Source organism: Cibotium barometz, chromosome 52 (genome assembly GCF_041138505.1).
Source record: "Cibotium barometz isolate CiBa-2024 chromosome 52, ASM4113850v1, whole genome shotgun sequence".
NCBI lineage: Eukaryota > Viridiplantae > Streptophyta > Polypodiopsida > Cyatheales > Cibotiaceae > Cibotium > Cibotium barometz.
In genome coordinates, this window is record NC_141097.1 from 30765103 (window position 1) to 30837191 (window position 72089).

Consider the following 72089-nt stretch of genomic DNA (forward strand, 5'->3'; position numbering starts at 1 on the left):
CCCCCCTGAATCTATGCTTTGATGACATTGGTTATCCATGGTATCCTATCAAATATCCAAACTAGTACTTCATGTGTCTCCTTTGATACTTCAAACACCCCAAGCCACCATATCTCCCTCTCAGATTGGACATTAAAAGAGGGAAAATTTGACTTGCAAACCCTCTCCCTATCACTCATCTAATTGTTTGGATTTTCATTAGAACCTTCCAAAGGAAACTCATTCTTGTTAGTCATGTTGATCTCACTCTTTGCATATGCCATTGCCTCATTCATAAGTGTGATACTCATTCATTTCTAACCTCTTACCTTTTGCAAGGCTGACACTCATCCACTTTTAACACAAAACTTACCTTGTCACCTTGCATAACAAACAAATGTAGATAAATTTTGGTACTTAAAATATATTTCTATTAGCTTGCAAGGAATGTAAAAAAATACTTACGTTGTTTAGGGAGTCCGTAGAATAAGAGCATAGCTCTCTGAAGATGCTATAGATCAACAAATATATTATTAAACTCATTGTAGGGATACATGATCTTACCATTTGTGCCTCGATTTTTCCCCAAGATCCAATGGCATTAATGTTGTTGAGATATCGAGCTCGTCTAGTGAGGCGGTGGCCACTGATGACCCGCCTGGGGGATAGGCCCCACACTTACACCACTGGCATGGTTGGTGAGATCTTGGGTGATATGCGGCCAGTGGGATGACAGGCTATGTGACAGCCATTCTAGAGACTGGCATAGTTATAGCGCCAGCTCATTTAGTTGCGTTCACACTATAGAGAACCCGTGTTTGTATTTGGTTGAGTACCTTTCATATTGTGTGTACTCTTATCTTATATATGGTGTGTTGAGTGTTGAGTAGAGAAGAAGAAGATTTCAGCCTCTCACCTTGTGTGTTCTCTATTAGGGTTTTGTGAGTGTGTGTGTGTGCTTGCAAGAGCTCAAGCTCTCTTCCCCCTGCATCTTTTCATAGTATCAGAGCCTGGTTCGTGCTAAGGGCTGAGCTGCAAGCAAGAGAACCACAGGAAGCGGTACGAGGGTAAGAGCTTCAACTACTCTTCCCTATTTGTGTTGGTGACTACACCCTTGTCGGGAGCTCTACGGGAGGCACCGGCAAATGATCTCTGATTGAGGAGCTTTCTTCGCGGAAGTAAAGCTATAGGGCAACTATGCTGTCCTATCGGACGAAAATTTTTGGGCCGAAAACGCGTTTCGGGCACGTCTGGACCTCCGTTTTTCAGAAAGCAGGCGATTTCAAGCAGTGCGGGTAAGTCATCGATTCTCTGCAGAACTCTGTTTTAAGAACTGCAGGAAGACAGATTGACTGTGCAGACGCTGTGGGTGCTGCAAAGAGGTCGACAGGTACCATTGGGTGTATGTATGCACATTGAAGTCACTGGTTGTGACATTTGAGAGTACTACAGTACCGCTGCTAAAAATACAGCATTTGTGTAGGAAAAACCAGAGTGTAGTTTCTGGTAAAATTGTGTGTTTGGCAAGATGTCTAATGATGGCATAACACAGATTGTGGCTGAGAAGCTGGATAAGAATAACTTCCACGCTTGGAGGTTCAGGTTGACGAATTTCCTGATGGGAAAAGGCTATTGGGACTACATAGAAGGTGAGCATGAAGAGGCACCGGAGATATCGGGTATAAAACTGCTGCAGATGTGAAAGAGTTTAAAGACTGGAACCAAGGAGCTAGGAAGGTTATGTATTGGCTATCCATTAGTATACAAGACACCATGATTGGGCACATTCAGGATGCCAAGTCCCCCAAGGAGGCGTGGGACACCTTGGTAAAGCTCTATGAAACAAATACCAAGGCACGTAAGATACAGTTGAAGAATGAACTTCATACTGTGGAGAAAAAGAGCATGTCTTTGAATGACTATGCGCTGAAGATAAAGGGTATTGTGGAATCCCTTGCATCTATTGGTGTGTCAGTAGATGATGATGACAAGGTGGAAGTCTGTCTACGTGGTCTCGGGCCACAATACAAGGCGTTCAAGACGTCCATTCAGACTCAGGAAAACATTCCCAACTTTACAGATTTGGTGTCTATGCTGATTATCGAAGAGAAGAGCTTGGGTGAAGACCAACATTCTTCACAAAGCGAAAATAGTTCAGAGCAACAGGCCTTCTACACGAGTTCAGGAAGTGGACGAGGTAGAGGAGGCCATGGACGCGGTCAAGGAGGTGGTCGAACAGGTAATCAGAATTATGGTCAACAGCAGCAACAACAACAACAGTCCTAGAATCAACAACAACAACAACACACAGGTGGAAGAGGCAAATTCAGAGGTAGGGAGAGTCAAAGAGGCCATGGAAATTGGCAAAGGCAATATAATGATGCACGTGAATGCTATTATTGTGGTAAGCCTGGACATGTGCAGGCAGAATGTTATAAGAAGCAGGCTCACATGCAAAATGGGAAAGTGCAGCAAAACAACTATGCATCCTCAAGCAGAAATAATGAGGATAATGAAAGGTTGTTTGTTATGCAGCATGTAGTGAATGCCATGTCTGAAAATGTTGATGCAGCACAAAAAGATAATGTATGGTATGTGGATTCAGGCGCTTCGAACCACATGACGAGTCATGGGAAGTGGTTCAAGGAGATGAAAAACCCGGAAAGACCAGGTTTTGTGGAAATAGGGGATGACACTGCTCATCCAATTGCCCACATTGGAGATGTGCCATTGTCTATGCAGGATGGCAAAGTGAAGTACCTTGCAGATGTACTTCATGTACCGAACATAACAAAGAATCTGGTTTCAGTTGGCCAGATGATTGAGCAGGGTTTGCAGGTTCGGTTTAACCCTGATGGATGTTATGTTGAAGATTTTAAAGACAAGTGTAGGTTGGTTGCAAAAGGCAACAGAGTGGGCAAAATGTTTACATTAAATGTAGACATGCCTGAAATGAGTGCTACGATGTTTGCAAATGGTTCAGGAATTGTTGTAGACACAGACATTTGGCATAAAAGGATTGGACATGTAAATGTGCAGAGATTGAAGTCTATGCAAACAAAAGAAATTGTGACAGGGCTGCCAAAATTTAAAGTGAAAGGTATGCAGAAAATATGTGAAGCATGCCAATTTGGGAAGCAAACAAAGCATGTGTTTCCACGTAACAGATATGTGAGCAGAAATGCACTAGATATTGTGCATTCAGATGTATGGGGTCCTACGAAGACCATATCTATGGGAGGTTACAGGTACTATGTGACTTTCATTGATGACCACACAAGGAAAGTATGGGTATATTTCATGAAGGAGAAGAGTGAGGTGTTTACTCACTTTCAGAATTTTAGAGTTTTGGTTGAAAAGCAAACAGGGAAATATGTAAAGTGCCTAAGGTCAGATGGAGGGGGAGAATACTTCTCCAATGAGTTCTCTAAATTTTTGAAGAAGAATGGTATTCGAAGACAGTTTACATGCAGATACACTCCGCAGCAAAATGAAGTTGCTGAGCAGAAAAACAGGCACGTTGTTAAGATTGCGCGAGCATTGATGGAAGAGAAGAATATGCCGCATTGCTATTGGACTGAGGCTGTTTCTACAGCAGTATATATCATGAACAGGACTCCAACTGCAGCCATACATGATGTAACTCCAGAGGAGAGGTTTACTGGCAGAAAACCAGATTTGACTCATCTAAAAGTCTTTGGATGCATTGCATATGTGCATGTGCCAGATGAGCTGAGAACTAAGCTGGATCCAAAAGCTGAAAAATGTGTGTTTATTGGATATTCCCTTGAGCAAAAGGGATATAGGTGTTATAACCCTGCCACACGTGAGTTGAGGGTAAGCAGGGATGTTGTCTTTGATGAGATGAGCAGCTGGTATGCTGCTGAAAAAGAAGCTGTTTGGGGCTGATTTGAGTGGAAGTGTGGTTGCACAGAATACAGGTCAGCAATCACAGTCTTTGAGTGGACCAGGAGAGTCCTCATCTAGTGGGTCTGTTGATAGACCATGGAGTGGCAGGCTGCGTCATAATACCAGCCCTGCAAATGTGATTACTACATCATGTAAAGGAAAAGAGAAAGTGGTTGAGCCCCTTGGTATGCCTGACATTTCTGCAAGGCATTCTCATGTTGATGGAGAGTTTAGTGGCTCAGATATGAGCCTTGATGAGGAGCTTGGGATCCCAACTATGGGAACACCTGGTGTAAAGAAGGCTATGGAAGCCATGAATGAAAAGCTGTGAAGATCTGATAGAGTGAAGAACCCTGTGCAGAGGTTTACTTATGATGGTTATGTGGCACATCACTATGCATATATGGCAAAGGTTGTGCAGGTTGTTGAGCCTACATGCATTGATGAGGCTGTTGGAAATGTGTGTTGGGAGAAAGCTATGGACGAGGAGATGGATGCACTATATGGAAATGAAACTTGGGATTTAGTGCAATTGTCTGAAGGCAAGAAAGCCATTGGATACAAGTGGGTGTACAAAGTTAAACATAACAGTGATGGAAGCATAAACAGGTGCAAGGCTAGATTGGTAGCCAAAGGATATGCGCAGATATATGGGATTGATTATGAGGAAACTTTCAGCCCAGTTGCCAAGATGGCAACGGTGAAAGTTGTGATAGCACTGGCTGCGTCAAAGCAATGGTCTTTACATCAGATGGATGTAAAGAATGCATTCTTGCATGGGGATTTGCAAGAAGAGGTGTATATGTTACAACCACCTGGTTATGAGGATGTGGGTCACCCCGAGCATGTTTGCAGGTTGAAGAAAGCCTTGTATGGCTTAAAGCAAGCACCAAGAGCATGGTCTGACAAGATTTCTGAATATCTTGTCACTATTGGCTTTCATGTAGCCAATGCAGATTTCTCGCTGTATGTGAGACATGGTGATAGAGGAGTTGTGCTTGTTGTCATCTATGTAGATGACTTGATCATTACGGGGGACCATGATGCAGAGATCTTTGATGTAAAGATCTTGCTAAGACAGAAGTTTGAGATGAAGGATCTGGGGGAGCTCAGATATTTCTTGGGCATTGAGGTGATTATTTAGGTCACCACATGGTATTGGATTACTGCAGAGACATTATGGCTTGGACATGTTGTCCAAGTATGGTATGATAGGCTGTAAGCCTATTTCTGTGCCATTGGATCAGAATGGCAAGTTGAGTGCAGATTCAGGAGAGATCTTGGAGGATCCTACTATGTATAGGCGCATAGTAGGAAGTTTGATCTACATGACGATCACCAGACCAGATTTGAGCTATGCAGTTGGATTGGTGAGTCAGTTTATGCAAGTTCCACGGAAACCGCATTTGGATGCAGTGAGACGCATACTGAGGTATGTGAAGTCTACTTTGCATTGTGGACTATTCTATGAGACTAGGACAGAGATATGTATACATGGGTACACAAATGCTGATTGGGCTGGTAGTATCTCAGACAGAAGATCTACCAGTGGCTTCATGTTTTCTTTGGGGAGTGCTGCTGTGACTTGGAGCAGCAAGAAGTAGCCTACGGTTGCTCTATCGAGTACAGAGGCCGAGTACAAAGGAGCTGCTATGGCAGCTCCTAGATGCTATGACAGCATGTGAGGTAGCTTGGTTGAGAAAGCTACTTGCAGATTTGGGTCTATCAGTGGATAGACAAGTTGTCATTTTCTATGACAACATTAGCAGTATACAGTTGGCCAGGAACCCAGTCTTTCATGCTCGTACGAAGCACATAGAGGTCCACTATCACTTCGTCAGAGAGAAGGTCTTGGTAGGAGATCTTGACCTTGTTTATGTCAGCACAGAGGATCAGGTAGCTGACATCTTCACCAAAGCATTGGGTACAGAGAAGCTCCGCAGATTCAGGGCTTCGCTTGGTGTACATGAGATGGAGTTGAGCTCGAGGGGGAGTGTTGAGATATCGAGCTCATCTAGTGAGGCGGTGCCACTGATGACCCGCCTGGGGGATAGGCCCCACACTTACACCACTGGCATGGTTGGTGAGATCTTGGGCGATATGCGGCCAGTGGGATGACAGGCTGTGTGATAGCCATTCTAGAGACTGGCATAGTTATAGCGCTAGCTCATTTAGTCGGGTTCACACTATAGAGAACCCGTGTTTGTATTTGGTTGAGTACCTTTCATATTGTGTGTACTCTTATCTTGTATATGGTGTGTTGAGTGTTGAGTAGAGAAGAAGAAGATTTCAGCCTCTCACCTTGTGTGTTCTCTATGAGGGTTTTGTGAGTGTGTGTGTGTGCTTACAAGAGCTCAAGCTCTCTATTCTCTAATTTTTCATTGCATATCATCATTGCATTTCCTCTTTGATAATCTTATCTTTCTGGGGGACAGGAAAAATATTCCTTCTAATGCCTTGTTTGCAAAGTGTTTCTTTTAGCAATTGATGGAGGGCTTCATATCCTTTTGTGCTAATGCCCACCTTATCACAAGCATTGTGAACCTCCTCAATGCTTAGAGGATTGGTAATGTCACCCATTATCTCATTTGCGAGTACCTGATGTATCTTCTTGTGGCATGTGTCTCGAATGATGGAAATAATGTCACGCCTCCTCACACAACTACGTAATATTTTCCCAAAATCTTAAGGACCATTATCACCACATGCTTCTTTTAAAAATTTCCTGTCACATAAACCAATGAAAATTACCAAAAACACCTTAATCTATTGCTTATAACAACCATAACAACCAAAAATACCTTAATCAAAATTACTTGAAACAATAATAGACAAAGAACAAAAAATAAACCTTGCTACATGGATTCTTCGCTTGCGAGCACCACCACCAACTACAATTTTTTTAATGTTATTGATTATCCTCTTTCGCTCTCTTGATCCCATGAGGGTGCTCTTCACGTGAGAGATTGTGTTTTATAGCTTCATAACGTGAGCCTCATTCTCTTTGTCTCTTTTCTCCAGCTCTACAATATTATTTTGTGCATCTTGTAGTGCATGTTGTGCACTACTCAAAGTGCTTTGTAAGATTTGTATTTGTGCATGGAGGAATTGGACTCTGCATGCACCACTCATGCTTAGCCTTCCACAGTACCCAAGAATCCCATTCTCACCCTCTCCAACAAACTAAATAAATAAAGGGAGATCATTGAAGGGTGGAGGACAATGTGAAGGATCATTAGGATATAAATAAATGAAGGGAGATCATTGAAGGGTGGAGGACAATGTGAAGAAGGATCATTAGGATATAAATATCCATCAACCTAAAGATCCACATTAGTCCAACACTATTGTCTTCTTGCATGCTTCTCCTGTGCATTCAGACGTTCTTTCTTGATTGGTGTATATTCATTCAATATACGAACATGCAAGTCCACCTTTCACACTATTGTTGAATCTGAAATTTCTCTATGTGCCATTCAAAAAAGGAAGAGATTATTTTGAAGTGACTCAGGGTTGTCTTATTGTATTCACAATAAGGCTATCCTATTGTATCACAATGGGAGATTGGGGAAGAGGGAGAGAGACAGAAAAAGACAGGGAGAGGGAGGTTGTTATATGTACATTATGTGTGCTATGTTATATACACATTATGTGTGCATATACTAGGAGGCTAACCCAGGGAACAAGCTCTAGTGGAGCATGGGTTAGGACTAACCTTAAGGGTTAAGGTTAGGGTCAGGCATCCAAGGGTCACACATGAGGAATGGAAAGTCAAGAGTCACTTGAGGGCCCTCCTATATAATAGGGGCATGGGGCACACTCAAGGGGGCTTGGAAGCTTGGAGGCTTGGAGGCTTATGCTATGGTCTCTTGTGTAGAGGTCCATATCTACTCACCTACCATTTCACACTATAGCTATATGCTATTGGATTGTGTTATACCTCTTGATGGTATGGGACATCAAGGTAGAGGTATGATGTATTTCATTTATGATTCATGTGTGCATCCCTTGGGCTCGGGGGTGGTTGGGTGGTTGAGTTTATGCCTGATTTATGCATGTTTTATGCATAACAATTATCTAGAGAGATCTTAGGGTTTTAACAGTGGTATCAGAGCAATCTCTATTTAATTGTTGATTTTTTTAGTAAATTTTAATATTTACTAATAAAATATTATCTTTTGTTGATTTGTGTTTATGAATTGCACGTGGATCATTGGTATGGTGATTGGTACATGTGTAACTACAATTCAATGGACGAATCGACGTTGCGGGGGAATACCGTGAGTTAATGCTATTTTTTTCTATTTTTTATGGTTAAAATCGAGCATTAATGGAATTTTTTTACAAAAATACCATATGGTTTATGGTGGATATTTTGTAGGATGGATTCCCTGAATTTCTAGAAATTTTAGAAATTTTTTCCTAATTTTTTAGGAATTTTTTGAGCATTTTTATGATTAAAAATGTATTTTTATACATTTTTGCGGGTTTTTTCCGCGGGAATGCGATCAAATTTCTGTCAATTTGCTACTGAAATTCAGTAGGGGACAGCGTGTTGATGCATAAATTGCTCTCCCGTGTGCGTGGGGTCCTCTCCGCCTCTCAAATCTGTTTTTTCTTTCTCTTTTCTGGGTGAAAATTCTCTTAAAAATGAATTTTTTTAAACATTAATCATAATTAATGCTAATTATGATTAAGGGTTTAATTAAAAATCTTAATGAAATATTAAGTTAATCTCTCTGTTTAACAGAGAGGGGTGGAAAGAGAATGGAAGGAAGAGAAGAGGGAGAGGAAAGAGGGGAGAAGAAGGTGAGGAGGGAGTCTCCCTCCATCTCTCTCACTCACGCAGGACACGACCATCCCAGAGCCTAAACATTTCAAGACCTTCCAGATGGCTGACCAATTTTTCCAATATTATTTAGCTCAAAGGTCTGATAGTGGCAGCCACCCAAGGACCTCTTATGATGGTCCAACCAAGGTCAAGGAGATAAACTTTGCAGGCTCGCGTGAGGACCCCAGGGCAATGTATATTGGGGAAGACCTCTCTATATAAGAAGAGACCAAGCTTATCACTCTAATAACAGAATTCCAAGATTGATTTCCTAGAAGTTCACGGACATGAAAGGTGTACCTTCTGAAGTAGTCCAACACACCACTCCAATGGTTGATGAAGCCATGCCGATCAAACAACGAGCTTATTCGATGAACCCAATATACTCCAAGATGGTCTGCAAAGAGGTTGATGCCGGATTCATCTATGAGATTGAGTATATGGAATGGGTATCTCCCATTGTGATAGTGCCCAAGAAGAATGGAAAAGTCAGAATGTGCGTAGACCTCAAAAAGGTCAATGTTGCCAACATCAGGGATCATTACATTAGGGGGAATTTGAGCATAAAAAGGGCCCTATCACGATCCCATCTTAAGGAATTAATACTAATTTTATTGAGTATTAAGGAGAAAGCTCATAATGAATCCTACTTTTGGGCTTAAAAGTAGGGGATCTCTCTAATTTTCGAACTGGGATTCTCTTTCTAGCTATTAAAACCCCTACTAACATAATCACTAATATCTATCGTTTCAATCTTATTTCCTCCACTTTAATAGTCATATTTGAAATTCCCCCCACATTCCGTTTCTTTCACTCATTACTATTATTCATCATGTTTCCTACCAACCTGTGCAAATAAGATTCTCTCTCTCTCTCTCTCTCACTTTTTCCCAGGCTCTCCTCTCCTATTGTGAATACAATAGGTCTACCTCTGTTAAAACCCTAAGATCTCTCTAGATAATTGTTATGCATAAAACATGCATAAATCAGGCATAAACTCAACCACCCAACCACCCCCAAGCCCAAGGGATGCACACATGAATCATAAATGAAATACATCATACCTCTACCTTGATGTCCCATACCATCAAGAGGTATAACACAATCCAATAGCATATAGCTATAGTGTGAAATGGTAGGTGAGTAGATATGGACCTCTACACAAGAGACCATAGCATAAGCCTCCAAGCCTCCAAGCTTCCAAGCCCCCTTGAGTGTGCCCCATGCCCCTATTATATAGGAGGGCCCTCAAGTGACTCTTGACTTTCCATTCCTCATGTGTGACCCTTGGATGCCTGACCCTAACCTTAACCCTTAAGGTTAGTCCTAACCCATGCTCCACTAGAGCTTGTTCCCATGCTCCCATGCTCACAAGCCTAATGTGGGTTAGCCTCCTAGTATATGCACACATAATGTGTATATAACATAGCACACATAATGTACATATAACATACTTCCCCTCTCTCAAAACATTGCACTCTTGCAATGAAAAGAAGGAGAACTGCACTGAACAATCTCAACCGACTCCCAAGTCGAATTCTCAATTTCCCTATCTTTCCACCTTATTTTAACCTCAGGGATTAGTCAACTACAAAGTTTCCTTTCCTTGAATTCAAGTACCTTATCAGGTTCATGTGGAACATAGGATAATTCATCGACTTCAACGAGTTCTTGAGGAGTAACTGTGTCATCCTCACCTCCCAGTTTCCCTTTCAATCTATCGATCTGAAAGACTGGATGAACTCTAACAATTGGAGATAGTTTTAGTTCATACGCAACCGTGCCAATCCGATATATAACTCGAAATGGACCACAATATTTAGGAGATAAATTCGAGCATTTTCCCATTGACAAAGTCTGAAAATCTTTAGGAACATTAAAATAAACCAACGCACTTGGTTCAAAAGACCGAGATGAGCGTCCCCTATCAACATAAAACCGTGCCCTATCATGAGCACTCCTGATAGAATCTCGAGCTTCGGTCAGAATTTCCTACATATCTTGCAAGAAATCCCTCGATGCATCAAGCTCGATGTCCTTAAGAGACTGACATCAATAGGTGCCCTGGGTTGATACCCATACATAAGTATGCACGGACTAAAAAATAATAGCCGTAAATTTAGAACTGTTATAGGCAAATTCCATCATTGGAAGATATTTCCCAATATGATGATTTTCTAAAGACATGCACGAAGCATATCCTCTACAATCTGATTCATACACTCTGTTTGCCCATCAGAATACTGCGGATGATCAGAACAATTCACATTCAAAGTAATTTCCTTGTTGTAAACCATTCGGAATAAAGTAGGAAAACATGGCATTATAACAGCAGAAACCAGGGATTCATCGGCGCCCCGACATACCCACATCTGCATATGGAATAATCGACGTCTCGAGTTACCCATATCAACATAGAGAATCATCAACGTCTCGATGAGTCACATATATCCATCCGTAAACCTATCAGGTTGATTGTGTAAATCACCTAAAGTACGGAACTAAAGAAAGAAATGCCAACAAAGGAAGAATCCAAATTTACTTATCCGAACACAACAAGATAAACTTGTTTGAACTCTAAAGAAAGAGATTTCAACAAGTGAAAATGTCGACGAGATTTCCCTCATCATAACATGCAGGTTATAGATAAAAGAAGTTTATCTAGAGAATGCCCACACTATAACTTTTAGTGAATTTAGAAAATAAGATTGTCTTTGAATGTTGAGGTCAACATGCTAAGTGATGTAAGCAAAGCAACAATCTTGAGCCCAAATTATCCCATAAGATAATATATGTGAGGGATCACTAGCGTCCCATACCACCATGATACCACCCATACATACCTTAACAATTTGAAACTCCCTAGTATGCCGTCTAGGAAAATATGAATAAAATCCTGTATAAAAGGAATAAGATGGCCTTATCCAGACTTTCACATACTAAACCTGTCTCTATATACTTGAGACTACATCAAGGAATAAATCCTTCTGAGTACATCATTAGAAAAGAAATTGTATTATTGGCGCCTTTCTAATGATAACTACCCAAAACACAATAAAGTTAGGGTAGAAAAATAACTCACCTAGATATATAAGCAACTAGGTATCCGAGTTGGAATATATATAAGAGTATAAGAAATATACTCCAAAATTACGTGCAAAAAAATGAAGGCAAATGCTACCTTCAAAGCACATTTAAATATTCAAAAGATCAAAAGATCCTTATAAAACCATGGATAAAAGCATAGGATCCATAAACACCATAGTTGATCATAAAAATCAATGCATACCATCTAATGGACATAAATCATGCCAAAAGAAGCATTAAAATTGGTGGCCAACTCATCAATCCGGAGTATATGAACAGTTTGTCGTTCGAATAAAACTCCAAAGTAAGAAAGTGAAACACATGTGTGTAGCACTCAATAATAAACCCCTAGACACAAGTGATCTAGATAGAACCTGATGAGTCCATATAAAACTTGGAAAATATCCAAAAAAAATCCACCAAAACAAACCGATCAACTAACCCATGATAGACTTTGTCTTAGGCTTAAGAAATTAAGCACAATCCACACTTTAATAAGTGCAAAATAAATTATCATGGAAAAATGTCAAAGGTGAAACACACTTTGAACATAAATTATAGCCAAAAAGAATGGCTAAATAATGATAAAAAATCATGAATACATCGTTTAGAATTAATCCAAACATAAATATCCATTAATACGAGATATAATCGTATTAAAAATATGCGAATAACCCGCATCTATCTAATGTCAGTACGAGAAAACGTACTTCAACATTAAATAACCCTCGAAAATATTAAATTCTCGAGAAAAAGAATTATCATGATTTTTTTCTAATTTTCCCTAATTTTATAGGGCCTCAAAATATGATAATTTTGAATTCCACCAAACCTATCTTATGGCATTCCAAACCTATATTTTTCCAGAAAATTTTTAGCAAATAAATTTGCCAAAATACCATTGATATTTAAAAATATCAATTTTTAGGATTTCTAAAAATAACTTCAGAATATTCCTAAATTTCCCTGAGAATCCCATCGTTCACGAAATTTCCAATTTCGCCCGACAATTCTCAAATCCAATGAAAATTTTCAATTTTAATGGATTTTTCTAATTTTCTGGGTCAAAAAATATATTTTTAAAGGAATTTGAATGGTCATGGACGCCCGAATGGACACACCACATGCCAAACACCAACCCCACATTTTTCCAAAATTTAAAATAACCTTTGTCTAATTTTCCACTAATTTTCAGGAATTTTTTGAAATTTTTAATCAACCCCGAACGCATTTAGAATACGAACGGTCAAAAAATTTCAGAATTCCAACGGTTTTCCCGGAATACGGAAAGCCAAAAGTTTTGGGAAAATGAAAAGACAAAAAAAAAAATTCGGAATGTGAAAGGTCAAAGATTTCCGGAATACGGAAGGTCAAAAGTTTTTCTGGAATTCGGAAAGCCAAAAGGTTTCGGGAAAACGGAAAGCCAAAGGTTTTCCGGAAGTTGAAAAGCCAAAATTTGTCAATAAGAAATTTTCAGGAATTTTCATGGATTTTTTTCCTCAAATCCCAAATTTTTTAGGCTTTTTTTCCAAGCTTTTTTCTTGAAAAATATCAAAAAGCTTTTTTTAAATAAAAAAACTCATTTTTTTTAAAAAATGAAAAAAAATAAAAAAATAAGCTTTATTAGCTTATATAAACTTTGATTTTTTAGGGGGGGGGGCGTTTTTCCGCCGGCGGCTGCTGCGCAGCCCCCCCCCCCTCCCGTGGATGATGGAGATGCTAAATCATTTTGGGCACCATCCTGGTCTAGTTGAGCTTACAGAGTACATGTATGCCCATCCCCCTCCTAGATTCCCTGGTATGGTCACCCCGCCCCCCTGAGTATCCATGTCACTCCACTGCTGTCTATGCCTGTGAGTCCGGCGAGATGGCATGCAGCTTCTCCTCTTCCATGCCCACCGAGGAGACATACCCCGTCCCCAGACACACTCACACACACCCTCCCAGGCACCGTCACGTCAGGGCTCATAGCCACCATCATGTACTCCCTCACAACCAAAGTCACGTACATAGTCACGTACATAATCCCCCAATCGTGACTCCACCCATAGTATAGAGGAGAGCAAATGCCGTAGTAAAAAAAGTGGGAGTGGAGGATGCGGCGGGTGCTTTGGTGGGGGAGGTAGTAGGGCACGCGGTGAGAGAGGAGATAGGGGGAGAAGAGTTAGAGGAGCCAGTGAGGATGAGGAGGAGTGAGAGAGGTGGAGGGAGTGATTTACTATGATGTGACGGATAGGGGCGGGGTAGTGATGGATGCGAGGGGGAAAGAGGTAATGGAGTACATGCGTGGGGTAGTTTCAAACTTGTACAGAAATTGTTTTATTAAATTTAAAGATCAAAATAGCCGATTAGTTGGATGCTGTACATAGTCTCAGTACCCCAATCCCCCACATGCGACATTCTCGGATGTATGGGGAAGGACATGAATAAGGGAGATCTTAAGTAATAAAATATCTCACCTTAAGAAACTCGCATACGATGATGGGCTAAATGTAGCTGCGGGTGGCTATCTTGTCGAGAAACCTGCCACTGCGCACAAACGTGAGTGGAAGGAGGCAAAGAAACGAGCAGAGGGTGGCATGAAGAGCAGGCAGCATCATATGGAGGCACGACGGATCCAGATGGAGACCATTGGATCTTCGCATTTCGGATCTGGTGGCGTCGAGTCATGGGAGGCAGAGTTCGTAAGTATCTTGTCACTTTATTTGATTGTTTACTTAATTCATTGATTCTATGATTGTTTTAATCTTACAAATTGTGTTGATTATGTGAAGCCTACAACCCATGATACTGGGTATGCTTGTCGGCATAGCAAACGTGACATGGGCCCTCTTCAGAGCCGAGGGACGTATTACGAACGCGCAATTTGAGATGGCCATGAGACCATACGATCGACAAGCACTTGAAAACTCTAAACGAATGATTTTGGTTTATTGAATTACATATATATATACTTATATATGATACATTACTTGAACAGGCACAAGCTGCTGCTGCTGCACCTGCTGATGCTCCTGCCACCACTGATGATCCACCCGCCACCACTGCTCCTATTGGACGTGAGCACTACTCATCGGACATGTATACCAATGTGAGCTCATCTGATCATGGAGGGAGCAACGGGTCATCATCTGGGTCTGAGTAGTACTCAGACTTATAGTATCACATTCCATATTGAGGATGTGGTTTTATATATATTTTTGTAACTGAAGTCATGGGCTTTTTTAGACAAACCAATTTGATTTTGTATATATTTGTTTATAATTGAAGCCATGGGCTACTTTGACATATGGACTCCCTTGTATATATGTGTACACATAAAATTTTGATAGTAATATTGAATCGTGAATTGATAGTCTTGCATTCATAACTGTCTTGAATCGTGTATTGACAATGTATGCATTCATGTCATTCTTGAATCGTGTAATGACAATGCACTAAATCTTCCTCGTGGATGGTGCAATGCACCAAAAAAAAATCCAGAGAGTGAACAGCATTCAGGTACCAAATAGCACTCTCTGGATTTTTTATTTGCTCTCTGTTTGCGTGTATAGACGCGTCAACTTTATAAAAGTCGCGTGTACGTGGATACTCTATGAAATGCGCGTGTATAAGCGCAGCTAAATTGACAAAACACGTGTATAAGCCCTCGTATCAGTGCGTCTGACTGGGTCTATACACGCGCTTTTACACGCATGTCTTTGGCCGCGATGATACACGCGCTGATACACGGGCCCGCTACTTTTTTTCCACAAGTCATTTTTCGCGGCTAGGAGCGTGGCTATGAGCCCGATCCCTTGTAGTGGTACGCACATGATACCAAGGGTTTTCTAGTAGTGCACTCCCCGAGAAATAACCTCAAAAAGTATAAGTTTTGATATTAAAGTAAAAAAGTAAAATGATCTATTATATACTAAGTAAAAATTAAAGACTTTGATGTGAGGGCCTACATTGTCTTTTTGTCTTGAGATAAGATCAATTTTTACACTTGACCCATGCAAACCATTTATATCTTGAGTAAAGAAAACATAAGAACTCCATTAATATGTAAAAATATAACTCAAAAAGTACTAAATAAAATATAAAATTATGCTTTTACCTCTAGATTCTGATTTCTTTTAATACTAAAGGTCCTCTTTTTGCACTCCTTCCATGAAGATACTTTTGCATTTTCTCACTAATCTACGCTGTATGCAAATGGATCGGATGAAGAACCTGGATCCATGAAGAATCTGCAAAAATAAAAGTATATACATGAAGGATCATCTCTCTCTTGAGGTGGATCGACAATCTGTATGCTTTGGATGACCAAACATGCAAGCTGGACAAGAGGACAAGCAAGACATGCAAGCATGGGTGAACTTTAAGGACAAACACACTCGCGTGTAAAAACCCGTCCAAAAATGCGTGTATCTGCGTGTGAACAATCTATGCAAATAGGGTACATGTAGACATACACGCGCTCGTACACGCGGCCTATGCAAAAACTTTTTTGAAAACGACAGACCACCGACAAATCTTTCTTAAAAAGAAAGCCCAGACTATCACTATCGTTCACAAAAATACTGACGCAGGCACGACCAGAGAAGGACGGAGACAATCACATAAGGAAAAGAGACAATCGCATAAACAAATGGAAGGAAAGCGACAGGACAAAGGACAAACTGACTCACCTCTGGAAAAGTGAGTCTTCTTTTTGGCTGGTTTCCTTCACCCGTGTCTGCTCCTTGCACCCATGTCTGCTCCTTGCACTTGGCTTTAGTTCTCTATTGGAAGAGGAAAGATTTGGCGGCGACGAAGGAGAGGAAAGATGAGTTTGAAAATGGTTTTTGGAGAAGGCGACGGGTTATGTGTTAGGTATAGACAGGTGGTCACATGTAGGAGCGCGTGTATATTCGCGTGTATAATAAATAGCCACGTTCATACACGTGATTTTACATAGCTAGACGTGCTGTTACATGCGATTTAAAACAGAGAGAACGTGCTATTACACACGATCAACACAGGATATAGAGACTTTTTTTACTTTCATTAAAAACTGATTATGATTATGTGTTTGCTCTTTTGTACATAGGATGTCAGTAACCTCCTCAAGCAGTTCTGGTGAAGGATGAGACAATGCATCATCGTAATTGTGATGTGTGGTTGGGACAAAGGATCAAGTGTATGTGTTCTTATGTGTGCAGTTCATACTACCTATACTAGCATCAACCATTGTGCAAACAAGTGTTTGAAAAAATGTATTTATAAGATGGGTGAGCTTGTGAGGTATGTAAAACCCATGTCAGATCACCCTTCATTATACCTTGCAAAATGAACGTGCATGAGGTATAACGTACTATTCATTTATTTTTCAGATATGTTAGTTCCAAAGCAATTGATCCAGCCACGTTGGATGATGCGCGTGTTATGGCAGTGGAGGTGGTTTGTTTGGTAGAGGAGACTTTTCCGCGAACCATTCTTACAAGTCAACTACATCTCATTGTGCATTTAGTGGATGAAATTGCTTTATGTGGCACTGTGCATGCACGTTGGATGTTCTTCCTAGAGCACTTCATGAAGACCTTAAAAGACTTTGTCAGGCAAAGTGCAAGGCCTGAAGGAAGCATGGCCGAGGGTTGGTTGATACGAGAGTCTCTTGTATATATTTCAGAATTTCTTGGTCAGGTGGACAGCTCTTTGCCACGACTATGGAGCAATGAAGAGGACTTGAGGATGACCTCTATTGTGCCTCCTCAAGGAAAAGGACAGAGTAAAGTAATTGACAGAACATTGATTGATGATCTCAATTTCACTTGCATCCTTAACACTAGTTTGGTACCAAAAAAGGACACTTAAGTGTCCTTTTTCGGATAATGTAAATAAAATGCTACTTGGGCTAGAAAAGACATATTCAAAATCCCTCTTGAGGAGCTTGAATATGTGACCTAGTGTGTCTTTAAAAAATGTAACCTTGCAATTTGGATGTTGGCACGATAAGGAATTACACCCATAAATAGGACTTGCATGAGACTGCGACTCAGGTTTGAGAAAACCACCTTATAAGCTTAGAGAAAAAAAATCACTAAGCCCCATGAAAAATTCCAAGTAATTATTTCATATTTGTGTCAAAGATTTTGCCAAGTTTCACATGAAATAAAATTCAATTGAGAGTGTCTAAAATAGTAGGAAGTTGTGTGTGTTTGATACACCACTTTTTAGCATCCATTTGTATCCAAACCAATACATGGTTTTAATGTGTTTGCAAGTTTTTTAAGGTGATACAATGCTTACTCTATCCATTGAGATTTTAAAGTTATATGTAAAAGCCCCTTAGTAAGCTACAAATATTAATTGTTTCAAAATGTCAAAATTACACACAACAAAAATTCTGGATTTAGATTCTTGAGTCATACGCATTACATTCCTTAGTAAACTTGCAACATTTTGTCTGTATAGAATAATTCCGCTAAGGTACGTTGTACAAACATAGTTTGGCCACCTAAAACCTTTGTTTCATGGTTGTTAAGAGAGAATTTAAAAATTTTGAAAAATGTAGCATGATTGAAAAACTAAGATAGCGCTCAAGTAGCAAGATTTACTTGAGCTTGGGATCCCAAAAAATATGTATTAACTTGGTTTTGAACTATATAATCATTTTCGATTACCAATTTGCACTAACATAACCCTAGTTTTATGGAAGTACCTTTGGAAGGCCAAAATTTTTCTCTTTTTCAGCATCTTGGTAATTATGAGATTTTTGTTATAGTTCACAAGTAGCTTAGGAACTAGGACCTAAAGGAGATTGTGTTGTTTTTTGAAACCCCAAGTTCTACCAATTAACTTTTACAAACATGAAAAACATGATTTATTCAAGAAGTTATAGGCATTTTATGGGATTTTTGACAAAACAGCTTTAAATTTCAATGAAAATTTCAAGTTAGAGTTTTTTTTCAAATTTCTAATATAGCTTGTGTTTTGACATCATGAAAAATCCCCTTTATTTTTTGACTTTTAATCGACCTATGGTTGAAACAAGGTGTAGAAATGTTGTTTCTAGGTTCCCCACCAAAAAATTCCAAAGTTTTGGTGAGAAACAGGACACTAAAGTGTCCTCAGGACAATTTAGTGTCCAATTACAGAACTAGTGTTATTTTTGAATATATTACATTGTTGTAAATGCATGTAGTGGGATTGTGTAATGATATATACTATAATGTACTATGAGATGGTTTAAAGAAAATGGTTTTTAATTTTGTAAAAGAATGGAGTTTTTCTTAATAAAGTTCTCTGTTATCGCGTGTAATGAGGCGTGTAAAATTGCATGTATATACACGCACTGGTACACGCATTTCTGAAACCAGTATACACGCGAATGTAAATGCCAATATACACGCGCTGGTACACGTGTTTTTGAAACCAGTATACACGCGAATGTAGATGCCAATATACACGTGCCCAATACTACTCATATACATGCGCGACCATACACGCGCCCATAACTTATCACGTGTATCGAACGCGTGTATGGCAGCAGTGTCTTGTAGTGCGTTCAAGAGGTATTTAAAAAACCCATTAACTAAAAAAATTTTCCCAATAAAACAACTCCTCTTTACTTATGAACTAACGGATTTTTTTCTAAAGTTGAATTAAAAAACCCCTCCTGTTAATGTAATTCTATTAATTTTTCTCAATGTATCTAATTTAAAAACCCCTACTGGCTGAACTCACGCAGTACACTACCATTTTTTGAGGTGAACCCCCCGAGAGTTATTTATGATGTAGGCGAGGAGCTTCACAAGTGAAGAGATGGAGACGATTCTCCTTAAACATTTTGATGTACATTTTAATTGATGATATGTCAGTGGTTTTGAAAGCCATATAGTCTAATATTATAAGTGAAGATAGTAGTTTTAAGATTAGTTTAAAAGAGACAGGGACTCAAAAGAGGCAAGGACTCAAACTCTTTTGGACATGAGGGATAACCTTGTGTCTTAAATTTTAGAGAGTAGATAAGAATGAATAGAAAGGATTCACATGATTTGAGTGTAGACAATGTGGATAGATTGCTATAGGGAATAGAGATAAGGTTTTTTTAGTGTAAAACTCGAAACTTTATTGTTATGTTCTATTGGAAGTGAACAACTTTTCTTTCTATTTAAACTTAGAGAATGGACAAGTCTTGGTTTAAGAACTGATATTCTTTCATAAGATGTGTTATGCTTATGTTTTCGAGTTATTTATAGAGAGCATCAAACTAAAAATTTTATTGTAATTTATTGTAATTTTTTATTTCATTAGAAGTAAATTATAACTTTATTTCATTAGAAGTGAATTATAACTTTATAGAAGAATGTATGAGTCTTGGTTTAAGTATTGATATTCTTTCATAAGATGTGTTATGCTTATCTTTTTGAGTTATTTATAAAGAGCAGCAACTCGCAACTTTGTTATTATTATTTATTTCATTTAAGTAATTTGTAAGGATGTGTTATGCTTATCTTTTCGAGTTATTTATAAAGATGTGCTATTTTTATTTCATTCGAGTTATTTATAAGATGTGTTATGCTTATCTTTTCGAGTTATTTATAAAGAGCATCAACTCGAAACTTTGTTGTTATTTTTAATTTCATTAGAAGTGAACAACTTTGCTTTCTATTAAAATTTAGAGAATGTACGAGTCTTGGTTTTTCTTTCATAAAATGTGTTATACTTATCTTTATGAGTTGTCTATAAAAAACATCATTTTTTGTGTGAGCATCTAAATGTTTAATCTTCTTTAAGATATTTAATATTTATCATTATGTAATTTCTTGTTGTAAGAAAACTTGTAATCATATTATGTGAGAAATTAAACAAAAGTTCTTTACTAGGTAATATCCTAGGTATAAATATGCTATATAGGGATTTTGCAATCTAGGAAATATTTCATTTTCTCTAGGTTGCACATTCCCTCGGTAGGGGATTGAGCAAACCAAGAAAAATCGTAGACTTAACTAGGTAAATTTGGGTTCTCTATATATGAATATTATTTCCTATGTAGGAAATGCTGTCTATATAGAAAATAAGATTTCTTAATGAAGTTATGTAGGGAACTTTCCATTTTCTTTAACTTTGCACAAAATTTTTAGATATGTTTATTTGTTTTTAGGAAATTACTTAGTAAATAGCTTTTTTTCCCTCTGTAGGAAACATCCAAAAGTTCATTCTGCCATGGCCACAGCCAGAGTCCTGTTAAGAAAGGTCTCTACCGTTTTTTTTTGTTTGGGTAATGGTTCGGTTTCTTCCTTATGGCTATCTGCTGATGAGGGTTTGGGTGCTTCACTCTATTTATGATGTGGCCTTTGTAAGGCTATTGTAATTTCTTTAAAGATGGCGAGTCATGATTACCTCTTTGACAGTATCCTCCTGTGAATATTAAGTAGGCCTTGCTCCTTTCCATCAGAAGCAGCGCTCAATCGCCTTCTCGTTGCATGCTGATGTGCATGTTTCTGCTCCACCAAAACCCTTCTTGGACTACCAGCGTGACAAGTGTACATCCGTCACCTTGTGAGGCTTACTACCTATCTGTGTGGTACCTGTGTGCTGTTGATAATTACGCCCATAGCCTAATTGGGTCCTTCTCCACACTTTTGTAGCCAAGGTATGGAGGACTTGCATTTTGTTCTCTTGCATAGATTATGAAATATTAGCTAGTGTATGCTTGGATTAATGATTGAATTAATCAAAGATGTTCGTTCGACTGTAGAACCAAAGTATTGAACTGTTTCGAGGCTCCTTACGAGGTTGTAAATTAAATAACGGATCTATATAGGATGCTCTATTTTTATACAAGTTTAACGAGTCTTCAACACATGCACGCCTACATTTGGCTTCCTTGTTTACGTACTCTTCTCTTCTTAATAAATCAACCCGCCTAGTGAGCGTTCTTTTTCCTAAGTGAGCGTTCTTTTTCCTAATTGGATGTAAATTTTGTAAGTTTAGTGTTGTATTTCATGCTCTAATTTGCAAAAGTTGGAGTCGCTGGTATGTAAATGTATTTCTTTTACTTGTGGCCCTTGGGATCATAAGAACAATCAAATTTTTGGGACTGTTATTAAAGAAGCCGGTAAGGCGAATGAAAAAAGCAGCATGGAACCAAGTGGTCTAGTAGTAGAGGTGGAGATCAAAGGAGAGGACCCAACGGGCAGGGGGGACCCGCACGAGCTCGACGAGGCGATTTTTGACGAAGCCGCGTGCGAGGAGGAAGTCGCCGGTGCCGCCAACGACAGTGAGGATGCGCACTTTCTGGACCTCCACGATCTGTCCCATGATGGTGAGGGTGCCCTTGTAGGTGCCGTCGTCGATGGTGGCCGTGAAGGTGTGGAAGAGCACGTAGCCTTTCTGGCTGTCCAGCACGTAGAAGCCCTGCGCCACTCCGGCCGACGCCGAGCTATTGGAGGAGCCCAGCGTGAGGGGGGCCTCGAAGGTGGCCACCACGCCGAAGTTGAAGGGGTTGGAGAAGTTGCCCGGAGGGGGCGAACTGTACACCGAGGTGAAGTAGGTGTTATTCACGGCCGGGTTGTACACGGTGTTGTGGAGGTAGAATTTGTAGCGGGATGGGCCGTCATTGATCTTCTCCTTGTGGCAAGACGCCGGCGTGGCATTGAAGCTGATCAGCGCCAGTAGCAGACATGACGCGAGGAGCCAGCGGCTGGCCATATTAATGCCGGGGGCTAATTTTCAATACAGCGGTGATCACCCAAGAATACCTAGCTTGATCAAGAAGCGGGGAAATGACAGAAGGTGGGAAACGTAAGGCTCAATGGGTGATAAAGCGGAAGGTGCTAGCCTATTTGTAAATAAACCACGCCCAATGCCCAAGCTGGCAATGAACTGGCATCGGCACTGAATACTACAGGCTCACCTCTTCGTCAACGCCCCAAAGTTCGGCGTGCTCCAAAACTTAATAAGCACGTTCCAGCGCATGATCTAAAAAGTCCATCCATCAGTCTTGATAATAGCGGCATCATGCATGGCCAATTAGTAGTCGACGCCCCCTTCTCGTGGAACTTTTTGTTAAATTAGACATCCCCCAAAGCACAACTTAACGAAGGGGTAACAAGGAAATAGGAGAAAGATTGATAAGATTAATGCAGGTTATCCAAGAGCCCTAGCTCTTCAGACATTTTACCCTTCACGTAAGAAAATATATTTAAGTTTACATCCTGCAACCCAAAAAACCTTAATTTTGAACATTTATTACGTTGATTTGAGTAATGCTCCTTTGATAATATTTAAGCACAATGGCACCCTTTTGCAATATAAATTTCCTTGTAAGAGCTGCATCTATTACGTTGATTTGAGTAATGCTCCTTTGATAATATTTAAGCACAATGGCACCCTTTTGCAATATAAATTTCCTTGTAAGAGCTGCATCTTGGTGCTGGTGCTGACCAAGTAATAGTGGGGGCAATAGCCCTTATTGCACAAAAGGGTTTGTAGTAGGGGGGAGGGGTAGAGGGTTTGTAGTAGGGGGGAGGGGTAGAGGGTTTTTCTTACATGGGTGGTATACACAAGACCAACCCCCAAAAACTCAATGAAATAAGGCCTTATATAGGGAGCAATATCTGAATGATTTAAACGATTGCAATTTATGATGTCTTTTCGATTTGTGAACACCTTGTGGCTGATGTGACATCATCAACTTGTATGATATCTCAATTTTGAATGATGACACAATCTTAACCACATTTCTCTGCTTTTACGCAAGAACAACAACAAATCCCAAGCTTTATGAAAAAGTAGGTGTTCATATTGTTTATATGTAACTGTTTACCCATGACCTTCCTATATTAACAAAAAATTAAGTCTTAATATGATCTAATATTTATGGCCAAGGATTGAACCAAAACACCCACCATCTGGGAGCTTCTGCCTTATCCATGTGGCAACTCCTCAACTCCCCACTTGCAAAAGTAGCTCCTTTTCTTGCAATACCTTTTTGGTCCCAACTTGCCCACTGCCGAGAGAGAGAGAGAGAGAGAGAGAGAGAGAGAGAGAGAGAGAGAGAAGAGAAGAGAAGACAATAGAAGAGAGAAGAGAGGGAAGAGAGGGAAGAGAGCGAGAAGAGAGGAGATGAAACCGAGTAGAGAAAGACAGAAGGGAGAATAGAGAGAGAGAGAAGAGAGAAAGAAAAGACTAGAGAGAGAGTGAGAGACAAAGAGAGAGAGAGAAGAGAGAGCGAGAGCGAAGAGAGAGCAGAGAGAGAAAGAAGAGAGGAGTGAGAGAGAGAATAGAGAAGATAGAAGAAAGAGAGAAAGGAGAATAACTAGCTAAAGAGCTTGAGGCACAAGCCCCAAAACTAGAGGTCTAATGAAAGAAGACCTCAAGAGTACTCATAAACACAAAGCATGATTAGCTGTCAACAACAATGCTAGGACCATTCAAAGTGGTTTAATTAAATTAGTTGCTTCCCTTACAAAAATAATGCGCAATCTCGTGCTCAAACCAACTCTTCCCTAAGAAAACAACCCCATCAAATACACAAACCTTCCCAAGAAGCTCAAAGAGAAGAGAGAGAGAGAGAGAGAGAGAGAGAGAGAGAGAGAGAGAGAGAGAGAGAGAGTTAGAAGAGAAAAGAGAAAGAGAGAAAGGAGAAGAGAGAAAAGAGAGAGAGAGAGAGAGAGAGAGAGAGAGAGAGAAGAAGAAGAAGAAGAGAAGGGAGAAGAGGAGAGCGAGAAGAGAGATAAGAGCGAGAAGAGACGAGAGAGCGAGAAGAGACAAGAGAGGAGAAGAGAGAAGAAAGAGAGAGAGAAAACATAGAAGAGAAGAGAGTGAAGAGAGAGACCAAAGAGGAGAGGAGATAAAGAGAAAATAGAAGAGAGGAGAGAGGGAAGAGAGACGAGAGAAGAGAGAAGAGAGAAGAGAGAGGAATGAGGAGAGGAGAGCATGGATAGGGGAACAAGAGAGAAGAGAGGAATGAGGAGAGGAGAGCATGGATAGGGGAACGAGAGAGAAGAGGGAATAGAGAACAGAGTACAGAGAACAGAGAACAGAAGAGTTAGATAAGAGAGAGAGAGAGAGAGAGAGAGAGAGAGAGAGAGAGAGAGAGAGAGAGAGAAGTGAAAGAATATAGAGAAAAGAGAAGAGGGAGAGATCAAAGAAGAGAGAATAGAGAACAGAGAGAAGAAAGGGAGAGAGAAAAGAGAAAGAGAGAGAAAAAGAGGGAGAAGAGAAGAGATGAGACGAGAGAGAGAAGAGAGAGAGAAGAGAGAGAGAGGACAAAGATAAGGGACAAGAGATAAAAGAGGGAGAAGCAAGGGAGGAGAAAAGAGAGGGAGAGAGAAGAGCAGAGAGGATAAAAGAAAAGAAAGAGATAAGGGACAAGAGATAGAAGAGGGAGAAGCAAGGGAGGAAAAAAGAGAGGGAGAGAGAAGAGCAGAGAGGATAAAAGAAAAGAAAGAGAGAAGGGAAGAGAGAATAGAGAGAAGAAAAGAGAAGGGAGAAGAGAGAAGAGAGAAGAGACAATAGAAGAGAGAGTAAAGAGAAGAGAGAAAGAGAGACCAAAGAGAGAGGAGAAAAAGAGAGAAAATAGAAGAGAGAAGAGAGAGAAACAAGAGAAGAAAGAGACAAGAGAGAAGAGATAGGAGAGAGAACGAGGAGAGCAAGAAGAGACAAGAGAGAAGAGAAGAAAGATAGAGGGAAGCGCGAATACAAAGAGAAGAGAGAGGAGAGAAGAGACAAGAGAGAGGAGAGAAGAGACAAGAGAGAGAAAAGAGATGAGATGGAAGAGAGAAGAGAGAAGAGAGAGATAAGACAAGAGAGAAGAGAGAAAGAAGAGAGAGATAAGAAAAGAGATGAGATGGAAGAGAGAGATAAGAAAAGAGATGAGATGGAAGAGAGAAGAGAGAAAGAAGAGAGAGATAAGACAAGAGAGAAGAGAGAAGAGAGAGATGTGCGAGAGATGAGAGAGGAGAGAAGAGAGAGAGAGAGAGAGGAGAGAAGAGAGAGAAGAGAAGAGTAATAGAAGAGAGAAGGGAGAAAAGAGCTAGAAGAGAGAAAGAGAGAGAGGGAGAGAGAGAGAGGGAGAGAGAGAGAGATAAGAGACAAGAGAGAGAAAATTTTGAAGAGGAGTGAGATAAGAGAGAAGAGAAGACAAAAGAGAGAGAGAGAGAGAGAGAAGAGAGTGATCAGAGAAGAGAGGGGAGAGAAAAGAGACAAAGAAGAGAGAGGAGAGAAAGGACAGAGAAGATAGAAGAGCGAAGAGAGAGACATATAAGATAGAGAGAAGAGAGAAGGGAGAAGAGAGATGAGAGACATAACATAGAAGAGAAAAGAGTGAGAGGGGAGAGGGTAGAGAAGAGAGAGAGAGAGAGAGAGAGAGAGAGAGAAGAGACGATTAAGAGAAGAGAGAGAAGAGTGACAAAAGGGAAAGGATAGAAGAAAGAGACAAAAGAGAGAGGAGAGGAGAGCGAGAAATGAGAAAGAGAGAAGAGTGAGAGAGAAGCGAGTAAAGAGAGAGAAGAGTGAGAGAAAAGAGAGAGAAGAGAAGATACAAGAGAGGAGAGAGGAGAGAGAAGAGAAGATAGAAGAGAGGAGAGAAGAGAGAGGAGAGAGAGAAGAGGAAGAGAGAAGAGAAGAGAGGGGAAAGAAGAGAGAGAGGCTAAAGAGAGAATACAGGAAAGAGAAGAGAGAGAAAAGGAAGAGAGAAGGGAGAAGGGAGACGAGAAGAGAGAAGCGAGAGAGAGTCAAGAAAGACATGAGAGAGAGAAGAATAGAGAAGAGGGAGAAGAGAGAGAGAGAGAGAGAGAGAGAGAGAGAGAGAGAGAGACGAGGGAGGAGAGAGAGAGAGAAGAGAGAGAACAAGAGTTAGATAAAAGAGAAGAGAAAGAGAAGAGAAAGAGAAGAGCAAAGGAGAAGAGACAAGAGAAGAGAGGGAGAGAAAAAGAAGAGAAGAGAGGAGAGAGCAGAGAGAAGCGAGGGAAGAAGAGGAGAGAAGAGAAGAGGGAAAGGAGAGAAGCGAGAAGAGAGAGGAGAGAGAGAGACGAGGGAGGAGAGAGAGAGAAGAGAGAGAACAAGAGTTAGATAAAAGAGAAGAGAAAGAGAAGAGAAGAGAGAGAGCAAAGGAGAAGAGACAAGAGAAGAGAGGGAGAGAAAAAGAAGAGAAGAGAGGAGAGAGCAGAGAGAAGCGAGGGAAGAAGAGGAGAGAGAAGAGGAGAGAAGAGAAGAGGGAAAGGAGAGAAGCGAGAAGAGAGAGAGAGAGAGGAAAGAGAGAGAGAGAGATAGAGAGAGAGGAAAGAGAGAGAGATATAGAGAGAGAGGAAAGAGAAAAGAGAGAGAAAAGAGGAGAGGAGAGCGAGAAGAGGGAAGAGAGAGAGAGAGAGAGAGAGAGAGAAGAGAAGAGAGAGAGGAGAAAGAGAACATAGAGAAGAGAGAAGAGAAGAGAAGAAAAAAGAGAGGACAGGAGAGGAGAGAGAGAGGAGAGAAAAAAGAGAGGAGAGGAGAGGAGAGAGAGAAGAGACAAGAGAAGAGAGGGAGGAGAGAGAAGAGAATAGAGAGATGAGAGAAGAGAGTAGTGAAGAGAGAGAAAAAAGAGAGAGGAGAGAGGAGAGGGAAGAGGGAAGAGATGATGATGATGATATTTTATTGTCCATAGGAGGCCAAATAGTAACCTATGGGACCAAAAGGTGATACCGAGATTCGGACGATGTTAAAAAAGGACTCGTGCATAAGTCCTGAGGCTTTAGGAATGAGCTTGTAGTAGTTGCAAAAGACTAGTACAACCCTCTAATAAATGGGAAAGTCAAATATGAGTATAATTCAGGCAAACAATCAAGAAGTGTTCTTCATCCTCAACTCCGTAGGAAAGAGAAGAGAAAGGAGAGGAGAGAGAGAAGAGCGAAGAGATAAGAGAAACAAAATAGAGAGAACATAGAGAAAAAAGAGAAGAGAAAAGAAGAGAGAAAAGACAAAGAGGAGAGGAGAGAAGAGAGAAGATAAGAGAGATAATAAAAAGAGAAGAGAGAGAACATAGAAGAGAAAAAAGAGAGAATAAAGAGAGGGGGGAGAGAAAAGAGGGGGAAGAGGGAAGAGAGAGAGGAGAGAGAGGGATGGCAAAGAATAGAGAAGAGGACGAGGAGAGAGAGAAGAGAAGAGAGAGAAGAGAGAAGAGAGAGAGAGGAGACAAGGGAGAAGAGAAAGTGGAGGTAGGAAAGAGACAAGAGAGAACAGAGAAGAGAAGAGTTAGATAAGAGAGAAGCGAGAGAGAAGCGAGAGAGAAGCGAGAGAGAATGAAAGAAGAGAGAACATCGAGAAGAGAGAGACATAAGAGAGGAGAGGGAGAAATGAGAAGAAAGAGAGAGGAGAAGAGAGAGGAGAGGAGAGAAGAGGAGAGGAGAGCGAAGAGAGAAGAAGGAAGAGAAGAGAGAGAGAAGGGAAGAGAAGAGAGAGAGAAGGGAGAAGGGAGAGAGAAGAGAGAAGAGATAGAGGCGAGAGAAGCGAGGGAAGAGAAGAGAGACATGAGGACAGAAGAGAGATGACAAGAGAGAAGAGAGAGAGAAGAGGAGAGAAAGGAGAAGAAAGGAGAGAGAGAGAGAGAGAGAAAGAGAGAGAGAGAAAGAGAGGGAAGAGAGAGAAGAGAAGAGAAGGGAGAAGAGGAGAGCGAGAAGAGAGATAAGAGCGAGAACAGAGGAGAGAGGATAAGAGAGAAGAGAGAGAGAGAGAGAGAGAGAGAGAGAGAGAGAGAGAGAGAGAGAGAGAGAGAGAGAAAACATAGAAGAGAAGAGAGTGAAGAGAGAGGAGAGATAGGACACAAGAGAGATAGTAGAAAGAGAGAGAGAGAACATAAGAGAGTAAGAGAGACAGAGGGAAGAGGAATGAGGAATGAGAGGAGAGAGAGAGAGAAGAGAGAAGAGAGAAGGGCAAGAGTGACAAGAGAGACAAAGGGAAGAGGAGTGAGAGAAGAGAGAGAGAAGAGAAGAGAGAACGGAGAAGAGTGACAAGAGTTAGAGAAGAGTGAACACAATAGAGAAAGAAGAGCGAAGGGAGAAGAGTGACAAGAGTGAGCGATGAGTGAAAAGAATAGAGAGAGAGAGAAGAGAGGACAGAGGACCCACATTGACTGGGCGGCTTGGGATAGCGGCCCGGCTGCTTCGATGCATGCTTGGTCGCAGACACGGCAGCTTCCGGCTGATTTTATTGGGGAGGAGTTCTCCATAGGCAGGGGTATTCTGCCTCGGATTACAGAGATTGATGCAGCTATTCCAGAGCTTTGGGATCGTTCCATTCGGGGTTTACATGAGATGCATGAGCACTCAGGATGGTTATGCATGTTTGGTACTGTAGGTACACCCTTTCTTGTTTGGAGCTCTCATTGTTATTGGCCTATGGTTTTTATCCCTATGGGCATGCCAGATGCTTTTGGCCATGTCAGATTACAGTTTCATGGTTTGGGTTGCCTAGAGGAGCTGCGTCAGGCTGACTGGACTCCCATCCGTGTTGTTGGCTCTTTCAGGAAAAGACGGGAGGTGGACCCGTCTTTTCACATTGGTATGGCTGCCCGTTGTGGCGATTATGGATCTGGGAGGGACGGCCTCTTTCGCAGCCGACTTGGGACCCCGGGGAATGGGAGTGGCCTGCTGTGGAGACCGGCGCTAGGCATACTTCCTTTTTCGGGTATACTGTTCGGATTGGGAGGCACTGCTTGCTTCGACGACAGTTACATAGACCTACGCGTTCGGGCACTTGGCTACATGCAGGTCTCTCTCATGCCTTCCTGGCACAGTACTGGGTATCTATTTGGAGGCTGAGGATTGCTCGGCGGATCACTCTCTTTTTTTGGTTGACTGCTCATGCTGGTCTTGCTGTCGGCACTTGGGGTGCCTTGATGGGCCATGATCCCATTTGTATATGCTGTGATCATCAGGTTCAGGAGTCTCAGGCCCACTGCCTCTGGTCGTGTCCTATGGCTTCCTCTGTTTGGCGAGCAGTGGCTCTTCTCCTCAGCAGAGCTGGTCAGCATGCAGGTTTCCTCAGTTGGGGGTCTGTGTTATGGCTCCTTCCTTGGCCGGGACCTCATGTGTTCTTTGAGGGTGAGGGCACTGATGCTGTGCTTATGCTTACGGCGACAGGGTATCGGAGGGGGTACCTCAGTATGATTCCTCCTGACGCCTTGCACATGGAGCATTGGCATAGGGATGATGTTTTTTATGGTGATTGCTGCGATTGCGATGTGGAACATTTGGAGAGCTCATTGTCTTCATGTCCTTAGTCACACGCGGCAATCGACACGTGATACTCTAGTCCTGATTTGGCTCGATCTTATCCGTGCACTGTGTTCCACGTATGATGATTCCTGTCGGCCTTCTCAGACAGCTCAGGACAGACTCCAGGCCTTCACTCGTCGTTGGGGGCGCATGGGTCTCTTCTTCAGGATTGTTGGAGGACATGCTAGATGGGAGTACACTCCCCCACAGTGGTTCATATTGCACACATCACATCATCCACCGTGATGTAGCACCGACTGCTCACAGGCTCCACGCCTCTCACTGCACAGTTTGTATGCCCCCTCAGTAGGCCACCTCTGGCACTTTGGGGTTTTTTCATACTCAGTATTATAGCTCTGTGTTTCCTCAAAAAAAAAAAAAGAGAGAAGAGAGGACAAAGAGGGCAAAGAGAAGACCAACAACATAAGAGTGAGATAGCAGAGGAGAGAAGAGAGAGATAAGAGGAGATGAGAGCGAGAAAACAGAAGAAAGAGAGAGAGAGAGAGAGGAGAAAGGAGAGAGAAAAGAAAAACAGAAAGAGAGATGCGTGTGTGTGTGTGTGTGTGTGAGAGAGAGAGAGAGAGAGAGAGAGAGAGAGAGAAGAAGAAGAAGAAGAAGAAGAAGAAGAAGCTCTTTTAACGTCGTAGGAACAATCCCAAGAGACCAAATATGATCTATCCGACGGGAGTGAGATTCGAACACGACGTGTTAAATAAAACCTCCATGAGCTAACCAATCTACCACTTATTGGGTGATAGAAAGGTTAGCCCATTTTGTTTATTTACCCACACACCCATTTGAAGAAGCTCTTGTAACGTCGTAGGAACAATCCAAAGAGACCAAATATGATCTATCTGATGGGGGGGAGAGAGAGAGAGAGAGAGAGAGAGAGGGGGGGGGGAAGAGAGACAATAGAGAAGAGAGAAGAGAAGAGTTAGATAAGAGAGAGAGAGAGATAGGGGGAAGAGAGACAATAGAGAAGAGAAAAGAGAAGAGTTAGATAAGAGAGAAGAGAGAAGAGAGAGAGAGAGAGAGAGAGAGAGAGAGAGAGAGAGGAGAGAGAGAAGAGAAGAGTTAGATAAGAGAGAAGAGAGACAGAGAGAGAGAGAGAGAGAGAGAGAGAGAGAGAGAAAGAATATAGAAAAAAGAGAAGAGGGAGAGATCAGAGAAGAGAAGAGAGAGAAGACAGAGAAAAGAGGGAGAGATCGGAGAAGAGACAAAACAAGGGAGAAAAAAGAGGAGAGAGAAGATAGAAAGAGCGAAGAGGGAGAAGAGAGAGGTGAGGAGAGGAGATAGAAGAGAGAAGGGAAGAGTGAGAAAAGAGAGAGAGAGAGAGAAGGGACACTTAGAGATATAGGAGAGAGAAGCAAGGGAAGAAAAGAGATAGAAGAGAAAAAAGAGAAGAGAAGCAAGAAGCGAGGGAAGAAAAGAGAGAAGAGAAAAAAGAAGAAAAAGAGAAGAGAAGAGAGAGAGAGAGAGAGAGAGAGAGAGAGAGAGAGAGAGAGAGAGAGAGAACATAAGAGGAGAGAAGAGAGAGAGGAGAGAGAAGCGAGAAAAGAGGAGAGAGAGAAGAGGAGAGAAAGAGAAAATAGAACAGAGGAGAGAGGGAAAAGAGAAGAGAGAAGAGAGACGAATGAGGAGAGGAGAGCATAGATAGGAGAACAAGAGAGAAGAGAAGAGTTAGATGAGAGAGAGAGAGAGAGAGAGAGAGAGAGAGAGAGAGAGAGAAGCGAAAGAATATAGAGAAAAGAGAAGAGGGAGAGATCAAAGAAGAGAGAACAGAGAACAGAGAGAAGAAAGGGAGAGAAAAGAGGAGAGAGAAAGAGAGAGAGAGAGAGAGAAAGAGGGAGAAGAGAAGAGATGAGACGAGAGAGAGGAGAGAGAGAGGACAAAGATAAGGGACAAGAGATAGAAGAGGGAGAAGCAAGGGAGGAGAAAAGAGAGGGAGAGTGAAGAGCAGAGAGGATAAAAGAAAAGAAAGAGAGAAGAGAAGAGAGAATAGAGAGAAGAAAAGAGAAGGGAGAAGAGGGAAGAGAGACGAGAGAAGAGACGATAGAAGAGAGAGAAAAGAGAAGAGAGAAAGAGAGACCAAAGAGAGAGGAGAAAAAGAGAGAAAATAGAAGAGAGAAGAGAGAGAAACAAGAGACAAGAGAGATGAGATAGGAGAGAGAAAGAGGAGAGCAAGAGGAGACAAGAGAGAAGAGAAGAGAGATAGAGGAAAGCGAGATTACAGAGACAGGAGAGAAGCGACATGAGAGAGAAGAGAGATGAGATAGAAGAGACAAGAAAGAAAGAAGAGAGAGATAAGACGAGAGAGAAGAGAGAAGACAGAGATGAGAGAGGAGAAGAGAAGAGAGAGAAAGAGAGGAGAGAAGAGAGAGAAGAGAAGAGTAATAGAAGAGAGAAGGGAAAAAAGAGCTAGAAGAGAGAGAGAGAGAGAGAGAGAGAGAAGATAAGAGACAAGAGAGAGAAAATTTAGAAGAGGAGTGAGATAAGAGAGAAGAGAGAGAACAGAACACAAAAGAGAGAGAGAGAGAGAGAGAGAGAGAGAGAGAAGAGAAGAGGAAGTGAGATAAGAGAGAAGAGAGAGAAGAGAAGACAAAAGAGAGAGAGAGAGAGAGAGAGAAGAGAGTGATCAGAGAAGAGAGAGGAGAGAAAAGAGACAAGGAAGAGAGAGGAGAGAAAGGACAAAGAAGATAGAAGAGCGAAGAGAGAGACATATAAGATAGATAGAAGAGAGAAGGGAGAAGAGAGAGGAGAGACAACATAGAAGAGAAAAGAAAGAGAGGGGAGAGGGGAGAGAGAAGAGAGAGAGAGAGAGAGAGAGAGAAGATACGATTAAGAGAAGAGAGAGAAGACAAAGAGAGAAGAGTGACAAAAGGGAAAGGAGAGAAGAAAGGACAAAAGAGAGATGAGAGGAGAGCGAGAAATGAGAAAGAGAGAAGAGTGAGAGAGAAGCGAGAAAAGAGAGAGAAGAGTGAGAGAAAAGAGAGAGAAGAGAAGATAGAAGAGAGGAGAGAGGAGAAAGGAGAGAGAGAAGAGGAAGAAAGAAGAGAGAGAGGCTAAAGAGAGAATACAGGAGAGAGAAGAGAGAGAAAAGGAAGAGAGAAGGGAGAAGAGAAGAGAGAAGCCAGAGAGAGTCAAGAAAGACATGAGAGAGAGAAGAAGAGAGAAGAGAGAGAGCGAGAGAGAGAGAGAGAGGGAGAAAAGAGAGAAGAGAGAGAACAAGAGTTAGATAAAAGAGAAGAGAGAGAAGAGACGAGGGATGAGAGAGAGAGAGAACAAGAGTTAGATAAAAGAGAAGAGAAAGAGAAGCGAAAGAGAAGAGCACAGGAGAAGAGACAAGAGAAGAGAGGGAGAGAAAGGAGAGAAGAGAGGAGAGAGCACAGAGAAGTGAGGGAAAAAGAGGAGAGAAGAGAGGAGAGAAGAGAAGAGGGAAAGGAGAGAAGTGAGAAGAGAGAGAGAGAGATATATAGAGAGAGAGTAAAGAGAGAGAGAGAGAGGAGAGAGAAGAGAGGAAAGAGGAAAGAGACAGAAAAGAGGAGAGGAGAGCGAGAAGAGGGAAGAGAGAGAGAGAGAGAGGAGAGAGAAGAGAGGAAAGAGGAAAGAGAGAGAAAAGAGGAGAGGAGAGCGAGAAGAGGGAAGAGAGAGAGAGAGAGAGAGAATGGAGAGAGAAGAGAGGAAAGAAGAAAGAGAGAGAAAAGAGGAGAGGAGAGCGAGAAGAGGGAAGAGAGAGAGAGAGAGAGGAGAGAGAGAAGGAAGAGAGAAGAGAAGAGAGAGAACATAGAGAAGAGAAGAGAAGAAAAAAGAGAGGAGAGGAGAGGAGAGGAGAGAGCGGAGAGAGTAGAGAAGAGAGAGAGGAGAGAGAAGAGAATAGAGAGATGAGAGAAGAGAGTAGTGAAGAGAGAAAAAAGAGAAAGGAGAGAGGAGAAGAGATGATGATGATGATATTTTATTGTCCAGAGGAGGCCAAATAGTAACCTATGGGACCAAATGGTGATACTGAGTCTCCATCCTAGGGAGGGAGGGTAGTGTGGCAATCAAGTAGATTTAGACGATGCACAAAAGGACTCGTGCACAAGTCCTGAGGCTTTAGGAATGAGCTTATAGTAGTTACAAAAGACTAGTACAACCCTCTAATAAATGGGAAAATTGAAGTTAAATGTGAGTATAATCTAGGCAAACAATCAAGAAGTGTTCTTCACCCTCAATTGCGTAGGAAAGAGAAGAGAAAGGAGAGGAGAGAGAGAAGAGCGAAGAGATAAGAGAAACAAAATAGAAAGAACATAGAGAAAAAAGAGAAGAGAAAAGACAAAGAGGAGAGGAAAGAAGAGAGAAGATAAGAGAGAGAATAGAAAGAGAAGAGAGAGAACATAGAAGAGAAAAATGAGAGAATAAAGAGAGGGGAGAGAGAAAAGAGGGGGAAGAGGAAAGAGAGAGACGAGAGAGAGGGACGACAAAGAATAGAGAAGAGGACGAGGAGAGAGAGAAGAGAAGAGAGAGAATAGAGAAGAGAGAGAGAGGAGACAAGGGAGAAGAGAAAGAGGAGTTAAGAGAGAGACAAGAGAGAACAGAGAAGAGAAGATTTAGATAAGAGAGAAGCGAGAGAGAATGAAAGAAGAGAGAACATCGAGAAGAGTGAGACATAAGAGAGGAGAGGGAGAAGTGAGAAGAAAGAGAGAAGAGAAGAGAGAGGAGAGGAGAGGAGAGGAGAGCGAAGAGAGAAGAAGGAAGAGAAGAGAGAGAGAAGGGAAGAGAAGAGAGAGAGAAGAGAGAAGGGAGACAAAAGAGAGAAGAGAGAGGTGAGAAGTGAGGGAAGAGAAGAGAGACATGAGGAGAGAAGAGAGATGACAAGAGAGAAGAGAGAGAGAAGAGGAGAGAAAGGAGAAGAGAGAGAGAGAGAGAGGGAAGAGAGAGAAGAGAAGAGAAGAGAGAGGGAAGAGAGAGAAGAGAAGAGAAGGGAGAAGAGGATAGCGAGAAGAAAGGAGAGAGAGAGAGAGAGAGAGAGAGAGAGAGAGAAAACATAGAAGAGAAGAGAGTGAAGAGAGAGGAGAGATAGGACACAAGAGAGATAGGAGAAAGAGAGAGAGAGGACATAAGAGAGTAGAGAAGAGAGACAAAGGGAAGAGGAATGAGGAATGAGAGGAGCGAGAGAGAGAGAAGAGAGAAGAGAGAAGGGCAAGAGTGACAAGAGAGATAGAGGGAAGAGGAATGATAAGAGAGAGAGAAGAGAAGAGAGAAGGGAGAAGAGTGACAAGAGTGAGAGAAGAGTGAACACAACAAAGAAAGAAGAGCGAAGGGAGAAGAGTGACAAGTGAGCGATGAGCGAAAAGAATAGAGAGAGAGAGAAGAGAGGACAAAGAGGGCAAAGAGAAGACCAACAACATAAGAGTGAGATAACAAAGAGGGCAAAGAGAAGACCAACAACATAAGAGTGAGATAACAAAGAGGAGAGAAGAGAGAGATAAGAGGAGATGAGAGGGAGAAAAGAGAAGAAAGAGAGAGAGAGAGGAGAAAGGAGAGAGAAAAGAAAAAGAGAAAGAGAGATGTGTGTGTGTGTGTGTGTGTGAGAGAGAGAGAGAGAGAGAGAGAGAGAGAGAGAGGGGAGGGGAAGAGAGACAATAGAGAAGAGAGAAGAGAAGAGTTAGATAGAGAGAAGAGAGAGAGGGGGAGCAAGAGAGAGAGAGAGAGACAAAGAAAGAATATAGAGAAAAGAGAAGAGGGAGAGATCAGAGAAGAGAAAAAGAGAGAAAAGAGGGAGAGATCGGAGAAGAGACAAGACAAGGGAGAAAAACGAGGAGAGAGAAGATAGAAAGAGCAAAGAGGGAGAAGAGAGAGGTGAGGAGAGGAGAGAAGGAAGAGTGAGAGAAGAGTGAGAGAGAGAGAGAGAGGACACTTAGAGATATAGGGGAGAGAAGCAAGGGAAGAAAAGAGAGAGAAGAGAAAAGAGAGAAGAGAAGCAAGGCGAGGGAAGGAAAGAGAGAAGAGAAAAAAGAAGAAAAAGAGTAGAGAAGAGAGAAGAGAGAGCGAGGGAAGCGAGAAATACAGAGAGAAGAGAGAGGAGAGAAGAGACGAGAGAGATGAGATAGAGGAGACAAGAGAGAAAGGAAGAGAGAGATAAGACAAGAGAGAAGAGAGAAGCGAGAGATGAGCGAGAGATGAGAGAGGAGAAGAGAAGAGAGAGAGAGAGGAGAGAAGAGAGAGAAGAGAAGAGTAATAGAAGAGAGAAGGGAGAAAAGAGCTAGAAGAGAGAGAGAGAGAGAGAGAGAGAGAGAGAAGATAAGAGACAATAGAGAAAATTTAGAAGAGGAGTGAGATAAGAGAGAAGAGAGAGAAGAGGACAAAAGAGAGAGAGAGAGAGAGAGAAGAGAGTGATCAAAGAAGAGAGAGGAGAGAAAAGAGACAAAGAAGAGAGAGGAGAGAAAGGAGAGAGAAGATAGAAGAGCGAAGAGAGAGACATATAAGATAGAGAGAAGAGAGAAGGGAGAAGAGAGAGGAGAGACATAACATAGAAGAGAAAAGAGTGAAAGGGAAGAGGGGAGAGAGAAGAGAGAGAGAGAGAGAGAGAGAGAGAGAGAGAGAGAGAAGACAAAGAGAGGAGTGACAAAAGGGAAAGGATAGAAGAAAGAGACAAAAGAGAGAGGAGAGGAGAGCGAGAAATGAGAAAGAGAGAGGAGTGACAAAAGGGAAAGGATAGAAGAAAGAGACAAAAGAGAGAGGAGAGAAGAGCGAGAAATGAGAAAGAGAGAAGAGTGAGAGAGAAGAGAGAAAAGAGAGAGAAGAGTGAGAGAAAAGAGAGAGAAGAGAAGATAGAAGAGAGGAGAGAGGAGAGAGAGAAGAGGAAGAAAGAAGAGAGAAGAGAGGGGAAAGAAGAGAGAGAGGCTAAAGAGAGAATACAGGAGAGAGAAGAGAGAGAAAAGGAAGAGAGAAGGGAGAAGAGAGAAGAAGAGGAGAGAAGAGAGAAGCAAGAGAGAGTCAAGAAAGACATGAGAGAGAGAAGAATAGAGAAGAGAGAGAGAGAGAGAGAGAGAGAGAGAGAGAAGAGACGAGGGAGGAGAGAGAGAGAAGAATAGAGAAGAGAGAGAGAGAGAGAGAGGAGAGAGAGAAGAGGAAGAAAGAAGAGAGAAGAGAGGGGAAAGAAGAGAGAGAGGCTAAAGAGAAAATACAAGAGAGAGAAGAGAGAGAAAAGGAAGAGAGAAGGAAGAAGAGAGAAGAGAGAAAGAAGAGGAGAGAAGAGAGAAGCAAGAGAGAGTCAAGAAAGACATGAGAGAGAGAAGAATAGAGAAGAGAGAGAGAGAGAGAGAGAGAGAGAGAGAGAGAGAAGAGATGAGGGAGGGGAGAGAGAGAGACGAGACGAGACGAGGGAGGGGAGAGAGAGAGAGAGAGAGAGAGAGGAGAGAGAGAGAGAGACGAGGGAGAACAAGAGTTAGATAAAAGAGAAGAGAAAGAGAAGAGAAAGAGAAGAGGAGAGAGAGCAAAGGAGAAGAGAGGGAGAGAAAGGAGAGGAGAGAGGAGAGAGCGGAGAGAAGCGAGAAGAGAGAAGAAGAGGAGAGAAGAGAAGAGGGAAAGGAGAGAAGCGAGAAGAGAGAGAGAGAGAGATAGAGAGAGAGAAAAGAGAGAGAGAGAGAGAGAGGAGACAGAAGAGAGGAAAGAGGAAAGAGAGAGAAAAGAGGAGAGGAGAGCGAGAAGAGGGAAGAGAGAGAGAGAGAGAGAGCGAAGGAAGAGAGAAGAGAAGAGAGAGAGGAGAAATTGACTAATAAAGATCATCTGAGAAGCCAAATATGTCAAAAATTTATCAAGAAGCACAAAAAGGCTGTAATTGTGTGATAAAATTCATACAATTTGATATTCAAACTGAAAATTCGTAAATTAGTAATTGGGTCTTCAAATGGAAGTATCGCAATTGTATGGAACCCTGTCTTGCTTGAGACCTAGACATGATGGTATTTACCTTATAGTTCTAAGTATCATGACTACCCGTATATACCGAGGGTATAACTACAGCTCTTTATCGACAATATATACGAGTAAATCGAAGACTTGAAATTATAAGCATTAATGCTATCCAGATGATGATTTTGAATGTGGTTGATATGATTTTTAATTCTGTTTGAGAAAACTGATGAGTTGATTTGGATTCTGAATTGAAAAATGATGATCCCTGAAAATTGATTGAAATGTAATAAGCTGAGCGAAACCACAATGAGGATGAATGGGATGAGTCCCTGTGATGATATTCATAACTAGAATGATGATAATGATTTCAGCAAATCACTATGAGATTAGTGGATTGTGCTATCAAATTGCTACTGTTAAGACTTGACACGGTAGATCAAGTTAAGGGATGACAAATTGAGAACTTGCTTGACTGAAATTCCCGTGGAGGAATGTTCCAAAAGAAATTTTTGGTCTAATGGACCATTATCGTGTTAAAGATATGAATGATATAATCTGAATGAATTGTTATTTAATGATGAGTTCTATATAAAGGATATTTATCCCAATGTTCTGCTGGGTTGACCAGAATATAAGGAACCCCAGAATAAATTGGATCTTAAGAAAAAGAGTTATCCTCTACTTGCGAGATGAGGACATCTCGCCTTTTTTTTAAGTAGGGTAGAATGTAAGATTCTAAGCTATCTGCACCTAGTCGAGTTCGCCTACAATGCTTCTTATCACAGAAGTATTGGGAATGAACCCTTTTAAAGCTCTCTGTATGGACAAGATTGCTTAACTCCATTAACTAGGTTTGACCTATTGACTAGAGTCGAGATGTCGAGACAAATACTTGACGACATGGAACAACAGATGTAGGCTATTCATAAAGATATAAAAGCTACACAGGATCGACAGAAACAGTATGCAGATAAGAAGAGGATAGTCAGAGAATTCAAAGAAGCAGATATGGTCTTCATTCGAGTACGGCCCAAAAGAAGTTTTTTATCTCTTGGGAAGTATAAGAAGTTATCCCTCAGATATTGTGTGCCATATCTAAATTCAAAGAAAGTAAGTGACTTAGCCTACGAGCTTCTTCAACCTCCTCATCATAATGTATTTCATGTAAGCCTTCTAAAGAAATATGTGCCAAGCCCAAATCATGACGATAAAACTTCAGTGGTAAGATACACCAGCAGCTTCTAGGCTACGCTAGTTCCTTCTTTTATATTTTTTATATAAGTCGTAACTCTTACTTGTCGCTCGTAGTAATCTTACTTCCATCGATCTCCTTTCTTTCTTAATCTCTTTTATGGCTTGGCAGCAGGACTTGGTTTTATCCATGATGATTTCTCACCTTCAAGACACAAGCAAGTCTGTGAAGAAGGATTTTATAGAACTGTATGAGCGCTTACTTTTCCCTCACTTGGGAACTTCTATAGCTCAGACCAAATGGCGGACCTATCGAGACATAACTAGGGTAACACTGTGGGGTTAGCATCACTTTCGTAACAATGTCCGCTTGGCTATGGTTATTGAAGCTTTGGATTTGGGTCCCCGATACTATTGCATGATGAGATCAAGGCATGGTGGGTTTTCTGAGCGGGTCTTCTTACTTGCGTGTTTTCTTCCTCACCAGAAGAGTGTTTTCTTCCTCACCAGAAGATATGCCTTTATCCCATTTTTGGCTTGCCTCTTAGAGGTCCTTTTATTAGGTCACCTTATACCAATGAGATAGGTGCTGCAGTAACTGGCCGAATTATTCCCATAGATGAGTTACCTTATACGTGTGCTGCTTGTGAGTGCTGCTTTTGTGACCATATGATGGACGGATTTATGGAATTGTAAAAAGTTCTTCTATCTTGCTGTATATGTTCCAAGAGTGAATAAAGTTGAAATCTTTGTTCTTGTCTTGAGTCTTGCTCTCTTAAAGACTTTTCTTGGTGGTTACTCTTAATTAAATTTTCTCTTAGTCTCATATTCGTGCATCTTGCAGAATTACCCCCAAATTGCGAGATGAGCAGGGATTTCACTGACGTAAACGAAAACATGTGAACATGTTAATAACATATGTTAATAACACAAAAAATCTTGTGATCACATGTTATATTCACAAAGCTTTCACAAGGGCCTTAAAAAATTATCTTTGTTGGGCATAAAAAATCTTCTTAGGTGGCCACTGACCTGCTATTATGTGAAGATGGTAACATGAGAACATGTGAATAGCTTATTCCCATGTGTAGCCAAGCTTTTAAGGAGTTCCCAAATGGTAAGTGACCTGTTATTTTGTGAATGGTAACATGAGAACATGTTAATAACTTGTTCACATGTGTTATTATCACAAAAAATCTTGTGATCACGTGAATATTAAATCCCTGGAGATGAGGACATCTCGCATTTTTCAAGTGGGAGAGAATGTAAGATTCCTCCCCAGCCTCTCAAGATATCCAGCATCTTCCCCTGTAATCAATCCCCTCTTCAGAAAAAGATATTGTCTCTGCCTGTTTTGACATAGAGAGAGAAAATATTCTACAGAGAGAATATTCAGATTTTGAATATTTTTAGATAGAAAAATTTCTCATATTATTAAAATGAATTCCCCTAAAAGAGAAATTCAAAAAGAACTTTCCAATGTGCAATTGGAATTAATTGGAAATGGGTATAAAGGACCTTAGCCTAAGGGTCTAGATTTTCTGAAATTTTTGGATTATGGTCCAATTAAGGTTCCTGTGGGCCAATAGGATCAATCCATGTGTGGGAAGGAGATAAATCCAATTTGTAAAAGAAGATACCCAAAAATGAGTAAATGCTCACATAAGATGAAGAGTTGACTATGTACAAAGTTTATTAGTAAGAAACTATGAGTAATATTAAAAATATGAGATATTTTGGGTATAATGATTCCATTTTGACACATATGTAAGGAAGGGTAGTCCCTTCAATGAGGCGCCTACTTCACATGCTTAAATGAGTTTTAAACTAAAAAGTAATGTGATATTTTTATCTCTCCTCTCTCTTAAACCAAACCAAATCAAAATGGAACCAAACCGAATAAAAAAAGAACCAAACTAGGTCTAAATCTAGTCCAAATTCAACCAAACTAAAATCTGAAAAATTCTAGAAATCAGTTAACTTTGGTTAGAGTCTCCCTCTCCTATAAATAGAACATGAGTCCTTTGAAAAAAATAGAAGAATTTTACTATACTAGAATTATGCTGAAATAATGCTAATTTTTACTATTCTCTAAAATTATCTCCAAATTGAAGAAATTGGAGCTTCCCTCTTTCTTTAATCCCTATTGGTGGCTCCATCAACATACTTAACCAATTGATTGGTTGGGGGCCTCTACCGTGAACAAAGAATCAAGCAATTTGTAAGGTAAATGGTGAATTTTGATCTTTTCTATAATTTCTCAATGTTTCTCTCTTCTCAACCCCTCTCAAGCTTGAGAAGCTTAATTGGAATGGTTTTTGAATGCTATTGAAGTTAATTGATGAATGGTAATAAAGAATTACATAAATTGATAAATGCTATTGAAGTTAATTGATGAATGATAGTAAAGAATTACATAAATTTTTATTTATGTCTCAATCCAAATGAAGCTTTTCATAAAGCTTTTCCTTAATCCAAGATTAATCTATGCTTGAGATCAAATTAATGGCTTTTTTCTATGTTTTTAGTTTATGTATTTCATGAATATTGATGATTCAATCCATTATGGGTTAATGATCCAATTAGGGATCATTCTAATCATTCTCTTAAAGATAAGCTTTATCTTTTAAAATAATTGAGATTTATCAGTCATAGCAGCAGCGGAGCTATGGCAAAATTTTTGTAAAAATTACACATAAAATAATTTCATTCAAAGCATGAAAAGAGGACTTCCTACCATATTCTAGGAATTATCATCCTAGATTAATTGAAAGAATTTTATTGTAATCATGGAGAAATTGATTCTTATGTTATGCATAATTGATGAATTAAGAAAAAGAGGATTTCTAGTAATTAAATTGTATGCTAAAAGAGTAATTCCTATCAATTTTATACTCTAAAAGTATCTTTTTTATGCATAGAAGATGGATATTGATTATTATATTTGATTTTCATGCATAGAGGTATGCATAAAAGATTATTATTTTAATATAAAAGTGTTACTTTTATCATATTTGATTTTCATGCATAGAGGTATGCATAAAAGATTTTTATTTTAATATAAAAGTGTTACTTTTATCATATTTGATTTTCATGCATAGAGATATGCATAAAAGATTATTATTTTAATATAAAAATGTTACTTTTATCATATTTGATGTTCATGCATAGAGGTATGCATAAAAGATTATTATTTTAATATAAAAGTGTTACTTTTATCATATTTGATTTTCATGCATAGAGGTATGCATAAAAGATTATTATTTTAATATAAAAGTGTTACTTTTATCATATTTGATTTTTATGCATAAATGGGTGCATAAAAGATATTTTTTATACTAAAAGTGTGATTTTCATCATAAATGGATTTTATGCATAAATTAGATGCATAAGAGAAATTCTTTTATTTTAAAAGTGTAATTCCTACTAAATTGGATTTATGCATGGAAAGATGCATAAAGAATTTATTTTAATCCAAAAGTGTTATTCTCATTTAAAATGAATTTATGCATAGGAAGATGCATAAAAGACTGATTTTTAATTCAAAAGTGTCATTCTCATTTAAAATGAATTTATGCATAGGAAGATGCATAAAAGATTGATCTTTAATTCAAAAGTGTCATTCTCATTTAAAATGAATTTATGCATAGGAAGATGCATAAAAGATTGGTTTTTTAATTCAAAAGTGTCATTCTCATTTAAAATGAATTTATGCATAGGAAGATGCATAAAAGATTGATTTTTAATTCAAAAAGTGTCATTCTCATTTAAAATGAATTTATGCATAGGAAGATGCATAAAGATTGATTTTATTTCAAAAGTGTTATTCTCCTTAAAATGGAATCTATGCATAAATAGATGCGTAAAGAAATCTTATATCAAATGTAAGAATTCCCTTGTATTCTATAAATAGATATTAGGATGTGATAAGATGCGTATGAGAAGTGATAGGATGTGATAAGATGCGTATGGGAAGTGATGGGATGTGATAAGATGCGTATGGGAAGTGATAGGATGCGATAAGAGGTGTATGAGATGTGATAGGATGTGATAAGAGGTGCATGAGATGTGATAGGATGTGCTAAGATGAGTTAGGATGTGATAAGATGTGTATGGGATGAGGTAAGAAGTGTATGGGATGAGGTAAGAAGTGTATCTGAGTTAGGATGCGATAAGATGTGTATGGGATGAGGTAAGAAGTGTATCTGATGGGATAAGATGTATATGGGTTGTGATAGGGCGAGAATGGATGGATGTGTATGTATGAATGTAGATGTGGATGTGGATGTATGAATGTGGATGTGTATGTATGGATGTGAATGTGGATGTGGATGTGGATGTAGGAATGTAGATGTGGATGTGGATGAATGAATGTGGACGTGTATGTATGGATGTATGGATGTGGATGTGTATGTATGGATGTGAATGTGGATGTGGATGTGGATGTATGAATGTAGATGTGGATGTGGATGTATGAATGTGGATGTGTATGTATGGATATGAATGTGAATGTGGATGTGTATGTATGGATGTATGGATGTGGATGTGTATGTATGAATGTGAATGTGAATGTGGATGTGGATGTGGATGTATGGATGTAGATACGGATGTGGATGTATGTATGTGGATGTGGATGTATGAATGAGGATGTGAAAATGGATGTATGCATATAGATATGGATGTATGGATGTGAATGTGGATGTGGATGTGGATGTATGTATGTGGATGTGGATGTATGAATGAGGATGTGAAAATCGATCTATGCATGTAGATGTGGATGTATGAATGTGGAAGTGTATGTATGGATGTGAATGTGGATGTGGATGTGGATGTATGGATGTGGATATGGATGTGTATGTATGAATGCGGATATGGGATTGGATGTATGATATGGATGTACGAACATGGATGTGTATGTAGAATAATGAATGTGAATGTGTATGTGAAATAATGTGTCATCGATATGAGTGAATGGATGAGAATGAGTACACATATGAATGGAATGAGGAATAAGTAATGTGGACTGAGGACTGAGGAAGGATAATGTTGAAAGAAGAGAGTTCGATATAGAAACTGTATTTTGTGACCTGTTTGTAAATGATTGTTTTATGTCAAGAATGCTGGGGAAGCATTTTGACCGTCTTGTAGATTAAGGTCATGGAGACCTAACTGATAAAGTTGCAACTGCTGACGGAGAGTCAATGGAGGACGTCTCGCGTAGCAAGGTCGACCGAGGTCTTGACCAGCCTCGGTTCGCCAGCCTCGGTTCGATTTAAATGGTGAGCTTTTGGTACGGTGGATGAGGGACCAAGGAAGCGGCCTATGAGTGAAGCGCTAGGTCACCTGTGAAGGATCCTAGAGGGTGCTGACCATACGGTGCTCGAGCTCTGGGTCGTCGAAGATACCCACACGTGTGTCGTGGAAGATATTAGAATAAGGAGTAAGAGTTGTTTTCTGAAACCGGGCATGGATCTGGTTGATTGACCTTGGTGGTCCTCAACGGATGAGTCCATGGCTCTCTTATATGGATAGATTGATCGATCTTGCTGATCTTCAACGAGGATTCCATCTTGATTTTTATATGTGAAAATATTGTCGGGTACTATGAGCGTTCTGGTTGCTAGGAACTATTGAAAAGGCCCCTGAGTGAACAGGTGGTGAGCGTTCTGGTTGCCAATGATGCCATAAGTACACTGATGAATGAATGATTGGAAATATGGATTCAACCAGAGATTTCGAGAATTGTCATCAGTGACATAATGGTTTCATTAAAGGATTGTTTTTAAGTTAGTTGATACTAAGAAAAAGGCAATTTCATATTGGGTGTGTAAGTGGTGTGACTAGTTTTATGTTTGCATGAACTTCCGGCTAGGGGGCTTGGGAACTCTTTTCCCTTTTACCCGAAATAAATCCTAACCAAATTCCTAATTGGATCCCATCACTACAGTTGGCTAACCCATGGGACTGGATGGGGTTAGGCTGGACTGATGGATCCGTAACTCGAGACAATTTCTGTTATTATGATAGATAAAGTAAATCTCGGATAGTAATTGTTCTATGGATAGGAATCAATGGCTGTGCCTCTTGATGGGAAAAAAAACGTTGATCCCAATGATCCAAGTGCAATCTGTCCCTTGAATCTGACTATGGAACTTACGAGTTCAGTCAGATCAGTTCAGTTAAGTAAGGCTTTTGACTACGTTAGGAAAAAGTTATCCTGGTGGAATCGCCCGTGCTTTTCAGACAAGAGAAGTTTTTTCCAAGTTCGGTTTGGAAGAATCGAGAAATTAGTCACCTATCCGGATATTCGTGGGTGAGGCCCCGAGTGTGGGACCCTGGCCCGTGCAAGATGTGCTACTTCCGCTACTAGCATCCCGAATCTGTTGCGCGGTGGGAATAGGGATCTCACAAAAGAGCAAGAAGAGAGAGAAGACAAAGAGACAAAAAAAGAGAAGAGAGAAGAGAGAAGAGAGAGAGACAAAGAGAGAAGAGAGAGGGGAGAGAGATAATGTAGAGCAGAGAGAAGAGGAAGATAGAGAGAAAAGTGAGAGAGAGAAGAGAGAAGCCAGCAAAGAGAGAAGAGAGATAGAGAAGGCATAAGTGGGAGGAGAAAGTAGAGATAGTAGAGAAGAGTAAGATAAGAGAGAGAGATTAGAGAAGATAGAAGAAATAGAGAGAATAGAAGAGAGAGAAGAGATGAGAGAGAGAGAAAAGAGAGAAAAGAGAGACATATAGAAGAGAGAAGAGAGAAGTGAGAGAGGAGAGAGAAAAAAGAGAAGAAATAGAAGGTAGAGAAAGAGAAGAGAGAGATGAACGAAGCGATAAAAAGAGAGATGAGAGAGAAGAGAGAAGTAAGAGAGAAGATAGAAGGAGAAGAGAGAATAGATAGAGAAGAGAGAGGAGAGAGCAGATAAAAGAGAGATGAGAGAGAAGAGAGAAGTAAGAGAGAAGATAGAAGGAGAAGAGAGAATAGATAGAGAAGAGAGAGGAGAGAGCAGATAAAAGAGAGATAGAAGAGGAAGAGAGAATCGAGAGGAGAGAAGAGAGAGAGAGAGGAGAGAACAAGAGAAGGGAGAGGTAAGGGGAAGAGTGAGGAGAGAGAGAGTAGAGAAGAGAGACAAGGGAGAATAGAGAGAGAAGAGAGAAGAGAGAAAAGAGAGAGGAGAGAGAGAAGAGAAGAGAGAAGAGAAGAGTGAGATAATAGAAAAGAGAGAAAGAGAAGAGAGATATCAAAGAAGAGAAAAGAGAGAACAGAGAAGAGAGAGAAGAGAGGAGATAGAAGAGAGAGAAGAGAGAAGAGAGAGGAGAGGGATAACATAGAAGAGAAGAAAGAGAGGAGAGAAGAGAAAGATGAGAGAGACAAACAAGATGTAGAGAGAAGAGATGTATATGTTTATTATGTATGTATACATACATATATATATATATATGTATATGTGTGTGTGTGTATACAAATACATATATATGTGTATACAGATACATATACGTGTATATATATTGAGAGAAGATAGAGGAGAGAAGAGAGTGAATAGAGAGAGAGAGAGAGAGAGAGAGAGAGAGAGAGAGGAGACATAGGAGTAGAGAGGGGAGAGAGAAGAGAGAGAGGAGAGGAGAGGGGATGGGAGAGAGGACTCAAGAGAGAGAGGGGAGGGGAGAGAGATCCCTCAATTCTAAGGTTCCTTTTCCAGTTGTTCTTTGGCATTCTTATCCCATGTTTTTACTTCAATGTACCTCAAATTTGAGCATATATATCATGATTTATAATCTTGATATAGTGTCTAAGATGGGTTTTTATCTGTGGATCAATCGAAAACTTAGCACATTGTTACTGTCATTGAGATTTACTTTTTGTTTTGTTGTTTCTAACACCACACCCTTTAGAGATCTCTCATTTATAAGGTTCCTTTTTAAGTGATATTTAGAATTCTTTTGGCAAATTAAATAAAGCCCATGTTTTTACTTCAATGTCTCAAAGTGGAGATAGTATTTAACATTATCTTCTTTATATGAAAGGTGTTGTATAATCTCAATTAAGTTTAGTGTCATGTTTTCCCTTGTCCTTCCAATATTGTTGCATTGACGTATGTATCTATACAACTACAAACAAATACGCCAAATAGTTGTGTCAAGATATAATCTAATGGCACAAAGAGTACACCAACAAATAGATGTTAGCTCAAACTACACAGAAATACCGAGTTTTCAACCAATCCTATAAGAAATGGGACTCGAATAATTCTCAAAATTCCTAAATTTGTCTTTCAATATCTTAACACTCCCCCTGATCTCAACTCCCCTAAACCAATCGTCTCACCAATCGCTCGTAGAGCCCGTGTGAGTATTGCCTAGTCGATGGATCCTCTCCTTTGATCTCGACCTCAACTACTAGACCACTTATTTGCAAGTGTGCTTGCTTGCCTTAGGCGATGTTTCTTACCTTGTTCAATAACCAAGAACCTAGTAGGCCACCATAATTCATGATGTAAATTAAAAATCTTTAATGTTCTTTATTGTTCTTATAAAAAAGAAATACATGAAAAACATCAAAACTTCCGATACACATCCCAACAACTCCATTTTTTGCAAATTAGAAAATGGAATAGATTATGGGAGACTACGATACATAAACAGTCTCCCCTCAAAGGCCTTGAAACACCGGGCTCTCTTGGTGAACCAGATGGTGAGGGTGCTGAGGAGCTCCCATCGTATATCCCTCTCCTGTGTCCAGTCGGGCAGACGAGAAATCCAGTGAAGGAACCAGGTGAGGCTGGCCCCTAATGAATCTGATGGCTTGGCTGTCCTGCTCTGTCTCATAGCCCATAGTAGGCCTTGATGAAGTCGACCAAGCAGCGGCACCCCACGTATACATACCCTCTGGAGAGAGGGGGACTAGAATGTGCACCATCCGCAGCCAAATCTGCTGCGCCTGAAGAGAGTCCCATAGGCAATGTCTCTGTGTCTCCATAGGGTTGCCGCATCGGACGCAGGCCACCGGAAGACCGTTGTAGACAAGCCACGTGCCAACTGTAGAGACCTTGTGGGCGACCAGCCACCACTGGAAATTCAAGATCCTGCATGCCTGTTGACTAGCGCAGAGCTTGGTCCAAAAATCCTCCAGGAACTCCTATGAGAGTCCCTATAGCCGCCAATGCTGCGATGCAGCTGGAGAGACCATCCTCCTCGCTGTCAAAATATGTCGCCCCAACCGAATAGTATAATGGAAAAAGGTGATCTCTGTGGCCTGGGGGGATGCATAAGGATCATGCCACTCGTACTCGCCAGGGTCCCACTGGGTGGAGCCGAGCCAAGGGGTGCGCTGCATATGCCCATATGCGCCAATGAGAGTCCACATCTACAGGGTCTGGGTCAATATGCCACTCTGAAAAATGCACTTTGCAACCAAGGGTGACTCCACCTCCCACTCTCTGAGGTCTGCCCTCATCCTGGATCTCATAGTAAAGGCATCTACCATCCTCAGTGCAAGCTCTGATAGCAATCAGGATCTCCAACTATGTAAAGGCTCCCATCCACCGTGGGGCCACTTGGCTAGAGAGGCGTGAACCACTCCTCTATGAGTGCCTCCTAAATGTCATCCCTCATAATCAACCCCCCTCTGAAGTGGCTCAGCCTCTCCACCTGGATCTCCTCTGGGAGACTACAGAAGGCCTGCCAGTCTCCAAAACTACGTGCAGGGCCTGCCACCAATGGTCCCCAGGCTAGACGAGGCCGAGAACCCAACATATGACCCTGCACTATGGGAACCGCTGGGCTCTGGATGAGCGGCTGTCTGGTCCGCTCCTCATCACAAGAAGGAGGTCTCTGAGAGAGTCCTGGTCTCAACAACTCCCAAGCTCGCAGGATGCTCAAGGCAAATCTGTCCTCCCATCCTCTATTGAGGTGTGTCCTCCTCATCTCTATGAAGATCTAGCGTATCTCCGGTGCCCAAGTGTCCCCTGCTCTGCGGGAGCCCGAGCCTCCTGCACAGCCGCTGCAAAGAAGCTCTTTCCAAGGCTCAGCACCTGGAAGCAGCCCCCGAACAATAAGCTTCCCCAATAAGGCTCTACTTTGATCAACTGGATCTATAATGCCCAAGCCCCCTCTGGGCCAGTGAAAGTGTAATAACTACCCAAGCGACCTTAGCCCAGGCTGGCTGACCATCCCGCCCAGACCAAAGAAAGTTCTTGATCAGCCTCTGTACCTGGATGATGCACAAGCTCGAGAAGATCCAGCAAGCCGCCCGAGCCAAGGATAGCCGAGCTGTACTCCAATACAAAAGCTTCTTCCGAATGCTCAGAAGAAGCGGGGCAATCTACTGCTCAGGTGACAAATCTAGTCCAATCTGGCATCCCAAATACCGCACGCTGTGCCAGGAGGAATCCATCTAAAACTCGGGTCTGGGCTCCATGCCAAAGTGGGAGCGCTACTAATCCAAAAGGCCACTGTCTTGCGCGAATTGATCAATGCTCCTGCAGCTGCACTAAAAACCTGAAGCGACTGCTCTGCCCTCTGAAGATTGGCCTCCTAGCCATGCAAAAATAGACCCATGTCATCAGCAAACTCAGCATCGAGAAGGTCCTGGGAGCTGGAGTCCTCTCAAACCAACCTCCTCTGCCGTCAGATACATGCTCATAGCCTCAGTAAAGAAGAGAAGGTCCTGGGAGCTGGAGTCCTCTCAAACCAACCTCCTCTGCCGTCAGATACATGCTCATAGCTGTAAGATTCCTCCCCCAACCCCTTTTTGATGTCTAGTATCTTCCCCTGTAATCAACCCTCTTCAGAAATATAAAGACCTTGTTTCTATCTGTTTTAGCCTAGAGAGAGAAAAATATTCTAGAGAGAGAATATTCAGATTTTGAATATTTTTGGATAGAAAAATATCTCTTGTAATTCAGATGAGTTCCCCTGAAATAGAAATTCAAAAAGAATTTTCCAATGTGCAATTGGAATTAATTGGAAATAGGTATAAAGAACCTTAGTCTAAGGGTCTAGATTTTCAGAAATCTTTAGACTATGGTCCAATTAAGGTTCCTATGGGCCAATAGCATCAATCCATGTGTAGGGAAGAGATAAATCCAAATTTGTAAAAAAGAAGATACCCAAAAATGAGTAAATGCTCACATAAGGTGAAGAGTTGAAAATGTACAAGGTTTATTAGTAAAAAACTATGAGCAATATTAAAATGATTCCATTATGACACATATGTAAGGAAGGGGAATTCTTTAAAGGAGGTGCATATTTCACATAAGATGAAGAGTTGAAAATGTACAAGGTTTATTAGTAAAAAAAAAACTATGAGCAATATTAAAATGATTCCATTATGACACATATGTAAGGAAGGGGAGTTCTTTAAAGGAGGTGCATATTTCACATGATTGAATGAGTTTTAAACTCATAAAAATTGAGATATTTCATCTCTCCTCTCTCCTCAAGTCTAGTTCCAAAAAGTTAGCTTAACTGACCTAAAAATGGTCAAATATTGACCAAACTGATTTAGAAAATTCTAGAATCAGTTTGTTTGGTTAGGAGCTCAATTTTTCCTATAAATAGAAGCCTCCCCCTTGTTGAAAAATAGTTAGTGTTTATGCATCGTTACTCTACTCCACCTAAGCCAAGAACTGTGAATTCATTTAATAATTCACTAGTTTTTGGAGCTTCCCTCTTTCTTCAATCCCCATTAGTGGCTCCATCAACATACTTAACCAATTGATTGGTTGGGGGCCTCTACCGTGAACAAAGAATCAAGCAAGTTGTAAGGTAATTAGTGAATATTGATCTTTCTATAATTTCTCAATGTTTCTCTCTTCTCAACCCCTCTCAAGCTTGAGAAGTTTAATTGGTATGGTTTTTCTTTAAATACTATTGAAGTTTGAATAGTAGTGAAGAGTTACATAAGTTAATAAATGCTATTGAAGTTAATTTTCATTTATGTTTAAATTCTAATGATTTTTATGTAAATTCTCTCTCTCACTCAAGAAATGGTCATACTCATGACCCGTTCTCAATCCAAATCAAGCTTTTCATAAAGCTTTTCCTTAACCCAAGATTAAGCTATGCTTGAGGCCAATTTAATGGCTTTTTTCTATGCTTTTAGTTTATGCATATTGATGATTCAATCCACTATAGATTAATGATCCAATTAGAGATCATTTTAATTATTTCCTTAATGATAAGCTTTATCCCTTAGAAAAAAATTGAGATTTATCAGTCATAGCAGCGGAGCTATGGCAAAATTTTTATAAAAACTATGCATAAAATAATTTCATTCAAAGCATAAAAAGAGGACTTCCTACCATATTCTAGGAATTATCATCCTAGATTAATTGAAAGAATTTCATTATAATCATGGAGAAATTGAATTTTAATATCATGCATAAAGGATAATTTTTTTATATCAAAAGTGTTACTTTTATCATTTTTAATTTTCATGCATAGAAGTATGCATAAAGAAAAAAATTTTATATCAAAAGTGTTACTTTTATCATTTTTAATTTTCATGCATAGAAGTATGCATAAAGGAAAAAAAATTTATATCAAAAGTGTTACTTTTATCATTTTTTTATTTTCATGCATAGAAGTATGCATAAAGGATAATTTTTTTATATTAAAAGTGTTATTTTTATCATTTTTAATTTTCATGCATAGAAGGATGCATAAAGGAAAATTTTTTATATCAAAAGTGTTACTTTTATCATTTTTAATTTTCATGCATAGAAGTATGCATAAAGGATAATTTTTTTATATCAAAAGTGTTACTTTTATCATATTGGATTTCATGCATAGAGGTATGCATAAAAGTTGAATATTTTATTATAAAAGTGTTACTTTTAGCATAATTGAATTTCATGCATAGAGGTATGCATAAAAGATATGGGAAGTGATAAGATATGATAAGATGCATGTGGATGTGGATGTGGATGTATGAATGTGGATGTATGGATGTGAATGTGGATGTGGATGTGGATGTATGAATGTGGATGTATGGATGTGGATGTGGATGTATGAATGTGGATGTATGGATGTGAATGTGGATGTGGATGTGGATGTATGAATGTGGATGTATGGATGCATGAATGTGGATGTATGGATGTGAATGAGGATATAGATGTGGATGTATGGATGTGAATGTGCATGTAGATATGGATGTATATATGTGAATGGAAATGTGGTTGTGGATGTATGTATGCATGTGGATGTGGATATGGATGTGTATGTATGAATGTGGATATGGGATGTGGATGTATAAATGAGGATGTGAAAATGGAGATAAGCATGTAGATGTGGATGCATGAATGTGGATGTATGGATGTGAATGAGGATATAGATGTGGATGTATGGATGTGAATGTGCATGTAGATATCGATGTATATATGTGCATGGGAATGTGGATGTGGATATATGTATGCATGTGGATGTGGATATGGATGCGTATGTATGAATGTGGATATGGGATGTGGATGTATAAATGAGGATGTGAAAATGGAGATAAGCATGTAGATGTGGATGCATGAATGTGGATGTATGGATGTGAATGAGGATATAGATGTGGATGTATGGATGAAATGTGCATGTAGATATGGATGTATAGATGTGAATGGGAATGTGGATGTGGATGTGGATGTATGTATGTATGTATGTGGATGTGGATGTATGAATGAGGACGTGATAATGAATGTATGCATGTGGATGTGGATATGGATGTGTATGTATGAATGCAGATATGGATGTGTATGTATGAATGTGGATATGGGATGTGGAAGTATAAATGAGGATGTGAAAATGGAGTTAAGCATGTAGATGTGGATGTATGGATGTGAATGTGGTTTGGATGTGGATGTATGGATGTGGATATGGATGTGAATATATGATATGTGATGTGAAGGAATCTGAAGTGAAGAGATGGAAAATGATATGATTGGATGAGTACACATATAAATGAAATGTGGAATAAGTAATGTGGATTGTATGAGGGATAATGTGGAAAAATGAGAGTTAATATAGAAATTGTATTTGTAAACTGTTTGTAAATGCTGTTTGTAAATGGCTGTTTTATGTCAAGAATGCTGGGAAAGCATTTTGACCGTCTTGTGATTAAGGTCGTGGAGACCTAACTGATAAAGTTGCAACTGCTGACGGAGAGTCAATGGAGGACGTCTCGCGTAGCAAGGTCGGCCGAGGTCTTGACCAGCCTCGGTTCGATTAAAATGGTGAGCTTCCGGTACGGTGGATGAGGGACCAAGGAAGCGGCCTATGAGTGAAGCGCTAGGTCACCTGCGAAGGATCCTAGAGGGTGCTGACCATACGGTGCTCGGGCTCTGGGTCGCCCAGGATACCCACTCGTGCGTCGAGGAAGATATTGGAACAAGGAGTAAGAGTTGTTTTGTGAAACCGGGCATGGATCTGGTTGACTGACCTTGCTGGTCCTCAACGGATGAGTCCATGGCTCTTTTATATGGATCTGTTGGTTGATCTTGCTGATCTTCAACGAGAGTCCATCTTGATAAGTGATTATATTGCCGAGTATTATGGGCTAGGAACTATGGAAACGGCCTCTGTGTGGACAGGTGGTGAGCGTTCTAGTTGCCAATGATGCCATAGATACTCTGATGAAGGAATGATGGGAAATTATGAATCAACTGGATAAATTGGGAGATTGTGATCAGTGGTACTATGGTTTCATTAAAGGATTGTTTTAAAGTTAGCTGATGCTAAGAAAAAGGCAATTTTCATATTGGGTGTGTAAGTGGTGTGGCTAGTTTTATGTTTGCATGAAATTCCGGCTAGGGGGCCTTGGAACTCTTTTCCTTGGTACCCGGGACAAAACCTAACCAAATTCCAAATTGGATCCCATCACTACAGTGGTTGGGCAGTTGGCTAACCCATGGGATCGGATGGGGTTAGGCCGTTAGGCTGGACTGATGGATCCATAAATCGAGACTCAACTTTGTTTTTACGATAGATAAAGTAAATCCCGGATAGAAATTGTTCTATGGATAGGAATCAACGGCTGTGCCTCTTGATGGGGAAAAAAGCGTTGATCCCAATGATCCAAGTGCAAGTTTCTACCTTGATTTGACCAAGTACCGTTAAAGGTGCAGTCAGATCAGTTGATCCGTAATGATCTTGACTACGTTAGAGTAAAGAGTTATCCTGGTGGAATCGCCCATGCTTTTCGAGTAAAGGAAGTTTTTCCAGTTTCGGTTTTGGACAAACCGACGGATTAGTCTCTTGTCCGGATATCCGTGGGCGAGGCCCCGAGTGTGAGACCCCTACCCACGCATGATGTACTACTTCCACTGCTAGTACCCCGAATCCGTTGATCGGTGGGGAACAGGGATCTCACAATAGCCTCAGTAAAGAAGAGAAAAAGAAACGGGGCGAGAGGAAACCCCTGACGGACTGATCTGGTCAACTCAAAACTCGGCCCCCATCCTCTTGCCATCAGCACCTAGCTACGAGCTGTGGAATATAGAGCCACCACTCCTCGAATCCAAACTAGCTCAAAGCCCAGGCAAAGCATCGTGCCCTCTAAGAAACTCCAATCGACTCGATCGTATGCCTTCTCAAAATTGAGAAGCATCACGACCAGGTCCTCACCGAGAAATCTAGCTCGGGCTGTCGCCTCCCAGAAGGTGAAAATTTTGTCAAGGATACTACGCTCCTTGACGAATCTTGTCTGGGTAGCATGAATCAACTCCCCGGATCCTTAAACTCAAGGTCTTTGCTAAACCTTGTAGATAGTATTGAGGATCGTAATAGGTCTCCAATGCCGAATATCATCTGATACTCCCTCCCCCTAGGGGATAAGAAAGATCAAGCCCTCTGAAAAGCTTTGTGGCATCACCGAGTGTCCAAAACATACTGAAAGCCCCTGCGGAGGTGTGGCCCCAAAAGGTCCCAATAGCGCATAAAAAAGGCAGGCGTCAATCCGTCCTCCCTAGGGCAACTATGGTGCGGAAGGACTCTCAAGGCCTCAGCAAGCTCAACCTCTGAAAGAGGCTCACCCAAAACTGTACGCATACAATCTGTGACCCTCCTCTACACATGGGCCCACACAGTCTGTCTGCAAGCATCCCGAGCCTCAGCGACGACTGGCTCCGCTGAAAGTATGAGGTCCCTGTTCCCACCGAGCAACGGATTCGGGGTACTAGCAGCGGAAGTAGCACTTCTCGCGCGGGACAGGGGTCCCACACTCGGGGCCTCGCCCACGGATACCCAGACAAGAGACTAATCCGTCGGTTTGTCCAAAACCGAAACCGGAAAAACTTCCTTTACCTAGAAAGCACGGGCGATTCCACCAGGATAACTCTTTACTCTAACCTAGTCAAGATCATTACTGATCAAACTGATCTGACTGCACCTTTAACGGTACTTGGTCAAATCAAGGAAGAACTTGCACTTGGATCATTGGGATCAACGCTTTTTTCCCCATCAAGAGGCACAGCCGTTGATTCCTATCCATAGAACAATTTCTATCCGGGATTTACTTCATCTATCGTAATAATAGAAATTAAATCTCGATTTACGGATCCATCAGTCCAACCTAACCCCATCCGATCCCATGGGTTAGCCAACCGCCCAACCACTGTAGTGATGGGATCCAATTTGGAATTTGGTTAGGTTTTGTCCCGGGTACCAAGGAAAAGAGTTCCAAGGCCCCCTAGCCGGAAGTTCATGCAAACATAAAACTAGTCATACCACTTACACACCCAATATGAAATTGCCTTTTTCTTAGCATCAACTAGCTTTAAAACAATCCTTTAATAAAACCATTATGTCACTGATGACAAACCTCAAGTCTCTGGTTGAATCCTTATTTCCAGTCATTCTTTCATCGGTATACTTATGGCATCATTGGCAACCAGAACGCTCACCACCTGTTCTCTCAGGGGCCTTTTCCATGGTTCCTAGCTCATAGTAACCGGCAATATATTCATATAATAGAATGGAATCTCCGTGGAAGATCAGCAAGATCAACCCACAGATCCATATAAAAGAGCCATGGACTCATCTGTTGAGGACCAGCAAGGTCAATCAACCAGATTCATGCCCGGTTTCAGAAAACAACTCTTACTCCTTATTCCAATATCTTCCACAACGCACGTGTGGGTATCTTCGGCGACCCAGAGCACGAGCACCGTATGGTCAGCACCCTCTAGGATCCTTCGCAGGTGACCTAGCGCTTCACTCATAGGCCGCTTCCTTGGTCCCTCATCCACCGTACCGGAAGCTCACCATTTAAATCGAGCCGAGGCTGGTCAAGACCTCGATCGACCTTGCTACGCGAGACGTCCTCCATTGACTCTCCGTCAGCAGTTGCAACTTTATCAGTTCAGTCTTCATGACCTTAATCCTCAAGAGGGTCAAAATGCTTCTCCAGCATTCTTGACATAAAACAGTCATTTACAAACAGTCACAAATACAGTTTCTATAACGAACTCTTGTCTTTCCATATTATCCACTCTCGGACCACATTACTTATTCCACATTCCATTCATCAATGTGTACTCGTTCTCATCTATTCACTCATATAGACTACACATTATCTCACATACACCTTCATATTCATTATTCTACATACATATCCATGTTCGTACGTCCACATCATACATCTAATTTCACATTCATACATACGCATCTACATGCATACATCCACATCCACATTCATACATCCATACCTCCATTTTCACATCCACACATCCACATTCATATTCATACATCCACATTCACATGCATACATCCATTTTCACATCCTCATTCATACATCCACATTCACATACATACATCCACATCCGTATCTACATCTATACATCCACATCCACATCCACATTCACATTCATACATATACATCTACATGTATACATCCATTTTCACATCCTCATTCATACATACACATCCACATACATACATACACATCCGTATCTACATCCATACATCCACATCCATATCCACATTCACATTCATACATATACATCTACATGTATACATACACATCCGTATCTACATCCATACATCCACATCCACATCAACATTCACATTTATACATATACATCTACATGTATACATCCACATCACATTCATACAACCATATTACATCCATTCTCGTCCTAACACATCCCATATACATCTTAACACATCCTAACTCATCTTAACACATTCTATCACATCTCATACACATCTTATCACATCTTTTTACATCTCATACACCTCTTATTACATCCTATCACTTTCCATACGCATCTTATCAAATCTTATCACATCTCATACACATCTTATCACATCTTTTTACATCTCATACACCTCTTATCACATCCTATCACTTTCCATACGCATCTTATCAATTCTTATCACATCTCATACACCTCTTATCACATCCTATCACTTTCCATACACATCTTATCAATTCTTATCACATCTCATACACCTCTTATCACATCTTATCACATTTCATATCTTTTTTTTAAAAGAGAATTCTTATATTTGATATAAGATTTCTCTACACATTTATTTATACATAAATTCCATTTAAGGAGACTAACACTTTCGAAATTAAAATCAATCTTTTATGCATCTTCTTATGCATAATTTCAATTTGGTAGGGAATTACACTTTTAGAATAAAAGAATTTCTCTTATGCATCTAAGTTAAGCATAAAATCCATTTATGAGGAAAATCACACTTTTAGTATAAAAAGAATATCTTTTATGCATACCTATATGCATGAAATCCAATATGATAAAAGTAACACTTTTGATATAAAAATTTTTCCTTTATGCATACTTCTATGCATGAAAATTAAAAATGATAAAAGTAACACTTTTGATATAAAAAATTTTCCTTTATGCATACTTCTATGCATGAAAATTAAAAATGATAAAAGTAACACTTTTGATATAAAAATTTTCTTTTATGCATACTTTTATGCATGAAAATTAAAAATGATAAAAGTAACACTTTTCATATAAAAAAATTTTCTTTTATGCATACTTCTATGCATGAAAATTAAAAATGATAAAAGTAACACTTTTGATATAAAAAATTTTCTTTTATGCATACTTCTATGCATGAAAATTAAAAATGATAAAAGTAACACTTTTGATATAAAAATTTTCTTTTATGCATACTTCTATGCATGAAAATTAAAAATGATAAAAGTAACACTTTTGATATAAAAATTTTTCCTTTATGCATACTTCTATGCATGAAAATTAAAAATGATAAAAGTAACACTTTTGATATAAATTTTTTTCCTTTATGCATACTTCTATGCATGAAAATTAAAAATGATAAAAGTAACACTTTTGATATAAAAATTTTCCTTTATGCATACTTCTATGCATGAAAATTAAAAATGATAAAAATAACACTTTTGATATAAAAATTTATCCACTATGCATACTTCTATGCATGAAATAAAAATGGTAAAAATAACACTTTTGATATAAAAATTTATCCATTATGCATACTTCTATGCATGAAATAAAAATGGTAAAAATAACACTTTTGATATAAAGACTTATCCTTTATGCATGATATTAAAATTCAATTTCTCCATGATTGTAATGAAATTCTTTCAATTAATCTAGGATGATAATTCCTAGAATATGGTAGGAAGTCCTCTTTTTATGCTTTGAATGAAATTATTTTATACATAATTTTTATAAAAATTTTGCCATAGCTCCACTGCTATGACTGATAAATCTCAATTTTTCTAAGGGATAATGCTTATCATTAAGAAAATAATTAAAATGATCTCTAATTGGATTATTAATCCATAATGGATTGAATCATCAATATACATAAACTAAAAGCATAGAAAAAAGCCATTAATTTGACCTCAAGCATAGCTTAATCTTGGGTTAAGGAAAAGCTTTATGAAAAGCTTGATTTGGATTGAGAACGGGTCATGAGTATGACCATTTCTTGAGTGAGAGAGAGAATTTACATAAAAATCATTAGAATTTAAACATAAATAAAAATTAACTTCAATAGCATTTATTAAATTATGTAACTCTTCACTACTATTCAAACTTCAATAGCATTTAAAAAACCATACCAATTAAACTTCTCAAGCTTGAGAGGGGTTGAGAAGAGAGAAACATTGAGAAATTATAGAAAGATCAATATTCACTAATTACCTTACAACTTGCTTGATTCTTTGTTCACGGTAGAGGCCCCCAACCAATCAATTGGTTAAGTATGTTGATGGAGCCACTAATGGGGATTGAAGAAAGAGGGAAGCTCCAAAAACTAGTGAATTATTAAATGAATTCACAGTTCTTGGCTTAGGTGGAGTAGAGTAACGATGCATAAACACTATATATTTTTCAACAAGGGGGAGGCTTCTATTTATAGGAAAAATTGAGCTCCTAACCAAACAAATTGATTCTAGAATTTTCTAAATCAGTTTGGTCAATATTTGACCATTTTTAGGTCAGTTAAGCTAACTTTTTGGAACTAGACTTGAATGAGGAGAGAGGAGAGATGAAATATCTCAATTTTTATGAGTTTAAAACTCATTCAAGCATGTGAAATATGCACCTCCTTTAAAGAACTCCCCTTCCTTACATATGTGTCATAATGGAATCATTTTAATATTGCTCATAGTTTTTTTTAAAACTAATAAACCTTGTACATTTTCAACTCTTCATCTTATGTGAAATATGCACCTCCTTTAAAGAATTCCCCTTCCTTACATATGTGTCATAACGGAATCATTTTAATATTGCTCATAGTTTTTTACTAATAAACCTTGTACATTTTCAACTCTTCATCTTATGTGAAATATGCACCTCCTTTAAAGAATTTCCCTTCCTTACATATGTGTCATAATGGAATCATTTTAATATTGCTCATAGTTTTTTACTAATAAACCTTGTACATTTTCAACTCTTCATCTTATGTGAAATATGCACCTCCTTTAAAGAATTCCCCTTCCTTACATATGTGTCATAATGGAATCATTTTAATATTGCTCATAGTTTTTTACTAATAAACCTTGTACATTTTCAACTCTTCATCTTATGTGAAATATGCACCTCCTTTAAAGAATTCCCCTTCCTTACATATGTGTCATAATGGAATCATTTTAATATTGCTCATAGTTTTTTACTAATAAACCTTGTACATTTTCAACTCTTCATCTTATGTGAAATAAACACCTCATTTAAAGAATTCCCCTTCCTTACATATGTGTCATAATGGAATCATTTTAATATTGCTCATAGTTTTTTACTAATAAACCTTGTACATTTTCAACTCTTTACCTTATGTGAGCATTTACTCATTTTTGGGTATCTTCTTTTTACAAATTTGGATTTATCTCTTCCTTACACATGGATTGATGCTATTGGCCCATAGGAACCTTAATTGGACCATAGTCTAAAGATTTCTGAAAATCTAGACCCTTAGACTAAGGTTCTTTATACCTATTTCCAATTAATTCCAATTGCACATTGGAAAATTCTTTTTGAATTTCTGTTTCAGGGGAACTCATCTGAATTATAAGAGATATTTTTCTATCTAAAAATATTCAAAATCTGAATATTCTCTCTCTAGAATAATTTTTCTCTCTCTAGGCTAAAATAGTTAGCAACAGGGTCTTTATATTTCTGAAGAGGGTTGATTACAGGGGAAGATACTAGACATCAAAAGGGGGTTGGGGGAGGAATCTTACATTCTACCCCACTTAAAAAACGCGAGATGTCCTCATCTCGTAACTTGTGATAATTTCGCAAGATTCACGAATATGAGACTTAGAGAAAAATTTTAATCAAGATTAACCACCAAGATAAGTCTTAAAGAGAGCAAGATTCAAAATACGAACAAGATTTAAACTTTATTCATTCTCGGAACTTATATTGTAAAGATAGAGGAACTCTTTACACTTCCATAAGCCCGTCCATCATATGGTCACAAAAGCAGTCCTCACAAGCTGCACAAGTATAAGGTAACTCATCTATGGGAATGATTCTGTGGGTTATTGCTGCGCCTATCTCAGTGGTATGAGGTGTTCTAACAAAAGGACCTCTGAGAGGCAAGCCAAAAACAGGGTAAAGGCATATCTTCTCATGAGGAAGAAAACACGCCAGTAAGAAGACCCGCACAGAAAACCCAAGATGTCTTGATCTCATGACGCAGTAGTATCGAGGACCCAAACCCAAGGCTTCGATAACCATGGCCAAGCGGACATTGTTACGAAAGTGCTGCTGACCCCAAGGTGTTACCCTAGTTATGTCTTGATAGGTCCGCCATTTGGTCTGCGCTACAGAAGTTCCTAGGTGAGGAAAAAGTGAGCGCTCATACTGTTCTATAAAATCCTTCTTCACAGACTCACTTGCGTCTTGAAGGTGAGGAATCATTATGGATAAAACTAATTCTTGTTGCCAAGCCATGAAGGAGATTAAGAAAGAAAGGAGATCGATGGGAGTAAGATTACTGTGAACGACAAGTAAAAGTTACGACTTATATAAAGGAAGGAGCTAGCGTAACTTAGAAGCCAACGGTAACTTACCACTGAAGTTTTACCGTCTTTCCATGATTTGGGTTTGGCATATTTTTCTATAGAAGGCATTTAGAACTTTGAGATGAGGAGATAAAAGAAGTTCGTAAGCTAAATCACCTACTTTCTTTGGTCCACAATATCTGGGAGATAACTTCTTATACTTCCCAAGAGATAAAGAACTTCTTTTGGGCCGTACTCGAATGAAGACCAAAACCTTGATATCCAAAACATCGATTCTCACTTCTGAACTCATTGTTCTGAATCTTAAAACAGGTGGGACTCTTGAGAAGTATTCAGGGAAAAGGTTCTTCCTTTTTTAAACAGAATCTTTCTTTTATTTTAGAGAGAGAATAATTATAAGATCAGAAAGGGAGATTCTTACTCCTGTATACCTCGAAGGCTGGGGGAGAATCTTACATTCTACCCCACTTGAAAAGTGCGAGATGTCCTCATCTCGGAAGGTAGAGGACAACTCTTTTTCTTAAGATCCAATTTATTCTGGGGTTCCTTATATTCTGGTCAACCCAACAGAATACGGGGATAATTATCCCTTATATAGAACTCATCATTAAATAACAATTCATTCAGATCATATCATTCATATCTTTAACACGATAATGGTCCATTAGACTGAAAATTTTCCTTCTGAACATTCCTCCACAGGAATTTTAGTTAAGCAAGTTCTCAATTTGTCATCCCTTAACTTAATCTACCGTCTCAAGTGTTAACAGTAGTAATCTGACAGCACAATCCACTAATCTCATAGTGATTTGCTGAAATCATTATCATCATTCCAGTTATGAATATCATCAGTGGGACTCGTCCCATTCATCCTCATTGTGGTTTCGCTCAGCTTATTACATTTCAACTAAATTTCGAAAATCGTCATTTTTCAATCAGAATCCAATTCAATTCATCAATTGTCAAACAGAATTAAAAATCATATCAACCACATTCGAAATCATCATCTGGATAGCATTAACGCTTATAATTTCAAGTCTTAGATTTACTCGTATATACTGTCAGTAAAGAGCTGCAGTTATACTCTCGGTATATACGGGTAGTCATGATACTTGGAACTATAAGATAGATACCATCATGTCTAGGCCTCAAGCAAGTCAGGGTTCCATACAATTGCGGCATCTGAAAACCCAATTACTAAATTACAAATTTTTCAGTTTGAATATCAAATTGTATGAATTATATCACACAATTATAACCTTTTTGTGTTTCTTGATAAATTTTTGACATATTTGGCTTCTCAGTTGATCTTTATTAGCCAATTGTTCTGATGATTGTATCCTGTGACATCAAAATACTCTTCCAAGGCTTCCACCCATTTCTCCACAGCCTCACCCAAGTTCTCCCCTTCTCCTTTGAAGGGTCCTGGCTGAGACCTATGAAGAGCCTTGCGAACATTAAGGTCAAGCTCGTCATCTTCAGAGACAGGGTCTGGTTGACGACCACGGTTTCCTCGTCTCATGATTTTACCAAAATTTATATATTATTAAATTTTTATTTTGATATTATTCACGAGATTCTAAGACTTAAGAGTTCGGAAAACAATTTCTTATATAAGACAAGATCTTAATGGAGATCTATGACATATGTCCGATAACAGATTTTTTTTTCTTTTCTTTATTAGCAGTAGATCGTTCGCCATAAACAATCATTTATTCAACAGGAATTTTTTTAACCGGAAAACGTTTCTTTATTTATATAAAAGTTGCAATATATACATAGAGCAACTCGGCTCTGAGTTCAAAATCTCCTCGAAAGACATATAAGAGGACCGTAGTGGGCCATAGTCATGCCCTGTTACATAAGTTCTCTAACTGCGAAGGGAGCTATTATTTTCTCCTTAGGGATAAATCGACTAAGGAGTCTATAAACTCGGCAAGCACGTCTGAAATTTTGAGGCGTTGAAAGATATAGAATGACACCACGCGTCATTTTCAGCTTTATCAAAATCATGGCCAATGAGAGGTGCTGCCTCAGCAATGCACGCCGGTTATAAGAGGCGTGGATATATAGCCCTGCAAACCACTTATGCTGTTGTCTCTCCACTAGGTTAGGAAAATACAATTCCTCGAAATGGCGTGCGAGTCTTTCTCGGCTTGTTCGTGTTGAAGCGGAAGAGATGAGATGCTCGAAGGCAAATGCAATCATATCTTGAGACTGGGTGAGGTCGGGAATACCAGATAAATGGGGAACTTCCATCTATAAAAACAATTTCTTTGATTAAAATTTCTTCATTAAAGAAGCTTACGGAATGAAAATACATTATGAAAATGCTGTTTCTGAATTCTTATTACCAATTTCAGATAAGAATTTAATTATCCTTATTAGCTTTCAATTTGGCTCTGATACCAACTATGAGGTCCCTGTTCCCACCGAGCAACGGATTCGAGGTACTAGCAGCGGAAGTAGCACTTCTCGCGCGGGACAGGGGTCCCACACTCGGGGCCTCGCCCACGGATATCCAGACAAGAGACTAATCCGTCGGTTTGTCCAAAACCGAAACCGGAAAAACTTCCTTTACCCAGAAAGCACGGGCGATTTCACCAGGATAACTCTTTACTCTAACGTAGTCAAGATCATTACTGATCAAACTGATCTGACTGCACCTTTAACGGTACTTGGTCAAATCAAGGAAGAACTTGCACTTGGATCATTGGGATCAACGCTTTTTTCCCCATCAAGAGGCACAGCCGTTGATTCCTATCCATAGAACAATTTCTATCCGGGATTTACTTCATCTATCGTAATAATAGAAATTAAATCTCGATTTACGGATCCATCAGTCCAGCCTAACCCCATCCGATCCCATGGGTTAGCCAACCGCCCAACCACTGTAGTGATGGGATCCAATTTGGAATCTGGTTAGGTTTTGTCCCGGGTACCAAGGAAAAGAGTTCCGAGGCCCCCTAGCCGGAAGTTCATGCAAACATAAAACTAGTCATACCACTTACACACCCAATATGAAATTGCCTTTTTCTTAGCATCAACTAGGTTTAAAACAATCCTTTAATAAAACCATTATGTCACTGATGACAAACCTCAAGTCTCTGGTTGAATCCTTATTTCCAGTCATTCTTTCATCGGTATACTTATGGCATCATTGGCAACCAGAACGCTCACCACCTGTTCTCTCAGGGGCCTTTTCCATGGTTCCTAGCTCATAGTAACCGGCAATATATTCATATAATAGAATGGAATCTCCGTGGAAGATCAGCAAGATCAACTCACAGATCCATATAAAAGAGCCATGGACTCATCTGTTGAGGACCAGCAAGGTCAATCAACCAGATCCATGCCCGGTTTCAGAAAACAACTCTTACTCCTTATTCCAATATCTTCCACGACGCACGTGTGGGTATCTTCGGCGACCCAGAGCCCGAGCACCGTATGGTCAGCACCCTCTAGGATCCTTCGCAGGTGACCTAGCGCTTCACTCATAGGCCGCTTCCTTGGTCCCTCATCCACCGTACCGGAAGCTCACCATTTAAATCGAGCCGAGGCTGGTCAAGACCTCGATCGACCTTGCTACGCGAGACGTCCTCCATTGACTCTCCGTCAGCAGTTGCAACTTTATCAGTTCAGTCTTCATGACCTTAATCCTCAAGACGGTCAAAATGCTTCTCCAGCATTCTTGACATAAAACAGTCATTTACAAACAGTCACAAATACAGTTTCTATAACGAACTCTTGTCTTTCCATATTATCCACTCTCGGACCACATTACTTATTCCACATTCCATTCAATGTGTACTCGTTCTCATCCATTCACTCATATAGACTACACATTATCTCACATACACCTTCATATTCATTATTCTACATACATATCCATGTTCGTACATCCACATCATACATCTAATTTCACATTCATACATACGCATCTACATGCATACATCCACATCCACATTCATACATCCATACCTCCATTTCCACATCCACACATCCACATTCATATTCATACATCCACATTCACATGCATACATCCATTTTCACATCCTCATTCATACATCCACATTCACATACATACATCCACATCTGTATCTACATCTATACATCCACATCCACATTCACATTCACATTCATACATATACATCTACATGTATACATCCATTTTCACATCCTCATTCATACATACACATCCACATACATACATACACATCCGTATCTACATCCATACATCCACATCCACATCCACATTCACATTCATACATATACATCTACATGTATACATACACATCTGTATCTACATCCATACATCCACATCCACATCAACATTCACATTTATACATATACATCTACATGTATACATCCACATCACATTCATACAACCATATTACATCCATTCTCGTCCTAACACATCCCATATACATCTTAACACATCCTAACTCATCTTAACACATTCTATCACATCTCATACACATCTTATCACATCTTTTTACATCTCATACACCTCTTATCACATCCTATCACTTTCCATACGCATCTTATCAAATCTTATCACATCTCATACACATCTTATCACATCTTTTTACATCTCATACACCTCTTATCACATCCTATCACTTTCCATACGCATCTTATCAATTCTTATCACATCTCATGCACCTCTTATCACATCCTATCACTTTCCATACGCATCTTATCAATTCTTATCACATCTCATACACCTCTTATCACATCCTATCACTTTCCATACGCATCTTATCAATTCTTATCACATCTCATACACCTCTTATCACATCTTATCTATGCATACTTCTATGCATGAAAATTAAAAATGATAAAAGTAACACTTTTGATATAAAAATTTTCTTTTATGCATACTTTTATGCATGAAAATTAAAAATGATAAAAGTAACACTTTTGATATAAAAAAATTTTCTTTTATGCATACTTCTATGCATGAAAATTAAAAATGATAAAAGTAACACTTTTGATATAAAAAATTTTCTTTTATGCATACTTCTATGCATGAAAATTAAAAATGATAAAAGTAACACTTTTGATATAAAAATTTTCTTTTATGCATACTTCTATGCATGAAAATTAAAAATGATAAAAGTAACACTTTTGATATAAAAATTTTTCCTTTATGCATACTTCTATGCATGAAAATTAAAAATGATAAAAGTAACACTTTTGATATAAAAATTTTTCCTTTATGCATACTTCTATGCATGAAAATTAAAAATGATAAAAGTAACACTTTTGATATAAAAAATTTTCCTTTATGCATACTTCTATGCATGAAAATTAAAAATGATAAAAATAACACTTTTGATATAAAAATTTATCCACTATGCATACTTCTATGCATGAAATAAAAATGGTAAAAATAACACTTTTGATATAAAAATTTATCCATTATGCATACTTCTATGCATGAAATAAAAATGGTAAAAATAACACTTTTGATATAAAAACTTATCCTTTATGCATGATATTAAAATTCAATTTCTCCATGATTGTAATGAAATTCTTTCAATTAATCTAGGATGATAATTCCTAGAATATGGTAGGAAGTCCTCTTTTTATGCTTTGAATGAAATTATTTTATGCATAATTTTTATAAAAATTTTACCACAGCTCCACTGCTATGACTGATAAATCTCAATTTTTCTAAGGGATAATGCTTATCATTAAGGAAATAATTAAAATGATCTCTAATTGGATTATTAATCCATAATGGATTGAATCATCAATATACATAAACTAAAAGCATAGAAAAAAGCCATTAATTTGACCTCAAGCATAGCTTAATCTTGGGTTAAGGAAAAGCTTTATGAAAAGCTTGATTTGGATTGAGAACGGGTCATGAGTATGACCATTTCTTGAGTGAGAGAGAGAGAATTTACATAAAAATCATTAGAATTTAAACATAAATGAAAATTAACTTCAATAGCATTTATTAAATTATGTAACTCTTCACTACTATTCAAACTTCAATAGCATTTAAAAAACCATACCAATTAAACTTCTCAAGCTTGAGAGGGTTTGAGAAGAGAGAAACATTGAGAAATTATAGAAAGATCAATATTCACTAATTACCTTACAACTTGCTTGATTCTTTGTTCACGGTAGAGGCCCCCAACCAATCAATTGGTTAAGTATGTTGATGGAGCCACTAATGGGGATTGAAGAAAGAGGGAAGCTCCAAAAACTAGTGAATTATTAAATGAATTCACAGTTCTTGGCTTAGGTGGAGTAGAGTAACGATGCATAAACACTATATATTTTTCAACAAGGGGGAGGCTTCTATTTATAGGAAAAATTGAGCTCCTAACCAAACAAACTGATTCTAGAATTTTCTAAATCAGTTTGGTCAATATTTGACCATTTTTAGGTCAGTTAAGCTAACTTTTTGGAACTAGACTTGAATGAGGAGAGAGGAGAGATGAAATATCTCAATTTTTATGAGTTTAAAACTCATTCAAGCATGTGAAATATGCACCTCCTTTAAAGAACTCCCCTTCCTTACATATGTGTCATAATGGAATCATTTTAATATTGCTCATAGTTTTTTTTTTAAACTAATAAACCTTGTACATTTTCAACTCTTCATCTTATGTGAAATATGCACCTCCTTTAAAGAATTCCCCTTCCTTACATATGTGTCATAATGGAATCATTTTAATATTGCTCATAGTTTTTTACTAATAAACCTTGTACATTTTCAACTCTTCATCTTATGTGAAATATGCACCTCCTTTAAAGAATTCCCCTTCCTTACATATGTGTCATAATGGAATCATTTTAATATTGCTCATAGTTTTTTACTAATAAACCTTGTTCATTTTTAACTCTTCATCTTATGTGAAATATGCACCTCCTTTAAAGAATTCCCCTTCCTTACATATGTGTCAGAATGGAATCATTTTAATATTGCTCATAGTTTTTTACTAATAAACCTTGTACATTTTCAACTCTTCATCTTATGTGAAATATGCACCTCCTTTAAAGAATTCCCCTTCCTTACATATGTGTCATAATGGAATCATTTTAATATTGCTCATAGTTTTTTACTAATAAACCTTGTACATTTTCAACTCTTCATCTTATGTGAAATATGCACCTCCTTTAAAGAATTCCCCTTCCTTACATATGTGTCATAATGGAATCATTTTAATATTGCTCATAGTTTTTTACTAATAAACCTTGTACATTTTCAACTCTTCACCTTATGTGAGCATTTACTCATTTTTGGGTATCTTCTTTTTACAAATTTGGATTTATCTCTTCCCTACACATGGATTGATGCTATTGGCCCATAGGAACCTTAATTGGACCATAGTCTAAAGATTTCTGAAAATCTAGACCCTTAGACTAAGGTTCTTTATACCTATTTCCAATTAATTCCAATTGCACATTGGAAAATTCTTTTTGAATTTCTGTTTCAGGGGAACTCATCTGAATTATAAGAGATATTTTTCTGTCTAAAAATATTCAAAATCTAAATATTCTCTCTCTAGAATAATTTTCCTCTCTCTAGGCTAAAATAGTTAGCAACAGGGTCTTTATATTTCTGAAGAGGGTTGATTACAGGGGAAGATACTAGACATCAAAAAGGGGTTGGGGGAGGAATCTTACAGAAAGCAGGTCTCTATAGAACTTAGTGGCAATGGCTCTGATCTCCCCAGGCTTAGTGGCTATCAATCCGTCCTGCCTCTTGAGCTGGCGGACTCTTGCTCGAGCATGGCGAGGTCCAGTAATCTCAAAAAACTCCCTAGTCACTTTATCACCAAGCTGCGTCCACTGAGAGGCCTGGCGACGATAGTAGAACTCATGTCTCTGCTCCTCTGCCTCTCTAACCTCCTGGCATGCGTGGCTCAGCTGGGACGCCACCCACTCACATGTAGGCTGTTGCTCCTGAAGGCGCTATAGCAAAGCAAGGCTACGTCTCAAACGACGCTCCCGCTCGCGTGTCTCTCCCAGCCGTGTCAAGGCTGCAGCCGTGCAAAAAAGAGTTGAGCTCGATGAGTCCCTGGGCACACTGGCCTGCTGCATCCTGGTCAGAACTCTGGCTATCATGCCATATCCTCTCAATGTCCTCAGTGAGACTAGGATCTCTAAGTACCCTCTCTGGGATCCTCAACTGCAAGCTGGTCACCCGTGTCCTCTCTCCAAAGTGTCAAAATAACTAGCGCATGGTTTGAAAAAGAGGTGCCAACGAGAATGCCAATGGAGCCCCCTCGCTCCCCTAACCTGTCGCCCACATAGAAGTGATCAATCCGTGATAGATTAGTCCCTCCTTGCCCCGACGATCTGACCGAGAGAAATTGAGACTGTCCTGAGAGCGGGAGAAAGCCTCATGCTGCCATGCATTAGTGATCCTCAGTGTCATGCAAAATCTCTCCCAAGCTGCAAGCTCCGTGCCGTGCACTGTAACATGACTGCCTCCCACCCTATCGGTCGGGTCCTCAAGCATGTTGAAGTCTCCCCTGACACACCAATGTGTAGCCTCTGGCAATGCATCCGTGACCTGGGTCCAGAACTCTGCTCTAGCACTAGCATGGTTGGGCGCATAGACTTTGAGCACGCTAAAGAGCTCATCATGCATCCTAAGAATGACATACTATGCTCTACCAGGCACAATGATCCCACGATCCACAATGGCCTGCCGCCATACATCTGCAATGACCATACATACTCCTCCCTGCCCACCCAAGGGGCCAAACCCTGCAGACCAAAAGGTTTCCCATCTACCAGGCATCACCGAACCGTATCTCTGGATCCTGCTCTCACCCAAATGGTGCTCGTGCATCATCAAAATATCAATACTGCTCCCAACCAGGCATCTCTGAAGCTCCTGCCTCAAGCAACCACGATAACATATATAGTGTGCACCACTAAGGCCCTATACATTCCATGAGATGATCCTCATGGATGACCTGCTGAGGTGGAGGCTGTCTCAGCCGTACGGTGGGCCTTCGCGAGTGGCTATGTCCTATGGCGACTGCCTCCCTCCAACCTCGTGTATGCATACATATCCAGGGTCGCATTCTAAGTCTCCCACTATGCGAACCACCAAATGTTAAATCCCAAAGGCATCCACACTCCCGGGATCAAAGAAAAAATGAGCCAACTCCCATAGTCAGCCTATCACGTCTGTCACCTCCAGATTGCTCACATGGTGAGAAAACTCAACTGCCCGAGTCTTCAAAGTGCTAAGAGTGAGATCCATAGTCCACTCCCGGTCGCTAGGGCCACAGAGAGGGAATGAGAAGGCCACCGCTGAATCAAGTGCCTCCTCCCCTCGGGCCGGAGGTATCACTACATGAACTCTGATGGGTGCTGGCTCATGGAGGCCCTCCGCTCCAAAAAACCGTGTGAAGGAATAATCAAAAGCCTCTGAGCACTATCTAGTGTCAAGACAACTCAGCCAACTACGGATAGAGGATATCCGTGAAGCCCAAATCGGCATGGTAAGTCTCCTCTGCGGTGCTCGAGCAAGGTCGGTGCTCCGTCTCGCAGGTGAGCGCCAGGGAACTACCAAGGCCTCTGGGGGAGCTGAGGCAAGCGGGGGGGGTGGAGGGGGGGAGAAGGGGGGGGAGAAGGGGCTGCTGCCGAAACCGGAGAGGGGACGGGAGGAGGCGAAGGTGGAAGCGAGGCAGGGGGGACGGAGGAGGGGGGTGGGGGTGAAGGAGAGGTGCTGGCATCTCCTGGTCCTCAGTCGGCGCTGGGGTCTCCTCCTATAGGGGAGCAAAGCTGTTCCTCACCGCATACAATACAGAAGAATGATAACACTTTAATGTGTTTACATACTTAACAATGTTAAAACAAGTGATCCTATATTATCAATGAGAGCTAGTTACAACAAAACATCCACAAGTTTACTTTTGTTTCATGCTCCCATACTCATCTATGACGATGGCTCCTAGACTTGATTGCATTTCCCTATTGATTGGTGAAGATTGAAATACTAATCTATCTCCATCTCTCTCAAAAATATATAAACTTCCTAGAGGCCTACTTTTTTGTGTATCGGAACGTAGCTCCTCAACACGTTGCTCTATTTCTTGCACATTAACTTGTGATTGTTAGAAGCAGCTGTACCTGCAAAAACAACTCTCGCTGAGAAACATACTTTTTAACACACAAAATTGCTGAATAAATCATCTTAAATAACATCCTATTGAAAAAGATCTAACTTTAGTTTTCTTGGCACCCTCTGCCTGTAGAGTCCTTGATTTCAACTTTTCTCTCTTTATTCGTAGCATATGTAGCCTCGTCAATTTCTTCAACACCCTCTTTCCCACAGAGTCCTTGATTTCAACTATTTTCTGTTTATTCGTAGCATATGTAGCCTCATCAATTTGTTTGACAATCTCTTCTTGTCTCTCCTTGGTTGCAAAAGTCTCTTAAATCTCTTCATTAACTTTATCTTTATTCTCACTAACCTCAACATTAACTTGCAAATCAGGAATGTCCTTAGTCTCTTTAGTCCTATCAC

The 72089-nt window shown here is 39.8% G+C and overlaps 2 protein-coding genes across 2 annotated transcripts; one reads left to right on the top strand and one right to left on the bottom strand.

The window, feature by feature from the left end:
* Positions 1-21851: 21851 nt before the first annotated feature.
* Positions 21852-22604, bottom strand: LOC147609046 (dirigent protein 6-like). Its single transcript, XM_086788420.1, has one exon. The coding sequence runs from the start codon at positions 22484-22486 to the stop codon at positions 21932-21934; it is 555 nt and encodes a 184-aa protein (XP_086644546.1). The 5' UTR covers positions 22487-22604; the 3' UTR covers positions 21852-21931.
* Positions 22605-33732: 11128 nt separating this feature from the next.
* On the top strand, positions 33733-36499 carry LOC147609047 (uncharacterized; the record flags this gene model as incomplete). The annotated part of the gene is made up of 2 exons (XM_086788707.1): positions 33733-33825; positions 36419-36499. Coding segments are annotated over 2 exons (174 nt in total), but the record flags the coding sequence as incomplete, so codon positions are not given.
* Between the last annotated feature and the right edge of the window lie 35590 nt (positions 36500-72089).

Excerpts from the sequence above, each read along its gene's own strand:
- LOC147609046 (XM_086788420.1), bottom strand. The coding sequence starts at position 22,486 with ATGGCCAGCCGCTGGCTCCTCGCGTCATGTCTGCTACTGGCGCTGATC.